The sequence below is a fragment of the Thermobia domestica genome, chromosome 18, assembly GCF_964235325.1.
Source record: "Thermobia domestica chromosome 18, izTheDome1.hap1.1, whole genome shotgun sequence".
Lineage (NCBI taxonomy): Eukaryota > Metazoa > Arthropoda > Insecta > Zygentoma > Lepismatidae > Thermobia > Thermobia domestica.
Window position 1 is genome coordinate 46495207 of NC_137471.1, and position 72089 is coordinate 46567295.

The 72089-nt window shown below is 34.7% G+C and overlaps 2 protein-coding genes across 2 annotated transcripts; both read left to right on the forward strand.

Annotated features, from left to right (window-relative positions):
* The first annotated feature begins 15244 nt into the window (after positions 1-15244).
* On the forward strand, positions 15245-33763 carry LOC145675088 (uncharacterized). The gene is made up of 6 exons (XM_081745457.1): positions 15245-15440; positions 23386-23489; positions 23989-24071; positions 24569-24668; positions 27302-31284; positions 33715-33763. Exons 5-6 carry the CDS (start codon positions 27302-27304, stop codon positions 33761-33763), a joined length of 4032 nt encoding a protein of 1343 aa, XP_081601583.1. The 5' UTR covers positions 15245-15440; positions 23386-23489; positions 23989-24071; positions 24569-24668.
* Positions 33764-64453: 30690 nt separating this feature from the next.
* Positions 64454-69392, forward strand: LOC145675089 (uncharacterized). Its single transcript, XM_081745459.1, has 2 exons — positions 64454-65132; positions 69361-69392. Exons 1-2 carry the CDS (start codon positions 64454-64456, stop codon positions 69390-69392), a joined length of 711 nt encoding a protein of 236 aa, XP_081601585.1.
* Positions 69393-72089: the final 2697 nt, after the last annotated feature.

A 72089-nucleotide genomic window follows, 5' to 3' on the forward strand; every position in this document is an offset into this window, starting at 1 on the left:
TGCATTACAGAATGTGTGATAGATATATGAACACAACTTTAATTTATTATGATTAACAATAGTTTAAATTTATTTATTTTGGTTGCATGAAATTAACATTAACAAATTTCTTATCGACAAACGTATATAGATGCACCTTTGAAAAACTAATTTCGTTTATTTATTTATTTTGGTTGCATGAAATTAGCATTAACAAATTTTTTATCGTCAAACCTATATAGATGTACCTTTGAAAAACTAATTTCGTTTATTTATATAGGGAAATTTTATATATTTATGACTATTTGAAAAGTTTGATACTATACAGAGCAGAATAAATGATTATTGTAGGACAGTTATTGTTTGATAGCTGAATGGTATACCAACACAGAAGGAATAAATCACTTTTTACAAAAAAAAATACTAACTTGCAGATAGCTTTGTCAAGAATTAAAGATTGAATTTAATGTATCAGTACTAGAGATGATCAATTAATAAAATTATTGAGTTTAGCGTTACAGGAACATGTTTAGGCGAATCGGAGGTGAATGATGATGGAATAAGAGTTGAAATGAAAAAATAAATAATCATAATATTGTCAGCTTCAAATTAACTTTGGAACTAACATTGAATTAGGGACCACATATGCAGCCGAAACGAGTGCTTAACAGCCAATTATAAGTAAGAATAGAGAGTTCCATCTACTGAAAAGAATTCAGTGAGAAACTAGTGATAATGGTATTTATCATTTTTTATTTCGATGGATATAAACTACATTGACGGTAATTTTAGATATTTGTCTTAAGATTATGTCATTGTAATCAAAATGTTTTGACCATGTTGCATTTTTGACGATACAGATTGTTTAAATATTATGAAAATAAGAAACTTTATGAAATACTACTAAACACAAAATGCTGTAGTATTAGTACAACCAGTGTTATTGTTTACGGAATGTCATATTGCGAACATGTATACATGGAACCACACATTGGAGAGAACACAGTAAGATTGTAACATAACATGTACTTTGAACATTATTTGACAAACAAGCATCATTTTTTATACATTGTTTTTTTCCTAGAAAAATCCAAGAACATAGCTCTCCGGCAATGGTAAAGTTTTCATTTAGATACTGTTAAGTCATTTTATAAACTGTTGACGGCATAATTTCCTTGGTTACTACCCCTAACTCTAACTTGTGAAAGAAGTAATTGAACTGTCATTGAATGAATTTCAATAACAGGACATTTTAATAACCCAGCGTTTGTATTATGATATTTGAACACTCTGTAGTTACCAGCATGCCTGTTCCCTGAAAACCTTTATTATACGTTTGAAGACTAGATATGTGACGCATACAGTCCGAACTACTTTTGCAGAAAACAAGATATTGCAAATTCCTTTAGAACGGTGTCTTATGAAGGGTCATTCTTTAACAGGAACTTTTCATGGAAGATACACATGTCTATAAATATGACATATTTATATTATTTTATGACATCACAACTGTTTTACAATTTATCATTTCATCAATACTGTATATGATGGAACCATTATGTATTTTCAGCTATTAATGTGATATCGAACAGAATCAGACATTTATAATTACTGTTACTAAATTTATTAGGTAGTGTAATTGTATAGCGGAAACTTATCCACTTTATATGATAGACTGAGCTGTGGAACTAATTATAATAATTGGACTTTAAACTTAGAATGATTACGGTAGTATGATTATTATTTTAGACATATATAATAGCCATTGAATTTATAGAAAGGTTTGTGGTTATAGCTTATTGAGGATGACAACATTGCCACAATTACGAATTAATATATCAAGGATATTTAAACATCTTCATAAGTATGACAAGATTTATTAGTTTTACGATTATTAGCTGTGCACATTACTTGAATATTTATTCTTATTATACTTACCAGTATTGTATTACATATGCTTGAGTACTTTTATAATCATTTAAAACGTTTTACTAGAATAACAACAGGTAAAATTGTATTTTGTTTGAAACAGTTATGATATTTGCTGCGATTGTTGGAAATGGTATGCCATATGTTTGCTTGCATTGACACAAATCATAAGGGTTAATACTAAAGAGATTATAATTATGTTAGATAACTCATGCGTTTAGTTGAAATGAAGACAAAGATTGACATAGTAGGAAACATTATATAACAATTACCAGATTGAAGTAGTTTATTTATATATTTAAAGATTGGGTAATATAACATTTATAAACATATTATTTAGATTTGTGTGGGGGGGGAGGCATTACACCTAATTATTGTTAGCTACTAAGTTTGCGATTGGTACTTTGATACATTTTGACAGTTAAACTTAGGACTTGACATCACGAAAGATATAGTAGAGAATTTTATTATTGATAGATGCAGCACATTATAATTAACAATAAACATTGATATTTTATGAAATATGGAAAGTTAATTGACATGCTAATGTGTTTGGGTTATAATAAGAATTATTTGATTTATAATACTACAGAACAATATATGATTGATATATTAGTGTTATTCATTTTGCAATAGATATAGCATATCATAGCTAGTATCAATAACTATATTATTTGAAATATGACAAGTACACATTATAATTACTAATTTAACTTCTATAATAAGATATGGTTTATGAATTCTTACAGATTAATATTTGATTACTACAGTACAATTATGTATTAACATTAATTATGAAGCATCACAACAAATGACAAATATTATCATATTCGAATTTTTAATTGTATGATTGGCAGATTGAAATGTTTAGCTACATAAAAGTTATTTGTATTACATATTAAATAAGAAGTAAACAATATTATACAAACTTAACACAAAAAATGTAAAAACTGAAAATGAAAAAGTGCAAACTAAAATTAAAACTGCAACTTGAAAACAAAAAATGTAGAACTGAAATAAAAATACAGAAACAAAATTTAAAGTACAAGTAAAAAAAACAAAAAAAGTGTAAAGTGAAAATGAAAAAGTGCAGAAGTAAAATTAAAAAAGTGCAACTTGAAACCAAAAAATGTAATACTGAAAATGAAAAAGTGCAGAAGTAGAATTAAAAAAGTGCAACTTGAAACAAAGAAAAATGTAAAATTGAAAATGAAAAAAACAAACTAAAATTTAAAGTGCAACTGGAAATACAAAAAATGTAAACTGAAAATGAAAAAACACAAACTAAAATTAAAAGTGCAACTTGAAAACAAAAAAACGTCAACTTGAAAATGAAAAACTGCAAACGAATATTTAAAAGTGCAGCGTGAAACAAAAAAAAAACAAAAAAAAATGTAAAACTGAAAATGAGAAACGCAAACTAAAATTACAAGTGCAACTTGAAAAAACAAAAATGTAGAATTGAAAATTTAAAAAAATGCAGAAATAAATTAAAACTTTGAAAATCAAAAATGTAAAATCGAAAATAAAAATTGAATCATTATTCAATATTGCAAGACGTGCATTTTGAATATTGTTTCAGTTTTTTATTTCCGATTTTACATTTTTGATTTTCAAAGTTTTAATTTATTTCTGCATTTTTTTAAATTTTCAATTCTACATTTTTGTTTTTTCAAGTTGCACTTGTAATTTTAGTTTGCGTTTCTCATTTTCAGTTTTACATTTTTTTTGGTTTTTTTTGTTTCACGCTGCACTTTTAAATATTCGTTTGCAGTTTTTCATTTTCAAGTTGACGTTTTTTTGTTTTCAAGTTGCACTTTTAATTTTAGTTTGTGTTTTTTCATTTTCAGTTTACATTTTTTGTATTTCCAGTTGCACTTTAAATTTTAGTTTGTTTTTTTCATTTTCAATTTTACATTTTTCTTTGTTTCAAGTTGCACTTTTTTAATTCTACTTCTGCACTTTTTCATTTTCAGTATTACATTTTTTGGTTTCAAGTTGCACTTTTTTAATTTTACTTCTGCACTTTTTCATTTTCACTTTACACTTTTTTTTGTTTTTTTTTACTTGTACTTTAAATTTTGTTTCTGTATTTTTATTTCAGTTCTACATTTTTTGTTTTCAAGTTGCAGTTTTAATTTTAGTTTGCACTTTTTCATTTTCAGTTTTTACATTTTTTGTGTTAAGTTTGTATAATATTGTTTACTTCTTATTTAATATGTAATACAAATAACTTTTATGTAGCTAAACATTTCAATCTGCCAATCATACAATTAAAAATTCGAATATGATAATATTTGTCATTTGTTGTGATGCTTCATAATTAATGTTAATACATAATTGTACTGTAGTAATCAAATATTAATCTGTAAGAATTCATAAACCATATCTTATTATAGAAGTTAAATTAGTAATTATAATGTGTACTTGTCATATTTCAAATAATATAGTTATTGATACTAGCTATGATATGCTATATCTATTGCAAAATGAATAACACTAATATATCAATCATATATTGTTCTGTAGTATTATAAATCAAATAATTCTTATTATAACCCAAACACATTAGCATGTCAATTAACTTTCCATATTTCATAAAATATCAATGTTTATTGTTAATTATAATGTGCTGCATCTATCAATAATAAAATTCTCTACTATATCTTTCGTGATGTCAAGTCCTAAGTTTAACTGTCAAAATGTATCAAAGTACCAATCGCAAACTTAGTAGCTAACAATAATTAGGTGTAATGCCTCCCCCCCACACAAATCTAAATAATATGTTTATAAATGTTATATTACCCAATCTTTAAATATATAAATAAACTACTTCAATCTGGTAATTGTTATATAATGTTTCCTACTATGTCAATCTTTGTCTTCATTTCAACTAAACGCATGAGTTATCTAACATAATTATAATCTCTTTAGTATTAACCCTTATGATTTGTGTCAATGCAAGCAAACATATGGCATACCATTTCCAACAATCGCAGCAAATATCATAACTGTTTCAAACAAAATACAATTTTACCTGTTGTTATTCTAGTAAAACGTTTTAAATGATTATAAAAGTACTCAAGCATATGTAATACAATACTGGTAAGTATAATAAGAATAAATATTCAAGTAATGTGCACAGCTAATAATCGTAAAACTAATAAATCTTGTCATACTTATGAAGATGTTTAAATATCCTTGATATATTAATTCGTAATTGTGGCAATGTTGTCATCCTCAATAAGCTATAACCACAAACCTTTCTATAAATTCAATGGCTATTATATATGTCTAAAATAATAATCATACTACCGTAATCATTCTAAGTTTAAAGTCCAATTATTATAATTAGTTCCACAGCTCAGTCTATCATATAAAGTGGATAAGTTTCCGCTATACAATTACACTACCTAATAAATTTAGTAACAGTAATTATAAATGTCTGATTCTGTTCGATATCACATTAATAGCTGAAAATACATAATGGTTCCATCATATACAGTATTGATGAAATGATAAATTGTAAAACAGTTGTGATGTCATAAAATAATATAAATATGTCATATTTATAGACATGTGTATCTTCCATGAAAAGTTCCTGTTAAAGAATGACCCTTCATAAGACACCGTTCTAAAGGAATTTGCAATATCTTGTTTTCTGCAAAAGTAGTTCGGACTGTATGCGTCACATATCTAGTCTTCAAACGTATAATAAAGGTTTTCAGGGAACAGGCATGCTGGTAACTACAGAGTGTTCAAATATCATAATACAAACGCTGGGTTATTAAAATGTCCTGTTATTGAAATTCATTCAATGACAGTTCAATTACTTCTTTCACAAGTTAGAGTTAGGGGTAGTAACCAAGGAAATTATGCCGTCAACAGTTTATAAAATGACTTAACAGTATCTAAATGAAAACTTTACCATTGCCGGAGAGCTATGTTCTTGGATTTTTCTAGGAAAAAAACAATGTATAAAAAATGATGCTTGTTTGTCAAATAATGTTCAAAGTACATGTTATGTTACAATCTTACTGTGTTCTCTCCAATGTGTGGTTCCATGTATACATGTTCGCAATATGACATTCCGTAAACAATAACACTGGTTGTACTAATACTACAGCATTTTGTGTTTAGTAGTATTTCATAAAGTTTCTTATTTTCATAATATTTAAACAATCTGTATCGTCAAAAATGCAACATGGTCAAAACATTTTGATTACAATGACATAATCTTAAGACAAATATCTAAAATTACCGTCAATGTAGTTTATATCCATCGAAATAAAAAATGATAAATACCATTATCACTAGTTTCTCACTGAATTCTTTTCAGTAGATGGAACTCTCTATTCTTACTTATAATTGGCTGTTAAGCACTCGTTTCGGCTGCATATGTGGTCCCTAATTCAATGTTAGTTCCAAAGTTAATTTGAAGCTGACAATATTATGATTATTTATTTTTTCATTTCAACTCTTATTCCATCATCATTCACCTCCGATTCGCCTAAACATGTTCCTGTAACGCTAAACTCAATAATTTTATTAATTGATCATCTCTAGTACTGATACATTAAATTCAATCTTTAATTCTTGACAAAGCTATCTGCAAGTTAGTATTTTTTTTGTAAAAAGTGATTTATTCCTTCTGTGTTGGTATACCATTCAGCTATCAAACAATAACTGTCCTACAATAATCATTTATTCTGCTCTGTATAGTATCAAACTTTTCAAATAGTCATAAATATATAAAATTTCCCTATATAAATAAACGAAATTAGTTTTTCAAAGGTACATCTATATAGGTTTGACGATAAAAAATTTGTTAATGCTAATTTCATGCAACCAAAATAAATAAATAAACGAAATTAGTTTTTCAAAGGTGCATCTATATACGTTTGTCGATAAGAAATTTGTTAATGTTAATTTCATGCAACCAAAATAAATAAATTTAAACTATTGTTAATCATAATAAATTAAAGTTGTGTTCATATATCTATCACACATTCTGTAATGCATTCTCTGTTGTAAATATAAAGTTTAATAATTAAAATATGATCAAACTATGTATGTATATATATATATATATTCAATAAAAAAGTTCTGTGTGCTTTAGCAATATATGCATCTGTACTACCAAATACTATATTCAACATTAAATATAACAAATCTTTATTACTAAAATGAGTCATAACTCTATATCCATATCCACCAACCATGGCAGTTCCCAATTTCCTATATAAAGTAAATTCATGTACTGTCTAAATGCATCTCTTGTCTAACTAAGTATACTTTCCCTATATCATGTTGGACAAAATTGGTTGTTTTTAGTTTGTAACATGGCTATATAATAGAAGTATCAACAGGTATATGCAATGTAATAAAACATCAAATCAATAATACGCTCTGTGCTGCAAACGCTATAATTTGCTTAAACAGTATATCCATAATATGTCCTGTACCACCCAAGGTATAAATTGTTTAAACAGTGTATCCATAATATGTTCTGTACCACCACAATATATACTGTTGAAACAGTGTATCCGAAGTATGTCTTGCGCTGCAAGACGCTATTCAAACATGTGTTCCATTCTTCAATTAGGAGCTATTGTGTCTAATTTCTTACTTAATGCCCTTACCAAAAAGTACTGAAATACACTGTCATGTTACTAAAGGGTATTTGTTCGTAGTCATAATCAACCTTCATTAGTTCTGTTTATTGTATGTTGGTAAAATATATCTCAATACATTTTTTTTATGTAAAATGTGGGTAAAATAAGTTTAACTAGTCAATTCTATGTGGTATAAATCCTCAAAGGTTCATAACATCATTCAGGAAAACTCTCCACTACCTACCATAATCAAATTAATGTGATTCCAAAATTTACCCTACTTAGTAAACTAAAATATAATGCAAACAGTAGTGGGTACTGGCTATCAATGTCTCATAACTAGGTATAAAAGTGTCAAAAAACAACCCATGGCAGTACTCAAAGTATTTACAAGTCAAAGTGCTTAGGTAATATTAACAAAACAGAAAATGTATAAATAGGTGTTAGTCTGTTCATAAAATAATAACTATTGTAAAATAACCTGTTGTACTGTAATAGGCCTCCCAGAAAATAATATATATACACAATTTCACAGTAAAATCAATGTTTGCATCATGTTCATAGTTATTAATGTTAAGTGTGGTTTCAAATAATGAGCAATGTTACCCAAGTAACACGTCAGTATTAAATCTTCAATATGTCTAATCAAATAAAACTTTGAGTAAATAAAATTTCTATATATAATAAGTTATATTAGTTTAATAGACATCTTCAAATAATTTCAAGGTTTCTTCATTATATTACTAGTCAAATTAAAGGCATAATTATAGTTTCATAAATATATGTGCCTAAAATATGTGATGCTTTGAAATCTAAACAATTATTTGATAGTTGTTAATAAAAAATATCGCCTAAATCATATCATTGTAAATATCCAGAGTTCATTATCCATAGATATTACGGTTATTGTGTGCCAGCTACATGTACACTATATATAATTGTGTATTAAACAAAATACTGTCACCAGTAGTTGTAATATTTTCAGCTATTATCGAAATCTTATAAATTTCGCAAATTCTTATATCATAATTGTGATCCGTAATTATATATATCCGTTAATTTAGTTTAGTTTAATATATAATAGAAATAATGAGTAACTCATAGTTTTTATATAAAATAATATGGCTAAAACCAAATGTCTGTAAAAAAAATCAATGCGAAATTCTTACATTCTGTACACCTATATAGACATTCGATGTTCATTTAAATCCAAATAAAAAAAATGTGGTGGTTCAATTAAATGCTTATTTCTAGTGTAAAGTATTTCTATATAAACATAATACTATAACCAAATACATATGTATATTCTCTGTAAGTAAGTAAAATAAGCATTGTATCTATATTGCAAACCGTGTATTTCATATTGTACAATAAATAGCTCCATATATTTACATAAAAAATCGTTATTACTATCGTTTCACCACAAATAATTAAAATATTATATCTAGTAATTCATAAACAAAATAGTATCAGAAATTCTCTCTTGTAACTATACAGCAATTTTAAATAAGTAAAAAATAGTTCTGTCTACAATATTTTTTCGCGGTACGTTCTCATAGATCTCATATTTTAAGTATCTCTAAGTATGTCCAACATTAAAATCTATATTGTGTAAATCCGTTCAAAATACTGATGCAAGTTTTCCTACGATCGTGCATTTCTGTTTTTCCACAACTAAAGTATGTGTAAGGTTCTTCTCTTTGACATATAAAAACTAAAAATAATTCAGTTTGTATTATTATTATTAAACTAAAATATGTACACATATATCCTAATAAAAAGATGTAAATCTTATATACTTTCACGTTGTAATACACGCGCCAGCATTATTTAAATCAATTCGGTATGTGTTTCCAAATAAGTATAATACATGTAATATATACATAGATATATCTGACCATTTTCTATTCACCAGTTCAACAAGTTCTAATCCTGATATTATTTCGATGTAGACCTCTTCATCATTACACTTCATACATAATATCTATAATTAATATATAGTAACGTATTACATAAATTATAAATACTAAAGTCTCTATGTATTCTCTTGTTTAAACCGTACAAATGGTAAAAAAAAACCTTATATCTGCCAAAATGCGGCACAATTTTTTAATTCAGTAAAATGTATCAAAGATTTGTAATAATCAAGTATAGTACATGTACAACCATAAAAAAATATATCCTAATAACCCATACAAACCTTACCTGTAAAATTTTAGCTCTATATTATATTATTACCCTAAGCTCAATAAAAATTACTGCAACTAATTCCATACCGCTTAAATACACATAATATTCAAAGTGGTACGCACATTGTCGTATTCTGTCATACAATTATACCACATTATTTGTTTTCCTTGTACGATATATCCAATAGCATCTTCTTGTATACAATATTATTCCAAAAAATACGAAAAAATACAATCTTTCCATTATCTTAATCAACACCATGGTAAGAAACCTTATACCTGCTAAAAATGCGGCACGATTTTAATTCAGTAAAATGTATCAAATTTTGTAATAAACAAGTATAGTACACGCACAGTTATAAAAATATATCCTAATAAAACACGCGACCATACCTGTAAGATTTTAGCTCTATATTATCACCCTAGGTTCAATAAAAAATACTGCAACTAATTCCATACCGCTTAAATGCACATAATATTCAAACTGGTACGCATATTGTCCTATTCTGTCATACAATTACAGCACATTATTTGTTTTCCTTGTAGAATATATCCCATAGCATCTTCTTGTATACAATATTATTCCGAAAAATACGAAAAAATGCAAGCTTTCCATTATCTTAATCAGCACTGTGGTAAGAAATCTTATACCTGCTGAAAATGCGGCACAATTTTAATTCAGTAAAATGTATCAAAGATTTGTAATAAACAAGTATAGTATATGCACAGTTATAAAAAATATATCCTAGTAAAACGCCCAAACCTTACCTGTAAGATTTTAGCTCTATATTATCGCCTAAGTTCAATAAAAAAATTACTGCAACTAATTCCATACCATTTAAATGCGCATAATATTCAAAGTGGTACGCACATTGTCCTATTTTGCCATACAATTACAGCACAATATTTGTTTTCCTTGTACAATATATCTAATAGCATCTTCTTGTATACAATATTATTCCAAAAATACGAAAAAATGCAAGCTTTCCATTATCTTAATCAACACCATGGTGAAAAACCTTATACCTGCTGAAAATTTTAATTCAGTAAAATGTATCAAATTTTGTAATAAACAAGTATAGTACACGCACAGTTATAAAAATATATCCTAATAAGACACGCAACCATACCTCTAAGATTTTAGCTCTATATTATCACCCTAGGTTCAATAAAAAAATACTGTAACTAATTCCATACCGATTAAATGCACATAATATTCAAACTGGTACTCATATTGTCCTATTCTGTCATACAATTACAGCACATTGGTTGTTTCTCTTGTAGAATATATCCAAAACACCTTCTTCTGTAAAATATTATTTCCTAAATAGCAAAATTTATCAAATAGTCCTTATCGTGTTTCCATATGTAACATAAAGCATGTATTCCGTAACGTCTTTGGGTAATCGTTAATTTTTTCTAAAAATCGCAGGGTCTGTAATAAGACGCTATGGTGCCTACATTCATATATAACAATTCTATTTTACAAAAATAAATATTTTACATACATAAAACATTTTATACCCATTTCAATGCTTGCAAATACATCAAATATTTGTCAAATGTATTTGTTGTTGCTTCAAATTAAATCAATTCCCCACGAAAAAATCAATCAGCATATAACACTTCTCAGCACTTAAACCAAACATTATAAGTAGTATATTCTTATAATCCAGCACACAATAAATGGTAGCTAATGTATTTATCTCTGATACTTGTTAATTCCATAGTAGCAATTACATATATATTTTCCGGTTCTCGATCATAGCAAATACAATATACTTAAATATTATGCTTCATACCGTAATCCATTTTAAATATTTTCAAGCTATTATTTATCTAATTCTTTCAAATGGAAATCGTAGTGCCAATTAGCATAAAAACAATCTTCAGCATTTCGTCAATCTATGCGACATTCATCAATGCAAAACCGTAGTACCAAAATCCTCCAACAGATACAATGTTGTAATACATCGCCCGCTCCAAATCCATCATGTGCCGTTCCGCACATTCAAATACGCTAACGCAAACCAATACTAAAACTGCACCCTTATATAAACATAGGTGCATCTATACAAATAAAATATAAGTTTGTTCTATTTTATAGCAACTCAATATACTTCTACAAACCATATTATTAAATAAAAAATCCTAAATAAATAATAAACAACCCTACAAAGTGCATACGTATCCAGTTAAACCTAATTTAATAACCTCATTGCAAACTACTATATTACGCTTAAATGTTGCTTCAATTCAATAAACAATAATATTTTCTCTATTTATTTTATTCTGTTCTCTTCCTTGTACATCTAAATCTCATGTAATTCACCTTAAGTCTCCCCCTTCATTCTGTATCAGTCTCCCATATAACGTGCCTGTTAAATGAAGTTGTAATTATTGCAAATAGATGGCAGCACAGTTGTACATATCGTAGTACTGTGGGGTTCCGCTTTCTTTATCAAAATGTATCGTTATCTATTATTATTATTTCAATTTTATAATAATTAAACACACGATAAAACAAAATTTAATATAAATTAAACATATATTGTAATAATGTAATAAACTATGCAACTTCGCCCATCCAAATTCGTTACAAATTTAATTAGCATCAATCTATACGGAAATGCAAGCAAAACGCGCGTATTCGCATTTCACACTCCTACTATTCAACGATCACGCAACGCCGCCATATTGGAAAACCAAATCCGTCCATCAAAAACCACAAGTGGTAAAGCTCAATTCTTCATACGTAAGTATATACATATGGTAAGTATTATAGGTTAATTAATATTGACCATTTTCAATTATATAAATAAAAAAAGTGCAAGGTAAATTCATAATTAATCTAATAGAAAGTAAAAGTATAATTCATAATTAGGGTTTGGTCTCATTACGTAAAAAATATAGGTAACTATACGTAGTCTAATCACTGTACATAAAAGGAAACACTCAATAGGTTACATACAAAATATCGAAAATCTAGTTACCCTTTTTCGCTGCAACATTACAAAAAAAATCCCTAAAGAAAGGAAAATTTAATTATTTAGGGGGAAAAATCACTGTAATTATTCTCATTACAGACAACACTGCAATATGGCCATAAATTATATACAACTGCAACAACAAACAACCATAAAATATCCAGCAAAATAGCGGGCGTGTCATCAATGGTATGTAAACTTTCTCTTCTTACTTAAGTTAAAATATTGTATAAACATATAAAGTGTGCCGCTATCTATAAAAGAAAAATACCATTAGCGTCCGTGGCTACCGAGCGGCATATATACAAAGCGGGCGGGCTAAAAAAAAAAAACTCGCGACAATAATGGCGCCAGCGAAAAAACTAACGTTCAATACAACGCAGCAGTCGGTAATATACGAAGCGGACGGGCGGCAAAAGTATAAAGGAAAGTCGCGGCATAACCAGACAGTAATGGCGCCAACGGCACCATCTGCCACGCGTTATCACTTCAATTACATACGTCATACTCTTTTCACGACTTCAATTACAAAAACTAATTACTTCAATTACATGCACCATACTCGATCATAATTTCATTTACACACGTCATACTCTTTCATGAGTTCAATTATATACGTCATACCCCTTCATGATTTCAATTACCCACGTCATACTCTTTCATGAGTTCAATTAGAAAAACTAATTACCATTTTCTCCAGATTTTTACGCCTTACCTACTCAAGAACGTATATGAAAGACTCATATATAATTAACAATAGTTTCACTTTTAAATATTTTCAACTTTATGATCAATTTTGCTTGAACGAAATCAAAAATGAGTTTAGAGAAACGAAAAAATTAAAGATCTAGAAAAAAATCTTACTTCACTTCTACTCACGCTTAGTAGGTAAGGCGTAAAAATCTGGAGAAAATGGTAATTAGTTTTTCTAATTGAACTCATGAAAGAGTATGACGTGGGTAATTGAAATCATGAAGGGGTATGACGTATATAATTGAACTCATGAAAGAGTATGACGTGTGTAAATGAAATTATGATCGAGTATGGTGCATGTAATTGAAGTAATTAGTTTTTGTAATTGAAGTCGTGAAAAGAGTATGACGTATGTAATTGAAGTGATAACGCGTGGCAGATGGTGCCGTTGGCGCCATTACTGTCTGGTTATGCCGCGACTTTCCTTTATACTTTTGCCGCCCGTCCGCTTCGTATATTACCGACTGCTGCGTTGTATTGAACGTTAGTTTTTTCGCTGGCGCCATTACCGTTGCGCCGCCCGCTTTGAATTTTGCCGCTCGGTAGCCGTGGCCGCTAATGATATTTCTTTAACTTAAGTAAGAAGAGAAAGTGTACTTACCTTTGATGACACGCCCGCTATTTTGCTGGCTATTTCCTGGTTGCTGCCACTGCTTTATTGATGATGACAATCTTTTTATGACGTAGAATGAACTTGATTTTTCCGAACAACTTAGAATTATTTATTGTTATAATAACATTTTTCATATATTATAGTAAGTTTTAGTTTTCTTTGCGGAAAGAAAATTAAAGACAAACAGCTATGCATCTTTTTATGTGTTAATACTTTCAAAGATAAATTTCTCTTTGCGTATAAGGAGGTGCTGACATCATGTGGCAGATATTTATACTACAATGAGTTGGAGAACAAGACAAGATATATGACCTGTTTGAAATGAACCCTTAGCAATAGGTTTTGGTGTGATTGAACTGGGATATTCGTTGTTACTGGAAATTTGGAACTCAATCTTGAAAGCATATGGAACATATTTATTTTTAAAATGTCATTTTCCTCTAATTGAAATACAGCTTGTTGAAATATTATTTTTGATGCTTGTGTCTATTCTGATGTACACAAGAACTATAAAATATTTTTGAAATGAGGACTGCTGACGAGTTATAAATGTAGACAATATCTGATTAATAGCCACAGCTGTTGAAATAAATACATGGTTTGATTTCTAATGCTATTTTTTTGAACCGCTATGGGACTTTTTCCTACAGATGATATTATTTGCAGTGATGGCACAATGACTGATATTATCTAAAAAGAACCACTTTATGGCGACTCTTTAGATATTTTAAGATTTACTTATGTGAAGATATTTATGTTTGCAAGTCGGGTCTAACTGTATCAATAGACGATTTGAAAGGAACGGCCATTAAAGGTTACTTTGATGGAATGATAGTTAAGGAAAGAAAGTGCGATGTATATTGACGTCGTTATTTACAGGGGTTATTGTCATGTAATCAGTAAACGGTTTCCACAATTTTCTCTTTTAAGTGCAATCCTATTTTGGAATAACATGCAGACTAGAAATGTAATAAATAAATTGGCTAACTGTTTGCTTAACCCAAAAACTAGGACAAGGCAGGAGACTGACCCCTCATTTATTATAGCTGATGAAAATGCATGAGGAAATCAGATTTTATCTATTTTTTTTTTTAAATAAGCATAGCGGTAGAAAGCTGAAAGATATTTTATAACTAATCATAGATAGGAGAAGGGAGGACAGGTAAATGAACTTATGCTTTGACGTAATTGAGGGGACTTTATAAATACATGACCGACCATAGCCGTGTTATTATTTGGGTAGTAATGCGCTTGGTTTAGAGAAGATTTATTGTGTGGTCATATTAGAATTTATTGGTGTATTAGTTTGGCGTTTGATTTCTGCAGATAGGTGTATTGACATTGAAGACTGTTTCAGCGCTTATGCAGAATTAAGGTAAGAAAACTTTAACTAATTTTATACATAGAAAATATAGAATTAAATATTGCAATGATTGATTAATTCATGAAATTGATATTTCGTTTTTAACTTTGTTTTATTGAAAGAGATTTGTTTCACTATGTTGATTGTACTTAAGTTTATAAGCCTGTTCAGCACCGATTTTTTTTTTTTAATGAAACGAACAAACTAGTAAACAATGGAAAGCAGAGGTGAATACTACTTTGTAGGAATAAAAGAATTAATTGCCGAAGGCACATACGCTAAAAACTTTAGCAGTAAAGAAGCTCTATTATTATTATTATTATTATTATTATTATTATTATTATTATTATGAGTTGGAATTTTGCGCATCTTGAGCTTGATTTCAAACTTTGTTTTTTGTATTTCATTATTATGCAGTACAGAATTAGAATCAAAGCTGTAGGAAACATTATTTGTTGAAGTGATTTATTGGAGTTTAGTAGTGTGAAATGCGTATTTATCACATTGATGTTTAAGGTTTTTAACTAGGAATCAATTTGAGATTATATATAAAGAGAAAATCCTTCGTTTTGCGAAAAAAAGGATTAATTGCAAGAACATTAACTTATTTGGTTGCTTTTCAGTGCCTTTTATCATCAATACGTTTGTTTTCCTTATTTTGTAATATGACCATTAAATTGTGATGTCAAGTCTAGTGAATTACATTTAGGATGTTTCCTTATAGTCATCGAATACTAAACTTTTTATTGTTGATTTCACATACCGATAGTATTTTTATTATAACTTTGTATAAAGTATTGACTTTATATGAAATGGGGCATTGCCAATGTTACAAGAATTGCTGCGTGACAGAATAATTAAGTTTAAAGGGTTTGAATTCTAAAATTTTGTGAGTATCCAGCGAGTTGGTAGCAGTAAAAATAAAGAATGTCCAGCTAGGGACAAATCATGAGATGTAATTGTAGAATAATTTCCATTAACATCTAGATGCTTTACGCCCCATAATGAGTGGAGTCTACGCTTATTGACCGTATTGTTATTTCTTATATTAGCCTTGTAATTAAATTTTATTTTCCACTTAGATCTTTAGGATTATGACTCATCGAAAATGTACTTTTTCAATTTTACGGTTATTGAGTAAAATTACGTTTAAAGTCCAAGATAATACATAGAGTTCATTTAGAACTGTGGCTATATGAGACATAGCTTAGCGTTGCTTCCCCATTGGTGGGTTTCCTACAACTAGGACGTGTACATTAATTGATTAGTAAGGAACAAGCTTTATTATTATTTGTAACAACTAGGCTATAGGAGACACGGACCTATATTTTATTATTACATTCCTGAACCACAGGAAGTAACATGGGGGACCTCCACCGTGCTAAAACCGTATATGATACTCCGAGAAAACTTTAATACTTTATAGATGATATCTCTTTTGGACGCATGTAAAATTAAATTTTATGGGGAGGAGCTTAAATGAAAGTAGAAATTGCGTAGAGCGAAATAACAGTTTTTAATTTATTGGATGTTATAGAGTGAAGCAAAGCGAATAGATTCATAACTGATGAAATAGCGTAATACAGTTAATATTGATACTTAAGGACATTGGATAGAGTGTATGAACTAAGTTATTAGTTTTTTAATGGGTGGCGAAACATAAGTTTTAAAGTTATGGCTATTTGAGACATGAACCTCCAACGGTGTAATTATATGAGGCATATATTATTGAATTAGTAGCGCCGCTTTGTTTGGTTTGAGATTCTAAAGACTGTTAGTAATTTTAAAAAATGGACGGCACACACGTTTTTTTTTTAAAGTTTTGGAGAACAAATTTAATGAATTCTCTCACTTTGTTTACTGCATTATATTGTTTTAAGTCACTCAGGGAAAAACATGTAGTTATAATGATCTGAGGAATAATTCCGACTTTTTACAATTATAGTTGCTAAGTTATGAAGGAAATAGTGGTTATTTTGATCCATTAAAATAGATAGAACCTCGAAAAAAATCTAGGGACATTGTTATAATGCCCTAACTTGCCTTTGAAGTAAGCACTCTATCACTGATTTCCCCACAATTAAAGAAATATAGGAAATATTTTGGTATGAGGACAAATGATTAATACTAAGACTATATAAAGGAGTAGTTGTACTGATTTGCTATTTAGATTAATTACATTGTATTTTAGTTTGTAGATTACATTTTATTAAGAAATAATGATGATTACAGGGTCCGTAGACACAATTTTTGATACAACGAGCTATAGTACTTTTGAATTTTGCTTGTAGCGTACTATTTGACTTTATTGAAACTAGTATTTCCTAAAACTAAATTTGATTTGTACTCGATTGAGTTTCAATATTATTATTGGAAACATAATTTTATATTAGAATTATCAAATTAGCTATTAGTTCCGTATTTATGTAAAATAAGTTGAACAGTATACATAAATTGTGTTTTTTCACAGCCTTGTTTACAGTAATATTTGAATATTACCGTACCCGATTTGTTTTATATTTATTTCCGTTTGATAATACAAATGAGAAAATGTTTAGATGGACAAAAAAAAATTTTAAATGAAATTTTTTAATTAACAAATAGAGTCTTTAGCTTCCTTAAAATATTTGATGCCGGCGAGAAATGTTATAGCACTCCTCAATACTTGTAAGGTTGATTAGTGGAATGTTCAGGACAATACTTAGAAATACGTATAGAATTGGAATTGAGAATTTTAGATTTTTTTTTTTGGGCTTCCTTGGATAATGAGTTATTTGAGGACATGCCGAAACTTGTATATTTTGACATTTAAAATGCTTAGCGTACACCGGGTTTAACTATATAGGGAACGATACCAAACATATTTAATAGAAAAGTGCCTGAAATGTTATGTAGACTAGATAAGCACCTATGTACCGCTGGGTTGCATACAACCAGGGATACTATCATATTTCAATTTGTTCTTTGAAATTTACTATTATAATAAGACGACATATTTTAGGTTACCGTCCCATAATTATGAGTTTCGAAAAATACTCATCAATTTTCTTTCAAATGTAAGCCAAAGGCGGGGGTGAGGTCCCACCACAATAAGATTTAAAATTGTTATGACCGGACATGGACACTAAAACCGGACACTAAGATTGGGGCAGAGGGAATTTTGTATGTACTTGTTAAAGAATCAGTATCTTTCAGTTTATGGTGATTATAAGAAAATGAAAAAAATGAAATGAAATTTTTGAGTCCCACGATTATGCCGTTTTTATTTTTTTTTATTGGTTCGATTTCTATGAAATCTCTGAACACTTACAGTGTGATTATTTTTTGGTTCGTTTGTTTTTACAAACTCCTTGTTAAAAATAAGGTGTTTGAACTAAATATGGGAGCTAAAATAAGCTGTTAAAAGTATATAGGAAGTGGGAGGAAACGGGAAAACACCGAGAAATTTTCATATGTACGATGTTTGTCCACTACAAGTTATAAAAAATAAATCCAAACAATGTTTGTCATGAAAATGTTGAAATATTTGGTGCGAGCTGGTATCGAACCCGGGACCCCAAACACTGTAGGTGAGTGCTCTACCACTTTTTAAACTTCCTGACTTATTTCCTATTTTAACCACTTTTCAAAACTGCTAGGCACGACAGGGACACGAACACAGAAACATCGAGGACAGTTAAAATTCCACCCTTGCTACTACAAAGGGACACGAACCCCCAATTGGCTTTACCTTACAATTATCAGCTTAACGCCTCAGACCGTTCGGCTACACCCACCGGCTTACTGAACCATTGCGGTCCCTTATGAGAAATGATTTTTATATTGATTTGCTTTACAAAGAAAGCTGTTGAAAAAAGTATATAAAAAAAGTGGAAGGAAACCCACGATTACGATGATTGTTCACTACAATTTATACAAAACACTTGTTTTTTGTCATGAGAACGCTACAAGGAACCAATAATTTCTAGCACTGCACCCACAATTTTACTAATGAGTATGGTATACATTTGAGTTAAATAGACGCAATTTTAACTAGGCTACGCATTTAATTAGAAGATTTCAATATAATCAGAGGCGAAAGAACTGTACGCTGTTAATATTCGTGAAAATATGAGGAGTAGTCAATATGAATAATAGAAGCAGAAACATTTGTTTCAGTTCAATGTGAATACTATTGTTCAAGACACTGACACATGTGAAAATAAGAAAAAAAAATCGGTTCATTATTTGTCCAACTTATATTTGCAAATAGGACCAAGTTATTGATATTGTTAGAAAATATAGCTGATTCATTGTAAAGACTCATTTTCAAGCTTACCAATAATAATGATTAAATTTAGGCATCCCTTTTTTTCTTATAGTCACTAATTTAGTTCAAAGTAGAATGGTTACCCTGGGACCCTACCCAATGAGAGTCTACGTATATGGAAACTTAATGTATATGTAACAGAAAGTATCTAATTTAAAGTAAATCTGTATTAGTTGAGTCCGCTACATATGTATTTACCCTGGGTTCTTAAGTAACTAAGTTCTGAATTACAGATACTTTATATATGTAAAAACACATGATCGTTGAAGCTGCATGAACTCCTATTATTACTACAACTATTGCTACTCCCACTACTACTACTACTACTACTATTAGTACTACTGCTATCGCTAGTACTATTACCAACTACTAGTATTACCACTGTCCCCGCCGCTAGTGCCACTAGTATTCTACCAGTACTACCCCCTAGTACTAGTATTACTACTATTGCTACTCCCACTACTACTACTACTACTACTACTAGTATTACCATCACTATTGCTACTAATACTCTATCAGCACTACCACTACTAATACTATCGACTACTAGTATTACCATCACTACTGCTATTAGTATTCTACCAGTACTACCACTGCTACTACTACTACTATTACTGTTACTACTACTACTACTACAACCTTTACTACTATTACAGACTAGTATTACCACTGTTAGCCACTACTGCTATTAGTATTTTACCACTACTACTACTACTACTAGTAATATTATCACTGTCACAATTAATACTGCTACTAATACTCTATTAGTACTACCACTGCTACTACTGCTGCTACTAATACTTTATTAGTACTACCATTGCTACTTCTGCTACTACTACTACTACTACTACTACTACTACCGCTACTACTACTACTATTGGCTGTATGTGAACAATCGCATATCGATTACTACTTGTTGCTTTGTGGTTATTTCTTTTGTACCGCTTGTAATCTAACCTTCTTTCTTCTACTACCATATAAACTATTGCATGTATGCCTCTTTTTTTCTTTCTTTGCCTGTATCCCCTTTTTTTCTAATCAAAGTTTCTTTTCTTTGTGTTTCTCTCTAACTATTTTTACCTATTTGCTCTATGCAGAATGCTATTAGATTTCTATTTCACCTTTTGTACTATTTGTACCTATTTCTATTTTACTCTTTCCTTGATCAGCTTCTAAATTCCCGTTTCTTTCGTTGGTTTATGTCTATTGAATATTTCTCTTTTTCTCATGTATGTCTATCTCTTTTTATAGAATAATATGATGAAGTAGGTAAAAAACTAAGTAAAGTTCCATTAACAATCCATCTCTTACAGATTAGTATCTTTTCTTGCTTGAGTCTGACTCCTTTTTATGTAACCTAAGCTATTCCAATTTATTGTGCTACCCTAATTTTGATGGGCTTCCAATTTTACATATATTACATCCTGATTCGCTCTTTCTTTGGTATCTTTCCAACTATGCTTTAGCTAACATATTTTTGCTTCTGCCCACCCACCTTTACTTGTTATGTAATATATCTGTCCTTTGTTTTCATGGTATAAATCGCTAAATATTTTCTTTCTGTTTGTTGTACTACATGATTTCCTCTTTTACTTTGCTGCCGCTACTTTTATTCCTGCTGTTATTGTACTGAACTAAATTTAATTTATTGTATTTGTGCTTTGCCTCATTCGTCAATTGTCAATGACTTACAATAAAGACCAATACGGCCATGATTTGAATAATTTGTTTTGAATGATTTTAAACTTTAAGATCTTGTCCGCAGCTAAGCTTTAACTAACTCTATGGTCTATGGAACCCAGAGGTTCACAGAAGCTCTCCACTGACTTCTATCCTTAGCTAATTGGATCCAGTTCCTACTTTGTATTCCTATCTCTGTGACATCCATCTTAATATTATCCTCCCATCTGCGCCTAGGTCTTCCTAATGGTCGTTTTCCTATGGGTCTACCAGTCAAGACTTTGAAAGCGTTTCTACTTTCTTCCATTCTAGCTACATGACCTGCCCACCTAAGCATCCTACACTTGACGACCCTAACAATGTTGGGTAAACCGTATAAACTATGTAGTTCCCCCATTTTCCATTTCCGAGGACTGAATATTCGTCTTAGGATTTTGTTTTCAAATACTTTTTAGTTTATGTTCTTCCCTCAGAGTAAGTGACAGTGTTTTACAGCCACACAGAACAACAACTAAGCTTTAAATGTTTCCTAAACTCTAAACTTAAGCTCATGGTTTGCTTTTACTTGCTAACTAATTAGTTCGCTAGTTCTTAATGCTAAACCAGTATGATGCTTTTAAGTATTGCATGCTCAAGTTTATGTTCCTATCCTGAACTAAGCTTAAGCTATTTGAAAAGTTTTTCTGCCTCCCTGTTTGCTATTATATGTCTGTTACCAATTCTATTATTAGATGTCTCTTAGAATTTCCAATTGTGCTCCTCTTTGTAGATGATTATAAGAGTGGTGTATGGGTTCCTTATTGTGTTAGCATTATATATTTCTTAAAATGATTGCTTGGTATTCTATTGTGTTTAGTATTTTCCTTACTTGGTTTCTTTTGTTATTTGGTACTAGCACTACTAGAAGAATTTCTTAACTTGCTTGAGTACTATTCTATTGTGTTTAGTTTTTTTCTTGCTTGGCTTCTACTGCTATTTACTATTATTAGCACTACTACTTGTATTTTTTCAAGATGATTGTCTGTTATTCTATTATATCTTCTTTAACCTAACCCAAACTATTTGACATTAGCTATCATATGTCTTTTATCTTTCTGTATATAGCAGAAGCTTTCTGTTTGTGTATAATCCAAATTTGCTGTTTTGTCTTTATGCATGTTTTCTTCTTATGCCTGTCTTTGTTTTTTCTTTGTATTGTTTTTTGTACTCTGTTTTCGTAGACGTTTTTCATAAATGTTTCCTTTAGGTTTCTCGTAACTTATCAAAACTCCATTGACATCACCTGTATACCTTCCTAGTATCTTATAGTACTGATATTTGAAAATTTAATTCTAACAGAACCAAATGATTTATACATATTTCAGAAATATATATCTTTAGATACATTCAATATCATGTTCTTGTATCTTATATAAGACATACCATATAGTATACTAACATATAAGATAGATATAGATATAGATATATCTCTAATGTAAATATAAATATATAGTTATAGATAGATATAGTTATAGATATATCTCTAATGTAAATATAGATATATAGTTATAGGTATAGATATATCGGTATTGTAAATATAGATATACTTATGGCTAGTTATAGATATAGTTAAAGATATAGGCATAATTATATATAGATATATAGTTATAGATAGATATATAGTTATAGATAAATAGATATAGTTATAGATATAGATATATATAGATATAGTTATAGATAGATATAGATAAATAATTATAGTTATAGATATAGATATATATATAGATATAGATATAGTTAGATATAAATATATAGTTATAGATAGATATAGATATATATAGATATAGATATAGTTAGATATAAATATATAGTTATAGATAGATATAGATATAGTTATATCTCTAATGTAAATATAGATATATAGTTAGGTATAAGGTTTAATACTATATATTTACTATATGTTCTAACACATGTTATGTTATATTTTAGGTTACCCTTTTGTGGCAATACCATTATTACTGGTGTAGTACTAAAAGTATCGAGAAGTACCAACCAAAAGTACCAGAGGAGCAAGATATTTTCTGCTACCAAAGGTATTTTTTTATTCCTTTATACTTAAATAGATCAATTATGTTGGTGCAAGAATATTATTGAAAATAATACGAATTATTTGTACGTTCGCAGCGTAGCTGCTTTGAATTTGTGTAAGAAAGGAGTTATTTACAGTTTTGCAGTATAGCTGCTCTTACGAGTATGCTCTGGCATACGAACCAATAAAATATTTTAAAAACGAGTGTTATTTTAAATAACACGAACGAATAAAATAATCACACTGTAAGTGTTCTGAGCTTCTTATTTTAAAAACGAGCTTAGTATTTTCGAAACAAATAATTAACACGGAACTTCTAATGAAGTGATTGAACAAAAAAAAAAGCAAATGATCCAATAAAATAAAATAACACGAACCAATAAAAAAAAGAAGCGAAATGATAAAAAAAAATAAGATACAATCCAATAAAAAATAAGAAGTGAATCAAAAAATGATTAGGAAATAAATTACAAGTGTTACTTAGTAATGTTTCATTGTTTCAGGGCAACTAATTGGAAGCAGCTACTTGGAGTAAAAGTTGCAGCGGAATTCAAAATTCCAAAGTATTAAAGTTCACAGAAGTAAAGTAAGTACCATTGGTAACTTACATAATAGCTTGTGCTTAAGAAATGTTTTTTGTAAGTTCACAGCGTAGCTGGTTTAAGCTTGTGTAGTATGCAAATTACTTTTGAAAGAATTATTTGACATCAGTTATTTTTGAAAGCCTGTACTATTTTGTAACATGCAAATTACTTTGAAAGAACTATTTTGCATTACTTATTTCTTTGAGAGCGTGCATTTGTTTTGCACAACATAAAGTTTGTAACATGTTTCCGTTTACAACATACATTTTCTTTTTTGTTAACAGCTGATAAATTTTTTGTTAACAAATGTTAAATTTTTTGTTCACATGTAAGTTTTTTAGCGTGCAGTTTTGTTAACACCTCTTAATTTTTTTGTAGCATGCAACATAGCTAAATTTTTGCAAATTAATTTCTACAGTTTAGTAATACACATTTTCAATTTTTTTATACTGAAATATAATTTCATGTAAAGTAATATTGTCTTTCTTTATTATCACAGCATTCAAGTGTTGCACCCTCAACTGTGAATTTACCACTTCTCATATTTTATTTGACATCTAAGAACATTTAAATAAGGATTTCCTGTTTTTTCAGCGGCGGTAAGTGTTCACATACATTTCTGTTAAACTTTAAAATGTTAAGTTCAAAGATTACATAAATAAAATTTTATGAAGATTAAATAATTAAAATAATTTTAACTTAATGAAACTATAATATAAAATTTTATATAATTACAAACATATTGACAAATAATTTTGAGTAAATTAACTTTACATGTGTTTAAGTACACAAACTTAATGAATATTTTAAGAACATGTAAAATTATATTTTCGTTTGCAACTCATTTAAATTTTAATTATTTTTTTTGCATTTTTTATTTTACAATCAAAACGCTTCATGTAAACATATAAAGAATTACATTGCAAGAATTTAATGTCAATTGAAAATAAAACAATAATGTTTACAATTAATTTATAAAAACAAAATTAACTGAACTTTTATGAACGTGTGCAGGAAAATTTTTTCAAACATTTTTTAATTTTCAGTTACACTTTTTGTTTATAAATTACATTTTTTAATTTAAAATTGCATCCTTGTTTTTTTAACTTGTATTTTTAATTTTGTATAATCTAAATACATTTTTATACGTATAACAATTTTAAAGTATCGACTCAAGTAAATTAGAAATATAAAAAAGGTTTGCTAATACAAGACATTCTTAATTTTATCAGTTAGAATATAAATGGCTATCAAAGTAGAAGATACAAATATTATTAACACTTACTTAATGAAAACTAACATTACAAGTGAATAATATTTTTTAGTAATAAATAAATAAATCATGCGTTACAAAATACATTAAAACAGAATTTAAAAAATTGTATTATAAAAAAACTACATTATCAGAAAAATATTTAATGCGTGTGTTACTTTTGTTTACTTATACATTTTATGCTACTTTACAATTTTAATTCGTACGCTTCCTATGAACTGAAACTCTGAACAATCTAAGATGTTCGAACAATATGTGAGTGTACTAAAATAAACTCTGACCAACTTTGTTGGGATCCAATAAATATTTGTGTGAAAAATAATTGTTAAATGTTTCGAAACTGGTTAAAAGTTGTGAACTGCTAAATAATTTGTTTAAAGTAAATGTGCTTTTTCCTTACCATTCTTCTTTTTTCTTATTTGGTTTCAAGTTTGTTTATTCTTTGCTATTTTTATACTATTGCTATTCTATTAATTTCTTTTGTTGTTATGTTTTGTTGGTTGGCCTTTAACTTCGCTTTTGTAACAATTAACTATCCTAATGCTCTCTTTTGCTATTCTTTGTTGAATAAAATTGCATTAACTATCTTTAAAATCTGCTATTTCTATGCTATCGTTTGTTTAATAATTGGCTTAATTAAATATGGTTTTCCTAACCTATGTGGATTAATTCAATATATTCTTTAAATCTTTGCTATATTGTTTGTCTGATAAAGTTCTGATGCATAAACTATTCTAAAACCTTTTCTAACCTTGTTTCTTATTTGATTTTTGCTAAACTATTTCTTCTTTGATATGTTTTGTTTACTATGTTATTTTTATTAATTTGTGTTTCTGTTTATTACTACTTGGATTTTTTTATTGCCAATGTTATTTTGAAATGATTTTTATTCACTGGATTGTTCACATCAGATATGAAAATTATACTATTAGTAAAAATTAAATATTCGGAAACATTCGGTTAAGTTCGGGAAACTTCGAGAATGTCACATGACTTTAAATAATACATGTTTGTAAAATAACTTTATTACTTTAGAAAATATTTTATGTCGTCTGGGTACGAGATTACAAACTAAATTATCTGGGTACAAGATTACAAACTAATTATTTGGGTACGAGACTTTAAAGTAAGTGTATCTGGGTACGAGATTACAAACTAAATGCATTTGGGTACGAGACTTTAAAGTAAGTGTATCTGGGTACGAGATTACAAACTAAATGCATTTGAGTTCGAGATTACATTTCCGAAAGTATAAATACGGCGCAGCAAGCCGCGGCGAATCAGTATAGAAGACGTTCCTGTTTGTACGTTGTGGGTTGCAATTGCAAAACAGTTAGATAAATATTACAGGATTTTGTCATTTAGTGTTATTGGAAACTGTGAGTGGATTTGCCGATTCTGTAAAGTGAAAACCTGACGGAGTTATAGTTATCAGGATCTGTCGATAAACATTTAATTATATTTTCAATAAACAGTATTAATATAGGATTGGTATTTTTCGGCAAACTTCGGAAAATTTCGTTAATATTCGGAAAACTTCGTGTGGAATTTACAATATTTTCGTGTATATAAGACAGGTAAAATTGAGCGGTCAGTTAGTAGTGAAGGATTATTGAAATTGTGAAGACGTTCCTGGTTTATACTACGTGGTGCGATTAGCCTGAAGAAAATTTTATTACGGCAAACTGTAAACTGGTGATAGCGGAAACTAGTGAAAAATTTACCGATTAACTTAAACAGTGTGTTCGGTAAACTGAAAAAAAAAGTTACGGGAAAATTTATTATTATAGTTATCGGCAAATATTAGTGCTATTACTGATAAGCTTTCAAGTGTATTGTCGGTAAACTTAAAACTGAATTTGTAATTTACAATTATCGTTGTGCGATCAGTGAAAAATACTGTGAATTTAACTTGAATATATATTGATAAATATACAGTGATATAATATTTAATTACAGATGGCTTCTACAGGTGTAAATGATCTAACCCAACTGTTAACCTTGGCCGAACGCTTTGGATACGAGGCACCCGAAGTTACATTTTATACATGGAAAATGATATTAGAAAATTATCATTCCAAGGGGGTGCGTGTACGTAGTCCTGAATATGAACGATTTTTGCAAGCGCTATTTAGGCATTATGGGGTTGTTCAGGAAATTATTTTGGCAAGCTGTGAATCCGCTGCTGATATTTCTGATTTATATCAGTGCGGATTCTTTCGTGAGGATGATATAAAAAATCAGGCTTGTGAAAAGTTCAAGCAGTTGGTATTGGCAGGTAAGACAGATGGCTTATTTGCTGAAGCTGCTGCTGAACTATTAGGTGATCCTGTGAACTTAGCAGAATCAAGTTCTATGAGTTCTGGGGAACCTATAAACTTGCCAGGGCCAAGCTCTGCAAGTTCTGGGGAACCTATAAACTTAGTGGGATCTGGTTCTGTAAGTTCTAAAGATGTGCCTAAGACAATGGATGGTACGGGTGTGCCAAATTTTAAGATTGTAAGGAGTACATCTCGTAATTATGCGTACTTCGGGCTAAAGGGGACGGAGCTAACCATTAAGTGTATGGGTTCAAATGGAATCGAAGATCCGGAAAAATATGTACGAAATCTGTTTGATTTTGTAATGACCCATACATTAAAGGATGTTGACAAGAACACCTTTGTTGGAATAACTATCGAGAGCACTGCCTCGAAGTTAAATAAACCAATTTATTTGTCATGGCGCAAAAAATCGGAATTAAACCCTGAGGTCCTCTTTTCCATAGTGGAAAATACCCTCAACAGTAATGAGGAGTTCCTAATTGGAGGTGACGTTACGTTTAAGGTACATACTGTGCATCTCCGAAAGGGAAGAGGTAAAAGACGTGAACGAACCATTAAGAAATATCTTCCATTGGGTGAGTTCTTGGAAGATAAATTACTTCCTATGGAAAAGGATGTATACTGCCTTCCAAAGAGTGTGATTCTGGGAATGGCAAGAGTTGATCAAAAATATGATCAGGTATATCAATTGAAAAAGAACCCAAAACGCTTGATAAAACAGGCAAGGAAATTAACTATAAAACTAGGAATAAACGCTGCAGATCAAAATGGATGTACTCTAAATGACGTGAAAAAAATACAAAACCACCTTGCACCTAAGTACCAGATCATTGTGTACGAAAGAAATCAAATGACACGGAAATTTTATGTGATATATCCGGGGATTAAGGGTGGTAAGCAAATTTACATTTTATATGAAGATAATCACTACCAACTGATAACTAGTGTACGTAAGCTTGTAGGAACCGACGGATTTTGTGATCATTGCTTGCAGGGGTACAATAAATCTGGTATTTTTCATAAGTGTGAATTTAAGTGCACATATTGTGAAAAGTACCACGAGTTATCGGCCTCTGATATGCAACGAAAATGCGATGATTGCCATAGATTGTTTCCGACAAGTGAATGTTTTGACAATCACAAAGATGTGAGTGGACGAAACAAGAGTGTATGTGATACGGTTAGGGTGTGTGATGAATGTGGTGTTATGTTTGATTTAAGACGCCGGCATAATTCTGTGCATAAATGCGGGGAACGTTTATGTAAATCATGCTATAAGCATGTTGAACGTGACCACGTATGTTATGTGCAGAACCAACAACTTACCCGGGTAGAAAAGTATTTGTACATAATTTTTGATGTAGAGACTATGCTTCTAAATACGAATACTGAGGACGAACAGGAGCATATAGTAAATCTTGTATGCGCGCAAATGATTTGCTATAAATGTAAGGGTAACAATTTAGACATACCATGCTTTGAATGTGGAAATGAAAATGGAAAACGCGAGTTTTCTTTTAAGAACATCGATGAGTTTATTAACTTTGTGTTAATATCTCGTCCGAAGTTCGAACGTACAATTGTACTGAGCCATAACGGATCGCGGTATGATATCCATTTCTGTCTTAAAAATCTCATTGAAACCCAACATCTTACTCCATCAATGACAATGACGGGGCACAAAATTACCGAGTTGCGGGTCGGTAATCATTTAATCTTTCGCGATACATTTCTTTATATGGGAGTTAAATTATCAAAACTCCCAAAATCATTAGGTCTTTCTGGAAATTTAAAGAAGGGAGATTTCCCATACTTGTTTAATACACCAAACAATCAAAATTATGTAGGCAAAATTCCGGACATTAAGTATTTTAATCCTGAAAATCGTGCTCCGGAAGAACGACAACAATTAATCGCCTGGCACCAAGAACGTGCTGCAAGTGGCGAGCAGTATGACCTGCAAAAGGAGATGTTGGAGTATTGCCGCAATGATGTGAGAATTTTAGCAGAAGCGGTTATCAAGTTTTCGGATATGGTAGAGGAGAAAACTGGCGGAATCCAGTGTTTCATTTCATCCGGAACCATAGCCAGTCTTGCTATGCTTACATACTGCACTTTGTATTTACCCAAAGAGTCAATTGCAATTATTCCACCTCTTGGATTTGACTACCGTGATCGGCAAAGTGTAAAAGCTTTGCAATGGTTGCGGTATATGAGCAAAACAAGAGGTACTGTAATTCAACATTCAGGAAATGGAGGCGAAAGACGATTCGGAAAATACAAGGTGGATGGGTATGAGCCATCTAGTAATACTGTTTATGAGTTTCATGGGTGTTTTTTCCACGGGTGCCTAACCTGTTACCCTGATATGCGCTACGAACAGCTTGACGCATCCTCACCTCATCGTACAACCATGCAGCAAAAGTACGAAGCGACCACTATTAAATCCCAATATTTAAAAGAACGTAATTTCAACATTGTTGAGAAATGGGAGTGTGAATGGGATAACCAGGTGAAGTCCGACAAGTCCATTCAGGAGTTTATTAAAACTCAGTGTAATGATCTTGTTGATCATTTGGTTCCCAAGCACGGATTTAATGGTGGGCGAACTGAATGCTTTAATGCCTTGTATGAGTGTACTGATGAGGAATATATTCAGTATCTGGACGTTACTAGTCTCTACCCCTGGGTAATGGCTCGTAAACCATTGCCAGTGGGTGCGCCAAAAATTTATAGGGGGCCGGACTTTCCAGAAGTGGAAAGTATTCATGGTATAGTTAAATGTACCGTTTTGCCTCCAAGTGAATTATTCTTTCCGATCTTGCCATATGTTGCACATGGGCGATTACTTTTCGGTTTATGTCGCACATGTATGGAGGAAGAAAGTGTTACCGAGTGTTTGCATTGTGAAAATGATCGTGCTATTACTGGGACATTCTGTACCCCAGAATTGCATAGAGCACTTCAAAACGGATATAAGATACTCAAAATAAAGGAAGTTTGGGAATTTAACCTGGTTGGCGGTGAGGAAGAAAATTCGCGTAGTCTGTTTAAAGACTATGTGAATTCTTTCCTTCAAATGAAGCAGGAGGCTTCAGGTTTTCCTGTCTCATGTCAAAGCGAAGGAGACAAACAAAAATACATTCAGGAGTATCATGCCCACGAAGGCATACAGTTAAATTACAATAATATTAGAACGAACCCGGGTCTGAGGTATATCTCCAAGATATTCCTCAACTCGCTTTATGGAAAATGGGGACAGAGAACCGATCTTCCACAATCAAAAGTCGTTGACACTCCGGAAAGACTTTTGACGTACCTGCTGTCACCGCAATACGAAGTACAAACAGTAACACCCATTGGTCAACGCCATCTCCTAATCACTTACAAAGACATTGAAAGCGAAAATAAACCATGGAAGTTTTCAAATGTCGTGCTTGCTTCGTTCATCACATCGTGGGCAAGACTTCGTCTTCATGACCTATTGACTGCTGTAGGGCCTGAAGCTATATTATATTGTGACACAGACAGCATTATGTTTATACAACGACGAAATAGAGAATCCAATCTTACAATCGGATCCTACCTGGGAGAACTAACTAATGAAGTACCAGAAGGGTGGGAAATCGATATGTTTATTGGATTAGGGGCTAAAAATTATGCGTATAGAATGAAAGAAATTGGGACGGGAAAATTTGATTATATATATAAAATTAGGGGAATTACTTTGGACAGTAGAACGCGGCAGGAAATTAATTTTGATCATTTTTACAAATTAGTTCAAAACAAAATTGAGAAAAAAGAGTTAAAGTTTCCAGGGAGGATTGTGCGTAAGGCTGGGTTTTCTATTGTTTCTAAAACACAAGTAAAGACACATCGTAAAGTAAATAATAAACGACAAAGACTAAACCCTGACAGTGAAACAGATTACCGTAGTATTCCATACGGTTATCGAAGGCAAAGTCTTGTTCTGTGAGGAGTGTGTGAATGAAAACAAAGTGAATGTGTTGTAAATATGTAAATAGTATTGTAAATAATGTATATACAATAATTGTATGAATGGTAGGAAATGACTATGGCAATTCCGCAAAACATTGCTATACTGCCTCGGATATAGCATATAATTATTCACATCATTGATTTCTTTCTTGCATTCACAAGTACTGGATATTATATCATCTTTATAACATAACTTAACCCCTCACACTGCACCCTCATTTTGTAAATAATATATTATATACAATTTGTAAATAGATTTTTTCATGTATTCTAAATAGTTTTTTATATATCGTAAATAGATTTTTCATATGTTGTAAATAGTTTTTTTTTATATATTGTAAATAGATTTTTCATATTGTAAATAGTTTTTTTATATATTGTAAATAGATTTTTTCATATTCTAAATAGTTTTTTATATATCGTAAATAGATTTTTCATATGTTGTAAATAGTTTTTTTATATATTGTAATTAGATTTTTTCATATTGTAAATAGTTTTTTATATATTGTAAATAGATTACTTTTCATATAACGTAAATACCATATTTCAAATATTAAATTAGTTTTGTTAATCAAGTTCAAAGAATCAATAGAACACTGTATATATCATTATATTAATCAATTGTTATATATCATTATATTCAAACACTTGTTATATATCTACATTTTTATTTTTATTATATATCAACATTTTTATTTTTATTATGTGTACATTTTAATTTTTATTATATATTTTACATTTTCATTTTATTATATTTACATTTTTATTTTTATTATATATAATTTTTTATCATTATTTTTACAATAAATTTTTTAACTATATTCATGCCTTTAATTTCTACATCCTATAAAATTAAAAGGTACTTAATACAAAAGTATGTGTATTCTGTATAAGATAAAGGAAGAATACATATGCTTCATATACTATGATATAAACTTATTTACGTACATTATACTAAAGTATGTGTATTCTGTATAAGATAAAGGAAGAATACATATGCTTCATATACTATTATATAAATTTATTTAGGTACAATGTACTAAAGTTTGTGTATTCTGTATAAAATAAAGGAAGAATACATATGCTTCATATGTATAAAAAATAGAGTATTAATAAAGGCACAATATTTATACTTTTCATAAAATTACAATATCAAATTCATATATTCACGCATTGAATTATTATTTTATTAAGTTAATAATAATCTGAATCAAAAGTAAAGCAAGGTTATAAATATATCCTAAAACAGGAAATTACAAAATGCGGTATCGCAATATTTGTTTGTTCGCACAACAAGTTCATTCTACGTCATAAAAAGATTGTCATCATCAATAAAGCAGTGGCAGCAACCAGGAAATAGCCAGCAAAATAGCGGGCGTGTCATCAAAGGTAAGTACACTTTCTCTTCTTACTTAAGTTAAAGAAATATCATTAGCGGCCACGGCTACCGAGCGGCAAAATTCAAAGCGGGCGGCGCAACGGTAATGGCGCCAGCGAAAAAACTAACGTTCAATACAACGCAGCAGTCGGTAATATACGAAGCGGACGGGCGGCAAAAGTATAAAGGAAAGTCGCGGCATAACCAGACAGTAATGGCGCCAACGGCACCATCTGCCACGCGTTATCACTTCAATTACATACGTCATACTCTTTTCACGACTTCAATTACAAAAACTAATTACTTCAATTACATGCACCATACTCGATCATAATTTCATTTACACACGTCATACTCTTTCATGAGTTCAATTATATACGTCATATCCCTTCATGATTTCAATTACCCACGTCATACTCTTTCATGAGTTCAATTAGAAAAACTAATTACCATTTTCTCCAGATTTTTACGCCTTACCTACTACGCTTCTACAGATAATCAGTTTACTATCGGTAATGTATTATTTGTGCCTCTAAACGGAAGCTCTGTAAACTAAAGGTCATTAAAATCTGGAGTTGGTCCCCGGTAGAAGGTAAGAGATAACAGCAAAGTGGGAATATAGAGATAAATGTGTATTTTCCCAGATAAATTAAGTTTGTGTACTTTCCCAGCTCGTCAACACCTGCACTGATTCGAATAAGCAAAAGGAAAAAGACATAGAGGAGGGTTACCAAAGAGTACGCACGCCCTAAGAGCGCGCAGTGCCAATTACGCTGAAGTGGTAACACACAGAATTCTTATTGCTACGCTGTTTGATGCGTCTTTGTGTAAGAGTTGATACGAAGAAAAGGGAAGTTAACAGATCGCTGCAAACAGAAAATACAGCTAAAAATAACTTTTTTGAATTCTTGATGTAATATTTTAATACTCTTAGTTAAGAAATTATTCTGATATAGCAGCTAACTACAGTACTCTTGTTGCATGGTAGGAAACATGAATGCAGATAGAATTGTTTACCATAGCTTTGTTTCGGGGATCTTGCATATGCAGCCACATGGATGAATTTTACTCGAGTTGACCGCTGTTTTCCAAAGAGTGCGCGTTAGTGAGTTACCAAAGAACGCGCACGTACTCTTTGGGAGAATTTCTTTGATAACGTGTGTGGGTAGCGGCATTCATATTACAGACTATGGTTATTCTCATCAGTTACTCTCGGAGTGTAATATGATGTTTGAATGGATTGTAGAATTATTTGTAATTGTTTGTCTTCGATTCAAGCACCAACTGTAAATCGTATATAAGAAGTATTTTTAATTCACAAAATTTCTTAAATTACAATGATGATGTGGTGTTCTGCCCGAAGGTAGGCCTTTGGTCCATGGTAGTTTGCCATTGCCTTTCATGGTATGATGATGTCGTCCTAAGTAGTGAGGAAATGATCAAAATAAAGATTCTGGAAGTGTTCTGGAGGAAGATGCTGAGTGAAATATGGCTTCGATTACGATTGTAATGAAACCACAAACTAAGAATTGAAAAAGACATAAACTAAAGGTATTGTTCAGGATTTTTTTCCAGTTGGTGGAATAATGTAATGAAACCACGAACTAAGAATTTAAAAAATTATCATTAATTTTACTATAAAAATCATAATTTGTGGGTGAAACTAAACGAAGATTTTCTCTAATGTTTTAAATTTCGTGTACGTTCATAATAAATTCTTTAAAACCACATGGACGTGTAATGAAGAAATTGTTGGAAGTAAAATAGTTTAGAATTGCCTGTATACGAACAATTGGAAGCAAACCTTAGGGTAAATTAAAGTTTACGAAGGGGTTTAGGTTTCAAGTATGATAGGTGTTGAGTGCGCCCTCTTAGGGACCGCAAAACGCACTCTTTGGGACACTGGTCCTTAAGAGTACGCATTTGAGTTTTTTAACTTTTTAACGTATATCTCCATTTCTACATCTAGTAGTAAACTTTTCTATTTCTTACAATGTAGCCTAAACTTCAATTAAAATTTTGTACAATTTATATAATTTTTCCTTCATTACTTTCGGAGCTATTTGAAAATGAATATTAAGTGCGTGCTCTTTGGTAACCTTACTCTATATATCTGAACTGATTCGAGCTAATAGTACTTATTTGAGGACAAATTGCTTGCAGCACAAAAGTCGCTAGATTTGTAAGTAAGTCGCCAAATCGTCATTCCAAAATCACCAAAAAAGTCGCTAATCGAAAAAATTAATTTTTGTCGCTAGCCTGGATGGCGAATACCCTAGATTTAGCGACTTTTCCCCCAAATTGGCAACACTGACGGTCAGTGACTTTCGTTGCCTAGCAACAGCGTGAAAGGATCCTGCTGTGATTGGCGAACAATTATCCCTCTCGTTTTGTTTACAATATGTGGAACTATCTGTCACAGTAACTCGATAATAGTTCTTCACGAGGGACATTCAAATAAATCCTTGACTTTTTGCAAATAATAATAATAATAATAATCAAGAAGTGGACACTGAATTTATTTATTCACATAATCCCTGCTACATCATTTATCTCAGCATTTAACTAGTCCGGAAAGCTTCATAGAAATATTTGTAAGTACCGGTACGTCTGAACTGAACCTTTCTATTACAACCTGTTTCATTTCATCATCACTGTGGAAATGTTAACCTCCGGAGAATTCTTTTGGGGGTCCAAACAGGTGGAAATTAATTGACACTAAGTCCAAACTATAACAGAGATGTGGTAATATCTCTTAGTCGATCTCCTGTAAAAGCTCTTGTCAAAAGTGGAAAGCTGGTTTAGAACCTAGCATGCTCTCAATTTTAGGAACAGCAAGTGCTTATGAATTATTTTGTTTACCGTTCCTAACTAAAGAATTCACACGACAGATTATATGACGATTGACAGTGATAAGATGTTTAACGCATTAATATTCCCAGGAATAAATGTTGTGGGCTAGGATTCACCAGGACCGGGATCGCCAAACATACGGCAAGTTTTGAAGTGCTGGCACCATTAAAATGTCATACTGTTTTTCAGTGGCTCATTGTCGTGCTGTGACCACTGGCGCAAATCCCAGGAGGAAGAGGGGGACGTGTCCCCCTATTTTGAAACTGGGGGACAGTCCCCCCAATAATCCGATTTGAAATGTGTTTTAGAGAAAAGTGTGATGGTTTGTGTCCGATTGCTAAAAAGGGAAATAAGATGAAATTAATGTTCCTTGCTGTATAATATACAACAGGTTCACCTCAGAAATTAGATTCATCTTCCGTAATATGCCTCATCTCCCCCCTCCAGAATAAGCCTCAAATCTGGCCCGCCTTCCAATGTTGAAGAATACTCTACTCCTCTGATCCTGCAGAGCATTGTTTTTCAATTTCATAAATATTTTGAACATTGCTTGAAATAATAATAATAATAATAATAATAATAATAATAATAATAATAATAATAATAATAATAATAATAATAATAATAATAATACAAAGATTATGGGAACGGTTTTACCCGTCCCCCTCTCCCCAATGTTGAAGACAGATTTGTGCCGATGGTTGTGACTGAAGTGCTCTGTGAATTTCAGCTGGTTTTATGCCCTCCTTCAGTAACCACTTCATCATACACTGTTGTGTGTACACATTCACAATGTTGACCGCCATTTTGATAAGAATGATAACGGTTCCAAACGAAATGACTGTTGTTAGCCAGTTCCTACTGCATATTCTATTTCTGCTCTTCGATTCGATTTTAAACTTGCAAAAAAAAAAAAAAAAAAAAAGTCCCGGATTGACTTGAACACCCTCGTATTACCCTGATACATGCTATTCATTTATTAAGAGCTACGCAGAAGATGTAACGTGAATCATCTCAAAAGACCATGTCGTAGATGTTTACAGTGGACTCGGAGGTTACAAACTTAAACCGTCTCGTAACTCTTCGTAAACCGAAATTATTTGGTCTAGGAATTAATTCGTGCGGGTGGACAAGAGATGGCGCAACGAACGGAGCGTCCCACAGTTCCGTGTATCCACACATGTGTTGCAAACCCCTGTCATCGCGTATCGTTCGTAGTATAGGGCAGTGGATTAAAGCGTCAACAACACCAGTTTGTAGTTAAGTGAACATGGCGCAATTTGTGCCTGATAAAGTGTTTTTGCGGGGTGTCCTGCTGCATTACTTTAACATGCAGAAAAGTGCGACTGAAAGTCATCGTATTTTGGTGGAAGTGTATGGTGACCATGCTCTAGCTGAGCGAACGTGTCAGAAGTGGTTTGCACGGTTTAGAAGTGGTGATTTCGGCTTGGCAGACCAAGAGCGAGCTGGACAGACAAAAAAATTTCAAGACGAAGAATTGACAGCATTGCTCGAGCAGGATTCGTGTCAAACGCAGGAACAACTTGCAGCAGCATTAGGCGTTGATCAAACAACAGTCTCCAAACGCTTGAAAGTCATGGGAATGATTCAAAAGATGTCACATTGGGTTCCACATGAATTGAAAGACAGAGACGTTGAAAGACGAAAAACCATTTGCGAATTGCTGCTTCAACGACAGAGCAGAAAGGGGTTTCTGCATCGAATTATTACGGGTGATGAGAAGTGGATTCATTACGAGAACCCTAAACGAAAAAAGGCCTGGGTGAAACCAGGTGAACCAGGTCCATCACAACTAAAACGAGATATTCACTGTGCAAAGGTTATGCTGTGCATATGGTGGGATATGAAATGTGTGGTGTACTATGAACTGCTGCAACCGGGTGAAACTATGAATGGAAAACGTTATCGACGACAATTAATGCGTTTGAAGCAAGCTCTGGCCAGAACACGACCAGAATGGGAGAACAGACATGATAAACTTATTGTTCAACATGATAACGCTCGCCCACATGTCGCAAAACCGGTCAAAACCTATTTAGAAAATGTCGGATGGGAAGTTTTACTCCACCCGCCGTATTCACCAGACGTTGCTCCTTCGGACTACTACTTGTTCGATTGCATGAACAACGATTTGATTGGACAGCGGTTTACTTCTTCAGAAGATATCGAAACATGGGTCTCTGACTGGATCGCTTCCAAGGATGAGGACTTCTTTCGCCACGGAATCCGTACATTGCCTGACAGATGGGCGAAAGTGGTGGCTAGCGATGGACAATATTTTTCTTAAGGTATTTATGTATTTTGTGTTTGTACTACAACTTCAATGTGTGCGTACCAACCGCACGAATTAATTCCTAGACCAAATATTTTTCCCACTGAAATTAATGTAAATACAAATACACCGTTCTATTCACATAAGCATGGTACTGTGTGTGTGTGTTTTTTCCTGTTTTCCTGTTATCTTATATATAAAAGAGAACGCACAAATCCTTTGTTCCCTCATCACGCTAATACGGCTGAACCAATTTCTTTCATTTTTGGGGGGTTATTAAAATTTGGACCCTAGATGGTTTTTATCATATCACTTTAATTTTTAATTACCAGTGTCTTGAGATAATTGACCATTCAAGTGTCCATAACGTACAAATCCTTTGTTAGTTCATCATAGGTAAAAATAAACGTATTTATATGCAACCCGCATGACCGTGTCACTCGGCGGGTTAACATAAATGGCAGGCGATATAATGTTAACATTTACTGCAATCTTCTATGGTTTTTATCATATCACTTGAAAGCGAAAAAGTAAAAATTATCTAAGTAACAAAGTTTATTGCGTTCCGGGGTGACCGCAGCGAAGCGGGGTGAACGCTGCTAGTGAATAATATAGGAATAAAATATCATTATTCTTTTTTAAGGTTTAAATTAAACAAAACATTATGAGGGCTAAAATACATTTCAAAAGTGAAAAAAAAAAAAAAACAGTGAACACGGATAGATAATGTTTATGCCAAACACACAAAAACACTTTTAGGTGCGTGGGATTATCGGTATGCGTGTGTTGTTTGTATCCTGAAATATTGTTCATAAGCTGAAAGAAAAAAAGTCACAAATCTTGTAAATAGAATTGTTTGCAAACCAGAGTCCAATGTATACACAATTATGCAAGAGATTTTTATATAGTAAATAGTAGAATACTTGTTCTTCTGACGGGGAGAATACATATGATTTTGTATATAAAGGGCTGAATTTGAATTTAAACGGTATCGGAAGTGTCATTGTTCACATCAGCGACCCCGAAAACTAAACATTTGACACTAAGTTCCCGGCTGCTTGAGGCGATCGCAAAGCGTATATATTACTCATGCGTACGCTTGGAATACGCTGACCATGTATTTAAATGTAGGTGGCTAATCTCAAACGCGAAAGCAATAAAAACGCGGAGAAAACGTCAGCTCGAGCGTATTTGGTGCGTTTCGGAACAATAGACAAACTGTTGTTTAAAAGATTTCAAAAGGAAGGACAAAAAGGAAAGACGTGTTGCCAAGCAAGGGGATTGTAGCAAGAAACAGCTGCTTGGAAAATGGTTTGTACAGAGTATTGGAACTCTGCTAGTATAAACCTGGACCTGGCAAAAAGACCTGGAAACCCTGACTGGTTCACAGTATGATTTACAACTCTGGCAAAAGTAAAATTACTGAATAGCCACCTTGGCCGCGTTCGCTACAGGGGGTAACGCATCAAAAACGCTTTCTCAAATAGCCACTCTGTAATATCGGTCATTTTTGATCATTTTTAATGTCTTCCCATTCCCATTCTGTTGTACTGTCAGAGCAAGAGCGCCAATTTCTCTGTAACTTTGGGGTAGGGGATCATTCAGATGTGTGTTTGGTTGCAGACAAGGATCTAAGAAAGCATATATGACGATTTTAAGGCAAATTGAATTCAAATTATGCCAAATATATTGTATATCCATAAAAATACATATCAACAATAAAAATAGGCCTACATTTTCATAAAAAAATACATAGGTCTCAAATGAGCATTGGAGGCCCTGGACCCCCAGGATCAGCGCCCTTGAGTCAAAGTGAAATGATAAAACCACCCCAGGCCTGAACCTCGTCTATCTTGAAAAATAATCGAAATCGGTCAGGTGGTTCAAGTACAAAATCATAAACATAGTTACTTTCATTTTTATATATGTAATTGTAAACACACATGGTTCAAATAAAACTATCAAGAAATTGCGGAACAAACTATTTGGTGAACATGGAAAAAAAAAAGATAAAGGAATACAAAGGGTAATCTTGTGGAGAATCTGATTGAAAGGAAGTTTCCTTTAATGACCTCACAGGGTCTATTTATTTTACGCAAAGAGTACATAATTAGTCAATAACACCACGCAAAAGGTCATTAGAACAAGGAATTCATACAGTGAGTGAGATACCACACATTCAGAGTGTCAAAGTTTATATGCTTTGTGATCCTATTGATATATACTGTAAAGTTGAATAAACAAAAGGGATATAATTTCAAAACATTTATTACTCTACTATTTGTAAGTATTTTTAGTAACTGATAACCTTTCGCACAGTGATTACGAGAATGTTCGACTTCGGATGAAGACTTTTTGTTACGAGCCGGCAACACTTCAAAGAGAATTGCAGAAAAAAAAAAAAAAAAACATACAGCTAAACTTTTTTCTTGATAATAATAATACAAAACAACAATTTCTACCAAGTTTATTATAAACATACATAAAGAAAAAACATATCAACCAGATAATTAATAACAGTATAAATAACAACTTGCAATGTGACATGTACACCATGAAAAGGAGTTTGGTTTACGTGGCGGATATTTTATTATTTAATATTTTTAAACGGAAGTAGTAGTAGATTTTTATGACTTCTGGTTTCAGAAGAGATACTAGAGTGGAAATGAAATAGGATATTTCATTAATAATAAAAAACTGAATCTCGCTATCTATTACCGCTTTTACTCTATGGCTATCAACAATAGCGTACTCAGAAATTTATTTCGGAGGGTTCCAAACTCAACATAAGGGTATTTTATATTAAAATTCCTAAAATTGCCTCTACAATTAGGCTAAATTTACACAAAAGTCGAAATTTCGGGGGGGTTCCGGACCTCCAAGACCCACCCCTTGCGTACGTCCCTGGCTATCAACAATAAAACCGGATGAGGTTAATTTCTGCCACTCTCCGTTTGAACAAAGGCTTAAACGCTGAATCGATTGCAGAGAAAAAAATCTCTTTTCTCTATCCATTTTCGTTTCAGCTCTATGTAGATCAGTATTGAAACAGGAAGTTTTCGTGGATTTATATCACTTCCGGTTTTAGTAGAGAGTTGTGATTGAATTTGAAATGTCTTTTTGGGACGCTCAATCGATTATAGGAAACCGCTTCTCGCTATCTATGGCCGCTTTCACTATATAACCATCAACGCTAAAACCAGAAGTTGTCGATTCTTTTCCACTCCTCGCATGAACCAGGGCCGGATCCAGGCCGGACTTTTGGGGGGGGGGGGCAGTGGGTTGTAATACTGCTACTTAGAGCTACTTTTAAGAGCTACAAACTCTGGGATGGGTTTTATTTATATATAAAATAAGAAAGTTTCCTCTTCTGGGGGGAGGAATCGCCTTGATTCCCCCTGGATCCGCCCCTGGAATGAACCACCTCTACGAAAGAACTCTATTCCTAGTTTCTGGCTCTACATCCTGGCCAAACTTGATGATCCATCCATCAAGTACTTCTTGAGAATTTTTTGATACTTGGACGGAGGGACAGATAGGGTAAATGCATAGTGGAGTTTTGGTAAGTCAATCTTCCTTAAAATGTTTCTGTATGACTTTTTTCCGGAGGGGATTATTCAGGTTTATCAGATATCTCTAATAAGATATCTATGAGGATCTTAATACAAATACCTATCTCCAAGTATACTTCAGGGAAATCTTTTGATCTCATCCCGCTACCCAAGAAGCGGTGCCCATGGTAACAATATTCTAACTTAAAGTAGTAAATTTATCAGTTCTTTATCAGTGGTGACTCTAGAAGGTAAAAACTAGGGGTTAGCCAGAACCCAGGCTATGATAGGTACATCACGAGTTTCCAATTTTTCATGGTTCCTACAGAAGTTTCCAACTTAACTCTCTCCCGATGGATATTATGGCTAGGTTGGACATTGACATTATGGACCTCAAGTATTATTTTAAGGATTGCATAACAGAAAAATTGCAACTGAAACCATGTGGTCTACCTAATGTTTCAAAAATTTTCCAATATAGAAAAAAAAAACGCTTACTACAAACTTTCAAAAATACGTAAATAATAGCTTCAGTTATGTTTGTCGTTCAAAAATCTGAGGGTATTGAGTAAGAAAATGTATCTTGAAGTAAGCCCACTCTAATGACGTGGAGCTTAGTTGGAAAGACAGTTGCCTCTCTACAAGTTAAGGCACTACTTTGAGCCTACGTTCTTTGATGTAAGATAAGAATGTTATATCAATGAATTATCTGTAGAAAGAAAAGAGGTATTTATATTTAGCTGATTCTCTTCAAGAAAGAAAGTTCATGTCTACCAAACTCATTAACAAGATATTATATAAATTCCAGAAACGGCATCATAAAGTATATAGTTGCGTTTGCTTATTAACACTAAGACAGAAAATGTAGCGTATTGGGCGAATACATTATGCCATTCCGGTCACATAAAGGCACAGATGATATTGTCAGACAAATACCGGTCTCTGCAGCACCGTATCACTTTGCGTTACAAGCATTGGGAAATAATTTACGAGCTTCTTATTTGTTTGTATGGGTTCTCTGTTTCCAAAAGGAATCCCCTTCATATCCGCCAATGTGTCTCCCGAGACATTCTATATCGTTTAAGAACAGCAGCAGATGGTATTTCGCAAGAAAGGCAAACAGAGCTGGTAGTGGTGCTTTGGGGATACGATGAAATGCAGCCACCCGTTTTCCATTCTCTAAATGATCGTTGTTGGTAGCAAAAACCCTTTTACGCCAAAGAAGACAACAGAAGATGTTAGAAAGCAGCTGATCAACGTATTCTGCCTTCCTTGGCGAGACATTGTGGCACTGTGTTGGTGAATGCAACAACAACAACAACAACAACAACAACGACAACAACAACAACAAAGACGAAGAGTCGGCTGGTAGTGTAGAAAATGTCATCACAGTGGAATGCTATCGTAGCATGTGGGAAAGTGATTTGTATTCACATAGGGACAGTATGTATTGTCTTTTTGTTTCCTCTTTGAAACTCTATTTTCTGATTTTACAACAAACTTCCTTAAGTTAACAAAAAGTCTTTCGTGGGCATACGTGTGACATTCTTTTTGTTGCGTGTTCTAAACATGTCTTGTGATTGATTGACATTTATCTCCCAGGGCTCATTAAAACAATCATCTAAGAAAACATCCTAGTATTAAAATTGATTATCATTTGTCTCACTAGCACACATTTTAACAATGATCCTAGAAAACATCCCAAGATTACGATTGATTAATATTTGTCTTCTCAGAATACATTAGAATAACGATATAAGAGAGATATTTGCATTAGAGTTGACTGACATTTGTCTCACTAGGACTCATTTGAACAATGATCTAAGTAAAGATACTAGCATTAGAATTGAGTGACATTTGTCTCACTAGGACTCATTAGATCAATGATCTAAGAAAGATAGTAGCGTTAGAATTAACTGACATTTGTCTCACTAGGATTCATTAGAACAATGATCTAAGAAAAGATACTAACGTTAGAATTAACTGACATTTGTCTCACTAGGACTCACTAGAACAATGATCTAAGAAAATATACTAGCGTTAGAATTGAGTGACATTTGTCTCACTAGCCCTAGAATAGATTGGCATTTCTCTCTCAAGGCTCATTAGAACAATGATCTAAGACAATATCCTAGTACTAAAATTGATTATTGCTTGTCTTCTCAGGACAAAGTATCTCTTGCCCATCCAATAAAGATGTTAGTCTCTTTGTCTAGATTGAAGACTGGAGTGAGGTGCCGTAGCTGTTGTCTGGATGGAGGATACTCAGCTTAATTTTTAAAATTTCGATACACTTATTTTTAATCTTCTCATATCTTATTGGAGATACTAGGTCATGCTCGACCCCAATAACCAGAATCCCTAGCTAACAGTATGTTCTAATGTATTATATTACATTGCTGTGATATAAATTTCTTACGTTCACACATAGATACTCCTTATCAATAAATTGCATATTATTATTAAAGAAAATAAAAGCACTTTTGATAGATAGGATTCGAGCCCATGCCAAAATAGACAGTAACACACAGTTCGATGACGCTATCCGCTATATCAAGAATGCATGTCTCTGATTCCCCTCCGTCTGTTTCTGTTATTGTTCTGTTGACAGTGTACTCTCTACACCCTTGAATCTGGCATCATGCAATTTGATCTTAATCATATGAGTTTAATTGAATTCCTATAAATTGATTTTCAGGAATTGATGATTTAAAAAAAAAAAAAAGTTGAGAATGCTCGAAGAGCGTTGCGAGAACGAAATTAAAAATAATTTTTTTTCGAAACTAATATGAAATTGTATATTAAATTTATTCGATTAAATTCAATAGGTAACACACACACATATTTGAAACCTGCGTGTTAGGGGATCTATTGAATTAGCTACATTAAGCTGTCACTTTTTATCACCGTGTATAGTATACTGAAAATGCAGATATAACCAGTGGCCACCAAATACTATTTGCTACCAGAATGTTCACCATCCTCTTAGGTATTGAGTAACACCAATATTCTCTCTGCATAACTTACGGTTCCCGAGATATGGCTCCTTAAATCTCCCGAAATCGAAACATTTTTGGCCAATATCACGTGAATGGTAAGAGTTACACAAAAAAAATTCTATCATTTCTTTGAGATAGTTTTTGATGCTTAATCGAATGGAAGTCTCAAAAATGAAAAATTTGCAAATAACATACATACACACACTGGGAATTCAGTAACGAACTTTTTAATTTCGTTGAAAATGAGTGAAGAATGAGAATAAGCTTGAAATAATCACATTTAATTGAGTTCATATTTCAATAACATTTACTGTATAGAAAGCAAAGGTGAGAAAATTAGTTCTTGAAATTAACATATAGGAAACAAAACATACAAAATGGATGTTGAGTTTGAGTTATTATGTTATATGTCCTTATACAACACGCGACGCGAATTTATGATGTGACGCGAAAAAATAGCCTGACTCCTGACGTCCTCATTGAATATCCAACAATAATCAACACCTAGGTCATGAAGGACAGGGTCTTGCATTAGGACGTCAAACCGAGCTAGAGGAAGACAGGAATGGATGAAGAGAAAGAGAGTCGGAAAGCTTTGACTGTGTTCCAGTCACAATGTTGGCCTTTGTCTACCACATGTTAGGGTGAAGAAAATACGGTACGGGTGTTGTGTTGCTTGTAGTATTGAGCCTTTGATAAAATGTTCTGCCCTCTGATCAATATACGTGGTCTTCAAACCTCCACAACGGCCTAAGTGTGCTGCAATTGGAAGCTGGACAGAACATAATCACAGTTGTACGTCGTTCCCCACCAAGAAAGCCACCACCAGCGGCAAAGTAGAATGTCATCTTTAATATTTTGCATTTGGTCCTTGGTTTGATTCCAGCTCGCGCCAAGTGAACTTTGTGATGGACAAACGCCGTGTGAGTGGGTTTTCTCGGGGTTCTTCCGTTTCCTCCCACTTTCTTCATTCCACTATTTCATTCATTTCTCAGCATCACCGTCTTTCTTTAGCCTAGCCGGCATAACGTGGGACGTAAGACTTAAAGATTCCATTTCCTTTTCAACGAACTTAAAATCTTCGTTACTGAATTCTCTATGTGTGTCTGTCTGTCTGTTATTTGCGATTTTTTTTTTTTTGAATTTTGAGCCCCCCATTCCATAGAGCATCAAAATCTATCTGAGAAAGTGATAGAATTTTATTCGTCACTCTTACCGTTCCCGAGATTCCCGGAGATTAAGAAGCCATATCTCCGGAACCATAAATTATAAGGAGTTGATATTGGGGTAGATCAATACCTAGGAGGATGGTAAACATTTTGGTACTGATATTAATTGGTAGCCACTGGCCAAACCAGTAGCCATAGGTTACTATTTTGGGTGTACCACAATGTTCACCAACCTCTTAGGTATTGATCAACAGCAGTATTCTCTCTATATAACTTACGGTTCCCGACATACTGACCACAAAGTAGTTCCGATTTCGGGAGATTTAAGGAGCCATATCCCGGGAACCGTAGATCATATAGAAATGATACTTTGCGAATTTTTATAAAAATAGAAGAAGGTGTGGGGAAAAAATTACTTTTAGATGTAGGAACAATCACAGTTATCCTTCCCGTTCCATCTCTCCATTCTTTTCAAGTTCGTTCTGACAATGCTCCTGGAGCATTTTCAACTGTTTTCTTTTTTCTAATATTTTGTTCACAGAAAAAAAAAATGAAAGCATCGTTTGCGCACTATTGCCAGAAAATTATTAGCAAGACAAAAAAATAATATTTCTCTACTTCATTTTGTAAAAATTTCAAAAAGACAGTAAAGGAAAAAGTAACATGAAAGGTATCTTGTTCGTACCTGATGTTAATCTCTGTATGCAACACGCACGCCTCAACCTCACATAAACGCAATTACACCCCCTTATATATATACTCTTTGCATGTTCGTTACCGTGTCCATTGTTAGCAAAACAAAAGGTTTGCTGGTTGAATAGAAGCTGGAGAACAAAACACACGGAGGATACATCAACGAAATAACCACCTAACACAGCTTCTCTCATGAAGTATCCCCTGACATATCCAGGAAGTATGTATACACAACATGTCGACAGACGACATGCGATGCTTGATCGCTGCACCATTTTTAAACTCATTCTTTCCTTTACAGAAGATCCATTCTTTCCTATTCAGTTTATTTGTTTTCAGCATGAAATTTAGGCTCAATTTACAAATAGAATGTGCGTCAAATGTGCATCACATTTAGGAATATGCGTCTGACTATTAGGAATATGTGTATTAGTATTAGATATATGTATATGTGTCAGTATTCGGAGCGTATGTGCCAATGTTAGCAGTGTGTGTCGCTATTAAGAGTATATGTGTCACTCTTAGCAACATGTGTGTCACTATTAGCAGTATGTCTGTCATTATTAGGCGGGAGTATTACTGTTAGCAGGATGTTTGTTAAAATTAGTATTATGCATTCCACTGTTAGAAGTATTCATGTCATTTTAAGACTATCACTGATGTGTCATTGACAGGAGGGTGTGTCACTATTATGAGATACTGATAGGAATGTATCACTATTAGAAGTATATATCCCAGGTAACACAAATTGGAACAGAAGACGTTTTTTAAAGGATATCACATGACGTCATTTTTTGGTGATAATGTCATCAAATATCACGTGATCTGCGACGTCTTCTGTAAGGTGCAGTAGACGTCTACAGAGGACGATTTTGCACCGTCATTTCTTTCACCTAGATTTCTTCGTCCGTAGACGTCTACTGATGACCTATATGGTACCATCATGGTACGTCATCTTTTTAACCTCAATCACGTCATCCTGGTACCTACTTGAGGTACCCTTTTGGTTATCCTGGTACCCATTGGTAATCATGTAAGAGAGATGTAAAAATTTGGTAGAACCGCGTGTTCAAGTAATGATGCCACTTGTGTTTTTAAGTTTACAATTGGAGCGTTCCTATGAAACCATGACCAGTGCTAGTAAAACTCGTATCACTGCCAAAAACCCACTTCTTTCCACTACCCTTATTAGCGCGTATACCCATAATCGCTGACGTGCCTGCTCCCTTCGGACGCATTCCCGCGCGTTCGCACTGCCCTGACTTGATTAGATAGTATTCGTGCTTCTTAGTGGCAACATAGCAAAGGTTAGTTTAGTTTTAAAGTTTTATGCTACATATCTAGAAGCCGCATTAATAAGTAAATCGTGAAACAATCGTTGGGGTATGTTTAGCAGAAGGGTTCCAGAGGTACGTAAAAAATATAAAATTTATAGAAATGGGTTGACGCAAGTACTTAGACCTCACATAACCCTAACCAAACCTATTATTAACAGAAATAAGTGAAATTCTATGATTTATTTGAAAATTATGCTGGATCCTAAAGTAACAATCTAACAAACTAATCTAACCTAAGCTAATGTGAAAAGAAATCACCAAAATTGTAACATTTTTCTTAGAAAAAATTGCTGTACCTCTTCTGCTAGACATATATCTAATTGTAATTTTTAAAATAATTCCGGTGGCACCCTTGAATTGTATCTGTGCGAAAGTGGAAAGCTTTTAGGAAACAATAAGAAGGAAATTAATGAAAGATTTATAATTTATCAACAATTATTTCAAGTCATGTGCCAAAAGTAAACCTGTACTGGAAATTCAATGCAAATACTCACTTGTCTTAAATTTGATGTTTTTTATTTTCACAGGAAGCCAATTTTCTTGTGGTTGTTCCCCTGTTTTAAGCGCGCGTTCGAAATGAGTAGACACTTTATATGGAGGCCATAGAACTTCACATTTTCGTGGAGTGAGCCAAATTTCGTTGGCAATAATAACTGGATTGCCTTCAGGCAACTGTATCTCCGGCTCTTCCTCAATGACACAATACATGGTTCTTCTTCACACTAATTAAATGCAACGTTCTGAAAAGATAAGATGAGATAATTTACCTTCTCCTCCGGTATAGTAGCACAGTGGTCTGTTATGACAATCTTGCTGTAAAACGAGTACTTTTACTACTAAAAATTAAATTAACACTACGCGACTTTCTAAATGATGGACGCGCGATATTCTATCATGTGATTCTATCAAGCACGACTCCCAGCATGCACTGTTCTAAGAATGTCCGCGCTTTTAGCACCTCAAAAAGACGTCTTTTTTAGGCGATGTTTGAGACGTCAGTTCTTTCAACCATTCTGGCACGTGATAAACACGTACAATTTCGGTCATGTTTGACACGTCATTTTTACTACCATTCTGGCACGTGATAAACACGTACAATTTCGGTCATGTTTGATACGTCATTTTTACTACCATTTTGGTACGTGATAAAGACGTTCCAAATTTTTAAAAGACGTCATTTTGAATTCGAACCTCAAAAAAGACGTTCATGGTCCGGTTTGTGTTACCTGGGATGTATCATTTTTAGCAGGATGTGTTTCACTATTATGAGTATATGTTACTGTTAGCAATATGTGTGTTACTACTAGCAGTGTGTTTGTTAACGTTAGTACTATGCACGCGCTGTTAGAAGTATCCATATCACTATAAGACTGTCATTAATGTGTCATTGATAGGAGTGTGTGTCACTATTATGAACATACGTGTCATTGTTAGCAGTATGCGTATTATTATTAGAAGAGTGTTCGTTAATGTTAGTACGATGCATACCATCGTTTAGTATGATGCATGTCACTTTAGGACTGTCATTGATGTGTCAATAATAAGGAGTGTGTGTCACTATTGTGAATATATGTGTCACTGTTAGCATTACGTATGTTACTATTACCAGTATATTTTTTATATTAGTATTACGCATGCCATTGTTAGAAGTATCCATGTCACTTTAGGATTGTCACTCATGTGTCATTGATAAAAACGTGTGTTACTATTTGGTCTAGGAATTAATTCGTGCGGGTGGACAAGAGATGGCGCAACGAACGGAGCGTCCCACAGTTCCGTGTATCCACACATGTGTTGCAAACCCCTGTCATCGCGTATCGTTCGTAGTATAGGGCAGTGGGTTAAAGCGTCAACAACACCAGTTTGTAGTTAAGTGAACATGGCGCAATTTGTGCCTGATAAAGTGTTTTTGCGGGGTGTCCTGCTGCATTACTTTAACATGCAGAAAAGTGCGACTGAAAGTCATCGTATTTTGGTGGAAGTGTATGGTGACCATGCTCTAGCTGAGCGAACGTGTCAGAAGTGGTTTGCACGGTTTAGAAGTGGTGATTTCGGCTTGGCAGACCAAGAGCGAGCTGAACAGCCAAAAAAATTTCAAGACGAAGAATTGACAGCATTGCTCGAGCAGGATTCGTGTCAAACGCAGGAACAACTTGCAGCAGCATTAGGCGTTGATCAAACAACAGTCTCCAAACGCTTGAAAGCCATGGGAATGATTCAAAAGATGTCACATTGGGTTCCACATGAATTGAAAGATAGAGACGTTGAAAGACGAAAAACCATTTGCGAATTGCTGCTTCAACGACAGAGCAGAAAGGGGTTTCTGCATCGAATTATTACGGGTGATGAGAAGTGGATCCATTACGAGAACCCTAAACGAAAAAAGGCCTGGGTGAAACCAGGTGAACCAGGTCCATCACAACCAAAACGAGATATTCACTGTGCAAAGGTTATGCTGTGCATATGGTGGGATATGAAAGGTGTGGTGTACTATGAGCTGCTGCAACCGGGTGAAACTATGAATGGAGAACGTTATCGACGACAATTAATGCGTTTGAAGCAAGCTCTGGCCAGAACAAGACCACAATGGGAGAACAGACATGATAAACTTATTGTTCAACATGATAACGCTCGCCCACATGTCGCAAAACCGGTCAAAACCTATTTAGAAAATGTCGGATGGGAAGTTTTACCCCACCCGCCGTATTCACCAGACGTTGCTCCTTCGGACTACTACTTGTTCGATTGCATGAACAACGATTTGATTGGACAGCGGTTTACTTCTTCAGAAGATATCAAAACATGGGTCTCTGACTGGATCGCTTCCAAGGATGAGGACTTCTTTCGCCACGGAATCCGTACATTGCCTGACAGATGGGCGAAAGTGGTGGCTAGCGATGGACAATATTTTTCTTAAGGTATTTATGTATTTTGTGTTTGTACTACAGCTTCAATGTGTGCGTACCAACCGCACGAATTAATTCCTAGACCAAATATTATATATGTCACTGATAGGAATGTGGCACTGATACAAGTATCACTATTAGTAGTATATATCATTTTAGCAGTATGTGTGCCACTATTAGAAGTGTGTGTCACTGTTAGCAGTATGTATATTACAACTAGCAGTATTTTTGTTAATGTTAGTGCATATTATGCATGTCATTGTTAGAAGTAGTATCCATGTTACTTTAGGACCGTCATTGACGTATCATTGATAGTAGTGTACGTCACTATTATGAATATATGTATCACTAGTAAGAGTGTGTCATTGTTGGCATTATACATGTTACTATTAGGAGCATTTTAACGTTAGTATTAGGTATGCCACAGTTAGGAGTATCCATGTCACCTTAGGACTGTCGCTGATGAGTCACTGATAGGAGTATGTTACTACTATAGGTGTCACTGATAGGAGTATACGTGTCACTGATAGAAGTATGCTACTATTAGGAGTATGTGTCACTGATAGGAGTGTGTCACTACTATTAGTATGGGTCACTATTAGGAGTACATGTGTCATTATTAAGACTGTGTGTGTCACTATTAAGAGTATGTGTCACTGATAGGAGTGTGTCACTACTAGAAGTATGGGTCACTATTAGGAGTATGTGTCAGTGTCACTGATAGGAGTGTGTCACTATTAGGAGTATATATGTCACTATTAAGACTGTGCGTGTCACTAGTAGAAGTATGTGTACCTGATAGGAGTGTCACTATTAAGAGTATGTTTCACTATTAGGAGTATATGTGTCACTATTAAGACTCTGTGTGTAACTATTAGGAGTATGTGTCAGTGTCACTGATAGGAGTGTGTCACTATTAGGATTATGGGTCACTATTAAGACTATGTGTGTAACTATTAGGAGTATGTGTCAGTGTCACTGATAGGAGTGTGTTACTCTTAGGATTATGGGCAGTGTGCGAATTAGATAATCTATATTAAGGGGCATAAAATTAGGCCAAAGGACATAGTCTGGAGGTTCAAATTTCAAAATGAGACAATAAATGCCTTACCCCCCATATATATAGATGGTGATCAGAAAAATAGAAACACCTGAACGAAATTGCAACTTACCAGATTAATATGATGTCGGGCCACCTTTCGCCTTCAGAACAGCCTTGATGCGGCAAGCGATGGAGGCATAGAGGTCGTGAATGCTAGAAAGTGGAATTTTACACCATTCCTCGTGCAGGGCATCGGCCAGTTCTGTGAGAGAGGATGGAGGTGGAAATCGTCGCCGGAGTCGTGTTTCCAAGACGGACCACAGATGTTCAATTATGTTAATATCTGGGCATTGGGCGGGCCAGGGGAGGTGGGGAGATGTTGAACTTCATCCCGATGTTCCTCAAACCACGCTGCAATAACGCCAGTTGTGTGAATGGGTACATTATCATCCTGGAAGGTGGTGTCATTGTCCGGGAACAACATCCGGACCATAGGATGCAAGTGGTCTCCTAAAATTGCGACATAAGCGTTAGCAGTGATTTGTCCGCTAAGTGTGATCACAGGACCCAATGAAAACCATGATATGGCGGCCTACAGCATCACCGAGCCGCCGCCATGTTTCACAGTTGGGCGGAGACACTGCAGATCATAAGCTTCTTTGGGTGTTCTCCACACATAAATACGGCCCGTGGTTGGAAATAGGGTGAAGGATGACTCATCCGACCATATCACACGTTTCCAGTCGTCAACGATCCAAGTTGCATGGTCGCGGCACCATTTGCGGCGTGCGAAAGCGTTATGGTCCCTGATGAGCGGTTTGGCTCTTGCAACACGACCGTGTAAATTCATGTCATGTAATTCGCGGCGGACTGTGGATGTCGAAACAGGGTGGGGGAGGTGCTGATTGAGTTCCTCCGTCACTTGCTCCGCAGTGGCACGACGGTTCTGCGTGACAATGCGCTTTAATACCCGGCATGACCTGTCACTCATGATTTTCTTCCGCCCACTGTTCCGCTTCCACGATGTGGTTTCCCCGTGTGTTGTGTAGGCCGTCATCGTCTTCGACACTGTCCAACGCGACACACCTAACACAGTAGCCACTGCCGTCACACTCACTCCACATAACCGCGCACCAACAATTTGCCCTCTTTGAAAATATGAGAGGTCTCCCATTTTACACTACCTCCGTCTGCTGCAGCCACTGGACACTGCTGTTCCACTGCGCCTGACGTAGTATGGAGACCGACCTAACACACCACCACCAGCGGTCCGGCGCTGCGGGCGCCACGACACTACTGCCAACCCATACATCTGACGTGTTGCCAACTACAGGTGTTTCCATTTTTCTGATCACCATCTGTATATATATATATATATATATATATATATATATATATATATATATATATATATATATATATATATATATATATATATATATATATATATATATATATATATATATATATATATGTGTGTGTGTGTGTGTGTGTGTGTCTGTGTGTGTGTGTGACATCTGTAATAAATAAGAGATTTATTAATTTAATAAATCTACCGACAATAACTATGCACATATATATTGTCTGACATACACACACCCCAGTAAACCTTTCTGAACGTGTTTTAATGTTGTACTCACTCTTGTCCCCGTAGTTCTCTAAGGTTTATTTAGTTAATAATTCGGCTTGAGCGATAGCCATGATCACAAGCATATGTTAATTTTTCCACTCATATTGAAAGCTTCCACTTTGCATTAATACATACAGGTTGCGAAAAGAAACCTACTTCAGTCTTGTGAAAACCACTAAAATTATCAGTTAAACCGGACTTTTTTTTTTTTTTAAGAAAATCTAGATATTAGCCTATCAAATAAGAAATGGATTGTTGCTGGTCTCGATTTCTCACATCAAGGTCAAATCGAAGGTCAAATATTTAAAATCTCTCAATTCAAATTTCGAGCTTGTGCTTCTACTTCCCGCTAAAGCTGTGGTCATCACGACTTTTTTTCTCCAAATATCGATTCCGTGATGAGCACGGAAAGTCAACACTTAAAAATTACTTTACTGTTAGGTTGAAGATGAGTTGATTCACTATGCAACGTTATTCAAATGCAACGTTATTCAAGTAAAGTAAAACCTTACACTGAAGTTTTTCAGACAACATTAATTGCGTGGACAGCAAACTGTACAGCGAAAAGATGGAAAAATGAAGGATTAACTTTTAAAAAACCCGCTCCAGTTGAAATGCTTGTACAGACACGGACAATGACACGGAGAACCAGTCGTATTAACAAATGTTGAAACAAATCTTGAATTATTCGCTTATTCACCTAAAAATAACCTTCATTAACATGTCTGCTCACTAGGAGCGTATCCCCAGCGTGTACGTTAACATATACTTACGAGAGAATACCTATATCTCAGATTTTGAGTACAGTTTCAAAAGTTCATTTCCGTAAACTGTAAAAGCAGTGATTACTATGCTAATTATCACAAATTAAATGCAACTTTTGAGTTGCATACTCACAACCTACTAGGGAATGAAGACCATGTGCTAACAAAGAGTACACTGGAAAATGAAATAACATGTTATAACAAAAATTAAAATAAGATGATAATCGATACAAATATAGAGGATAATATGACATATCCGAACTTCGCCAAGTATGGTAGAAGAAGCTATTTGTTAACTTCTTCTTGGCCAACCGCTAAGAACATTTATAAATCTATATGTGGCTTTGTTATACGCAATTAGTACATTCAAATTCACAAACGATGACGAATTGAAGGGTACGAAGGTACAGTTGCAAGTAACAACCGTAGTCATAATAAAATAGTTCTACTAAACAACTTTGAAAATAGTGGGTAATTAGGTGGTAAGTAGAAATGACCAAAACTGAACAGTTTACATCGATCATTTCGAAATACAGCTAGAAGATTAAATTTACAAGAAATAACAAAAATCAGTGAAATTTGGAGTTATACTAAGCATAGTTTGAGGGGGAAAGCGAGCATCCCCGGTGGGGATACTTCAGCTGACTTCTTTGGGGGGGAACAAAATGTGATTGAGGGGGAAAATCCCCCTCATCCCCCCCGGTAATTCGCACCCTGATTATGGGTCACTATTAAGAGTGTGTGTGTCATTCTTAGGAGTATTGTGACATTATTAGAACAACGAGTGTCACTGTTATCAGTATGTCTGTCATGAACCAGAGAAATCAAACAGCAATATGTACAATATGCTACTTAGGATTCAGGATTTGCATCAGGATTTTCAGTGTCTTAATGACTTGTAATCCACATCCATCAGAATGATTTTTGATGTTATTGTCTGAGTCTTTTGCCAAAAGATATGTTCTAGTTATGTCATTTTCTACTGATTGTTCTGTGACGTCACAGTTCATGTCTCGCCTTCTCACTGAGAGGAAAAGGCACTGGCAGATAACCTGACGTCTGTAAGATATAGCTGTGAGGAGCAAACAAAAACACTGATAGCGTATTGGATTGTTTTAAAGACATACTATTCGTCAATCCATGACCGCTCGTACATCGCTAAACTAAGATACAGATACTTGTGAATTTAATGGAGACACCTAAAAAGAAAGTGTTACTTAATAGACTAATATGGGGTTGGATCACCTTTCGTTCTTAGAACAGCTCTGATTCGATGTGGAATGATCTCATATAGGTTGCGAATAGTAGCAAGTAAAATCTACATCATATAACATTCCAGTGTAGGGCTTTCCTAGGGGCGTTCCAGAGCCTCTACGACTGGTTCCGCGAATGTGACGGCGGTGCTGAACAGCATCCCAGTGGACGACTTTCCTAGGGCGTTCCAGAGCCACTACGGCTGGTCCCGCAAATGTGACAGTGGGGCTGAACGCATCCTGGTAGATGACTTTCCTAGGGCGTTCTAGAGCTTCTGGAGCTGGTCCCACGAGTCTATAGCGAGGAAAGGGATATGTGAATGAAACTAACATGGTTATAAATTTTTCGGCATCATTAAGTTTTGTATTTTAAACTAGTTGCGGAGCTTACTGAGCACGCTTTGTATACCGGTATATATTTAAGTTTAAAGTCTCATGTTATGCTAAGGGATACGGTGTTGATGATAATGAATAAAATGACGGAATAGAGGAGGTGTGAAAAATAAACACACTGCTGAACAAGACTACACTTATTTAATATAAAAACACATTTACACGTGACGTTTCGATCTTCTAGCCAAGATCCTCATCAGACGTACACTGAGTGATACAACGAACGAACGAACGAACGAATTAATTACTTTACTCTGCGGTAAGCAGAGATGGGCTTCTAGCATGATGCTATTTTACCCAGAGTGATTGAGGATTAGTGGCAAGGTTTCCCAACAAGTCGCCAAGTGCCAAGTGCCAAGTGTATCGTGACAATTTTAAATTTTGAGTTCCGAGTCGTGAAGACTCTTGCCTCTTATATGATGTGTGCATGACTGATTTTTTACGGAGTGTGATTTTTCCCGGACGCAACTGTCGCTGTCCTTTGAATTTTGGCTTTTTTTTTTTTTTTTTTTACTGTTGACGTGGCATTTTGTAGGTATGGCGAGGTGGTTGAAGATGTCCTACTGCGTTGAGAATAGTGTGTTGAGATGTTCCGAGGCGCTGCCAGAAAATGCGAGAATGCTCTCTCATGATGTCTTGAATGTATGGAATATCCAGATCTTCGTGCAGTTGACAGATTTTTGTATCACGGGAATGACCTGTGATGAGGCGTGCGGCTTCATTTTGTACTCGTTGGAGAAGAAGTTGATGGGATTTTGCTGCATGTTCCCATGCTGGGTGTGCGTAGAGGAGCTGCGAGCGGATGATCATATTATAAATTCTGATGCGTAAGGTATGTGAGAAGAAGCGAGATCGGAGGAGACTTTGAATGCGGTGCAGTGTGTTTTTCCCTTTTGCTGCTTGACGCTGAAGGTGAGTCTTGAATGTGAGTTTCTTGTCTAGATAAACGCCGAGATATTTAACGCCTTCTTGTGGTTGAAGCTGGTGTCCATCCAAGAAAATCTGAGGATGAGTAATGCGATGTTTCCTGGTGAAGTGGACGAGGACCGTTTTCTGTGCATTAGTTGCAATACGCCATTTGGTTAACCAGGATTCCAGGGCATCTATGTGTCTTTGAAGTGCAGTGGCAGCATAACGAAGAGTTTTGTCTTGTGAGAAGAGAGCAGTGTCATCAGCGAAGGTGGCGAGTTTTGTACGGGGCATGGTTGGCATATCAGCAGTATAGATGTTATAGAGAATGGGAGATAGGCAGGAGCCTTGGGGAACACCTGCTGCAATTTGACGGAGTGGAGTAGTGACTCTGTTGACTTTAACCCTGAAGGAGCGATTTTGAAGATATGAAGCGATGATGGAGATTATTGCTTGTGGAAACAGGTAGCGATGTAACTTGTAAATAAGCCCATTGTGCCAGACCCGATCAAAGGCCTTGGCTACGTCGATGAAGACTCCTAGAGTGTGAGCTTTTGAATTGAAGCCGTAGGTGATGTGTTCCATAAGGCGGGTAAGTTGAGAGACTGCGCAGAAGTCTGACCGGAAAGCGAATTGATGTTCTGGAAGAATATTGTTTGCAGTTATATGCTGTATCATCTTTCTTTGGAGAATTCGTTCCAAGACTTTGCTGATATGGTTGAGTAGGCTGATCGGCCGATAGTTCTGTGGAAATTTTTTGTCCTTCCCAGGTTTGGGGAGTAAGATGACGCACGCTTCCTTCCATGGCTGTGGGAAGTGGCCGAGACGTAACATGGCATGATAGATATTGCAGATAGAGACAGCAAGTTTTCTGGGTGCGTATTTGAGAGCTTGAGGAGGAATCTTATCTGGGCCGGATGCTTTTCTGGGATGTAAATGTTGAAGAATTTTTCCGACTTCTCTTGGTGAGGTGAGCAGTGCAGGTGAGAGAGGTTCGTGTTGAGGATGATCTCGTTGATGTTGAAGAAAGCGGTGAACATTTTCAATATGTTGATCATCAAAGGGTTCAGGATTTGTTTGAAATTGATCCTCAAGCATGTCGGCAAAGACATCAGCTTTATCTTCATCAGTGTACACTAGTCCTTGGGGACCTTGGAGAGGTGGCCGGTAAGTTGTATTTGAGTTCTTCATAGTTCGCACGAGATTCCAGAATTCAAAGGATGGAGTAGTGAGTGATGCCAGTTTGTGATCCCATTGTTGAATTTTGATGCGAAGAATGCGTTTACGGACTATCGTTGTGAGTTTGTTGAAAAGAGCCTTGAAAGTAGGATGTCTGGTAATTTGCCAGAGTTTTCGAATCCAGCGTTTTAGGTGAACTAACAATCTTGTACGTGACGCTTCAGCCGGAGAATGATGATGAAGACCATGGTGATGTGTGTTTAGTGAGTTTTAGTGTGTGATGCCGAAGTGTGTGATGCCGAGATGATGATTTGTTGCCTGGTTTGTGGCTCTGTTGTGGCTCTGGTGTGTTTTGAGTGTCTTGTTTGTGTGCTATTTAGGTTGTTGTTATTGAAGTCTTATGATTTTGTATTGGTATTTAATGTTTGGTAGGAGGTTGATTTTGGGTGGGGAACGTGCTTAGGTAGGGATTTTAATTGGATTGTTAGCTTTTTTTTTTACATTGCAAGGAGGGAATGCAGAGTGGTTAGAGGGGGGGCTGTGGGTGTTCTATCTTCATGTGTGAAGTTTTCATTGAAGAACCTTTTGTCTGGGATTCTTTCTTTGTATCTTCTGTTTAGTTTTATGATCACTTCTTTGATTGGTTGTAGCTTGAATCGGTCGTAGTATGGTCTGATGTCTTCTTGATAGTTTTTCGTTATTCTTCGGAGCCAATAGCGCTCTGCACGAGAGATGTCTGCGATGTTGTATCTATTGAATAATGGATGACCATAAAGGAGTACGGGTCGAATTGCCATTTTGTACAGATATGTTTTATTTTTTATACTCATTGAAGGGTTCATACTTATACCGCTAAGCGCTTTGATGTTGCGAATAGCACGTTTTCTGCATTCTTGAATATGGGCGTTGAGATTCAGTCTCTTGTCGAATAACACTCCTAAATATTTCGCTGTAGTGGTCACAGGAATTTTTTGATTTTGGATGGTGATATGGTTACGGGTGTCCTTTATGGAATGTCGGCGTCTTCTTGGTGGAATAAAGAGGATCAGTTGCGTCTTTTTAGGATTAAGCTGTAGTTTCCATTTTTGACACCAGAGCGCAAATTCTTCAATTTGTTTTTGTAATCGGTTAAGTATATTGTGCGTAAGCAAGGTAGATGTCCAATAGGCTGTATCGTCAGCAAATAAACCAAGTTGTGTTTTAAATTTGTGATTAACAGGAGTGTCATTGACATATAGTAGGTATATTAGAGGTGCTATGGTTGAGCCTTGAGGTACGCCTCGTTGGATGTCAATATCATTAGAGTATAGATTATTGATTTTGATCTTGGTAGTTCTGCCTGTGATGAAATTATGGATCCATCGTATAATTGTTGTAGGCATATTATAGTTGGTGAGCTTGCAAAGAAGACCATCATGCCATACTGAATCAAAAGCGCCTGTGAGATCCAGATAGGCAGCACCTGTGTTGTGTCCTTTTGCAAAAGCTTTTTGGATGTGGTGGCAAATTCTTACTAGTTGGTCGATGGTGCTATGCTGAGGTCGGAATCCGGCTTGCTGTGGTATAAGTAAATTGATATCAAGGAGATATTGATGGAGTCTGGTAACCAAAATTTTCTCCATTAGTTTGGAGAAAATATTTGTTAGTGCTATGGGTCGGAGATTACATGAAAGGTTTGCTGGTTTGCCTGGTTTATGTAGTAGAATGGTGTGAGATGTTTTCCAGACTGTTGGAACATACCCAATGTAGAGGCTGGCTGTGTACAGTTCTGCAAGTTTCGTATGAAGTATAGGTGGCGCTGCTTTCAAATGCTGAGTGGTTATTTTATCCGGGCCTGGCGCGGAGTTCTTCCTTTGTTTTATGGCATCATCAACTTCTAGTGGATGGATAGGTTCCAGAAGTGCTGTAATAGATGGTGAATGTTGGTCAGCTAGATCTGCGGCTGTGAGGTCTTCGAAGTTGGCTATTATTGTCTTAATTGTGAGCGCAATTTCTTCAATCTGGTGTTGTTCTGGAGTGTTTGCTGGTGGATCTTGAAACTTGGCTGTGTAGACGTCAGCTAGATGGTGAAGTTTTTCTTGGTCTGTGGGTAGATGGATGTTATCAATAGTATCTGGCAGTTGCAGTCTGGTTTTGGTTTTATGAAGTTTTCTGATTTCTTGCCAAAACTTGGAGATGTTGTCCTTTTGTAGTGCGTTGAGTTTCAAACAGAATGTATGAAATTGTTCTTCCCTATATGCTTTGATCATGTTCTTGATGGTGTAGTTAAGATTGTTAAGTTCCATTTTTGTGACAGGTGAGCGATGTTTATTATACATTTTTTGGAGATATCGTTTATGCCGGATGTTATTGACTATTTCTAGTGGAAGGCGATCCATTCCTGGGATGATCTTGGTAGTAGGTATAAATAATTTATCTGCATCTTGGATGATATTTGTTATTTCAGTTGCAGCATCTTCTATGGATTGTGGCGTGTGGGTAATGTTGATCTTCTGTAGGTTTTCTTCTATGTTTGCTTTATAGCTGTCCCAGTCTGCATTTTTGAAGTCCTTAACCGTATGCCATTCAGCTGGAAATTTTGGATTATGTAAGGTGAGGTGCGTAGCCAGGTGATCTGATGGAAGATCTTGTTCAGTATGAATGTCCGGTTTGAACTTCAACAATCCAGTGGTGCAGAGGATTTTGTCAGGCTTGGTATCTATTTCCTCAGGCCGTTGTGCGAGACGTGTTGGTCCAGGAATTTTCAACTGGATTAGCGGGCTATCTATTATATATTGTAATAATTTCTTGCCATTATTATTTGTAGTGGGATCGCCTAGTAACTCATGTTGTGAGTTCATGTCAAGGGCAAGGAGAAGGTTTGGGAAGGTTGCAAAGTGATCTATTAATGGAAAGGAATTTGCGATGTCAGTACTAGGATTATTATAAAACGTAGCTATGTGGATTAGGGATTGAAGTTCTACTTTGACGAGTAAAGGTGTGGTTGATTGGTCGTGGAGATTTGTGGGAATGGAAATGGTCGAATATTTTATACCTTTTCGAAGTAGAATTGCCGTGCCTCCTGATGCTGTTATCCTGTCATGTCTAATAATGTGATAGCCTTGCGATGTGGTTCTGAAGGATTTTGTGAAATGAGTCTCGTTGATGATGGCGATGTCTATGGAGTTGTCTTCAAGGTATGTGAGGAGTTCTGCCATTTTGCTGCGTAGTCCTTGAATATTAATATATAGAATTTTGGTTGTGGTAGATGAAGATGTAACCTTTCCCTTGCGAAGCCCTATCTTACACATCTTGTTTTCTTGAATATTGTTTGGGTATGTTTATATAGGCATATCCTTGTGTGGAGTTTAGGATGTTTATTTTCTCATTGAAGATGGCGGCAGTAGCTTTTTTAATGGAGCTGTGCAACGACTGAGTCTCGGAAGGTTTTGTTGCGAGAGTTAGAACAGCGGTGACCCATTGAATGATGTTGTGTGTTATTTCTTCAATTGCTGCTTTAATAGCTTCGTTGATTGGAGGAGTCGGAAGAGAAGTTGCTTGAGGGGTGGCTGAAGTTTCTTCATGTAAAGATGGCTGTTCATTGGAGGGAGCTTCTTCAGAAGTCTTCTGTGTAGCAACCTTCGGTTTGTTGATTGGATATATCTTGAGTGGCATGGTGGAGTCTTCATTGTTGGCTGTAGTAGGTCGTTTTGGACAATTACTGCCTCCGGTTTTGTGGCCGTTTGATTTGCAGGTGGCGCAGAATAATGTGTTGCCAGTAATGCGGCATTTGTGGTTGTACTCCACATTTGTAACAGTGTTGCACGGCAGTGCAAGTTGCTGCAAGATGGCCATACTAGAAACATTTAGAGCAAGGGAGCGGTCTACCTTGACTCTTGGAAGCTTCCACCCTATGGTAGTAGTTGTCGATGACTATTCCATTTGTGATTAGGGTACTTATTTGTTCTGGCTATAAGAGAAAAGTCTTAGGAGTGGTAATGGTCCTCTATCAGATTTAATTCTAATGATGTTGTAAAAGTCGATAGATTGTTGTTTAAGTTCGTCCCTTATTTCATCCAAAGAATAATTGAGGTCAACACCAGTGATCACGCATGTGAACGTAGCTTTTGGTGGTTGAGTATTTCGTTTGCGTCCTTCATTGGAGTGCCATGTCTTGTCGTAAGATAACTCAGAAGGTGAGTGAAGTTCCATGAATCGTCGTTTCTCATCCATGGTGTGGAACTTGATGCGGATACCACTAATATGTTTTACATAATAGATGGTGTATTTGATATTTGGCTGTCTCTCGGTGATTCTTTTGTTCAGTGTCTTTTTCTCCTGTAGTTCTGAACGGAGGTTACTAATGGTTACACAGAGATCATCCGATCCTTGGATGGTAGATGCATTAGTGGGTGGAGCTATAGTTGGCGCAGTTTGACTCTTTTTGGTTATAGCTGGCACCTCTTCAATGTCCTCTTGATGGGGATCTATAGGATTGCTGTCATCTTCTTCGGCTTCTTGTGAATTGATGCTTCTTGTCTCAAGTGTAGCGTGTTTGCTGAAGTCGCCCTGATGTAGGGGTCTTGGTGGTGGAGAGTCAGGATCGGAAGAGCTGGTGCAACTGCTGGTGTGACTGTAGTAGTCTTGATAGTTTTCTCTTCTTGCTTGAGTGATGGTGTCCGGAAAGTCGGATTCCTTGAATGGGCTATCTCTGGATAGAAATGGCGGGGATGGTGGGTGCATGGCTGAGATTTGTGGAGTATCCTCTGATGGACCCCAGATGTAGTCACGGTTGCGTAGAGAATCACTTCGTAGTTGGCGAGTGGAAGTAGCCTGTTCTGTTTCTGCCTCTTTCTTCTGAGATGGGGTTTGCACTGGTTTTCGGGGAGCAATGTGGTCCTTAGGTTTCCTTCCTGAGGTCTTCATGGTGATGTTTTCTGGCTGATATACTAGGGAACACCACAGATTAGTAGGTGGAGGAATAGCTAGGGTGGGTTATGAATGGGACTAAAAAGGGCCGAAGTGAAAAGTAGGGCTCTGGGACTAAAAAGGGCCGAGTGGGAGTATGTAGAACGTGTAGTGTGTGATTGTGTAATGAGGGTGTTGGTGTATTAGCAAACCTTTAGTTAACACCGCTGGGTAGCCAGGTCGCTGTGTTGTACCGTATGAATAAAGTGTAGGTGTGATGAATTATTGTCCCTATCACAACAGTCCCGTTGGGATTGATTAAGGCCAATCGTTCCCCGGCTGTCGGCAAAGCCTGTACAATCTAAAGTCCTTACTCTATGCTCAGGAGCTCTAGAGGGCCAGGGAAACGTATGATCTTAACCACTCCTGCCGGTGTGTCACTCGTCAATACTGTCGGGGAGGGAGGAAATTAACTTAGCTCTGGCCCTAATAAGAGCCGAATTCACTTAGGAATTCTATTCAGTCAGTGTCTGGTCTTAAGAAAGACCGGCAAAGCCGATAGTCCAAGTCAGAAACGATAATTCAATACCCGAAGAAACGAATTAAGCAATTAGCCCATCCGCAACCTAATTTCCAGCAACTATTGTAACTAGTGTGCTAATAACAAATATACGCGTGGACGATAGCTTGCTACGATTAAGCCGCAGGAAACGTGCAAACGATCGAACTCCTGATTGTAGAATCTTGAATGAGTGATACAAAAAATTACTCAAGTATATATACACAATTCATCTCCCTATCTGCTCTCTCATTGGCCCGTTCAAACAGCCAATCAGAAGCGTGGAAATCTATCTGAACTGACCAATGGGACAACATAACATTTTACCAGAAAGAAACAACAAGGAGCAAGCAACCATTGAATACATTAATTCATATACATATTTCTGTATTTATCAATAATATTTCTCCATTCTCTATTAATGGTGATACCTTTGGTCCAATTCATTAAGTTTACATCCCCTTCCTTTTCTATCCACCAGGCCTCTTTCCACTTTCTCGGCCACAATCTTTTTTCCCGTTCCAGTACAATAACTTCTTCCCAGTTAACATCATGTCCCTTTTCTTTTACATGTTTAAAGATTGCGTTAGTTTCTCTGCCATATTTCACATCACTTTTATGTTGTTTAATTCTTTCTTTCAATAATTTCCCCGTCTATTTAGTCTATTCTGTAGAAGAAGCGTTGAACGAAGTTAAAGAAGAAGAGGACAGAGATAGGTTAAGAAGGAAGGCAATGGTTTTGGTAAAGAAAGAAATCCATAGAAGATCTTCGAATTTGACAAAAGAAGAAAGAAGAGGATATGATAGCATTAGGAAAAGGAAGGACATAGTGGTAGAGAGAGCTGACAAAGGAGGGGCGACAGTGGTAATGAATAAAACGTGGTATGAGGACAAGGTGAAGGATTTGGTGGATGGACAATATGAATTAGTTGACAAGAAGAAATTATAGAAGAATTAAAAGAAGGATGTAAAAGGAAGGGACTTAAGAAATGGATGAATGAAGATGGAAGAGTGCCCGTGTTAAAGGGTTTTCCAAAAATACACAAAAAGGAAGTAAAGCTTAGGCCAGTTATGGACTGTAGGAATAATTATTTGGAACCGCTAGAAAGTGAATTGAAACCAGTGTTAGAGTGGGTAAGAGACAGACAAAAGACTTTGGCAATTAAAGACTACAGAGAAGTAATAAACTACACCAGTAATGCTGAAATTAATAATGATTGTATTTTGTTTAGTTTAGATGTTAAAGCCATGTTCCCTAGTCTAAAGAGAAGTGCTATACTTGATACGATTAAGAGGGTTATGGGGGGAGAATGTGTTAAAGGCTGGAAATGGGAGAAAGTTAGAAAAGCCCTCAACTTAATATGGGAGTTTGGTTTCTGTAAAGTTAAGAATGACATATATAAGATTAAGGATGGTTTAAGTATAGAATCTAAGATAAGTCCGGTATTGTCTGATATCATTATGAATGTGTGGGAGAAGGATGTAATAGAAAAGGGGAAAGAAAAGATTCGATTTTTATGTAGATACGTTGATGATTGTTTTGGGATATGGGAAGGATCAAAAGAAGAGTTGATAGAGTTCGTTGGCAGTATTGAAGATAAGGAGAAGGGAATAGAATTAGAACTAGAGACAGAGCAGGGAGGTGTATTATGTTATCTTGACATTTTAATGAGTAAGGAAGGGAAGAGCATTAAGACTCAATGGTATCAAAAAGAATATAGTGCTGGTATTTATTGTAATAAGAGAAGTAATGTAGATAGAAGTACAAAAGTTAATTTCATAAGAAATATGTTAGAAAGAATTTCCAAAATTTGTAACAAAAATGTAGAAGAGAATGTGGAAATCTTTAAAAGACAGCTCTATGAGAATGGTTATAGTAAACGGGATATCGTTAAAGCATCTATGGTCTCGGGGAAAGGTAAAAGTGGGGAGGACAATGAGGGGGTATGGAAAGGCATTATAGGGTTAGGAGAAGATACCGAGATTTTAAAGAAGATGTTAAGAAAGCAAGGGGTCAAAGTGTATAGAAAAGGTAGCAGAACGTTGTTGGACATGGTCAAAAGCAAAGGGAATAAAAAAGAAAAGAGAGATCAGAAAGGTGTCATTTATTGTATAAATTGTAAGGATTGCGATATGAAATATATTGGTGAGACGGGGAAATTATTGAAAGAAAGAATTAAACAACATAAAAGTGATGTGAAATATGGCAGAGAAACTAACGCAATCTATAAACATGTAAAACAAAAGGGACATGATGTTAACTGGGAAGAAGTTATTGTACTGGAACGGGAAAAAAGATTGTGGCCGAGAAAGTGGAAAGAGGCCTGGTGGATAGAAAAGGAAGGGGATGTAAACTTAATGAATTGGACCAAAGGTATCACCATTAATAGAGAATGGAGAAATATTATTGATAAATACAGAAATATGTATATGAATTAATGTATTCAATGGTTGCTTGCTCCTTGTTGTTTCTTTCTGGTAAAATGTTATGTTGTCCCATTGGTCAGTTCAGATAGATTTCCACGCTTCTGATTGGCTGTTTGAACGGGCCAATGAGAGAGCAGATAGGGAGATGAATTGTGTATATATACTTGAGTAATTTTTTGTATCACTCAGTGTACGTCTGATGAGGATCTTGGCTAGAAGATCGAAACGTCACGTGTAAATGTGTTTTTATATTAAATAAGTGTAGTCTTGTTCAGCAGTGTGTTTATTTTTCTGATTTCATTCGCAAGACGTTGACTATGTTTGTGTGTCAGAGGAGGTGTGTGAACTTCGAGGAAAAACACGCACAGTGTACGTCTTCCACAGAGCCCACTTGGCGAGAACCAGGATCGAAGCAGGGAACCCACTAGATCGAAAAAATAATACATTTTAAAGAATAAACTTGTAACAAATATAAATGTAAAAAAAAGTGTCCATCACTCATATATCCACCTAGGCGCGCACTCAGAAATTTTTGTTGGGAGAGGTCCAATGCTACTATGAATACTGAACGGGTATTATTTTGCACCCGAAAAGATGATAAGTAATTGGAAAATACTTCCACCCATATTAAAAAAAAAGTGATAGAACTAGATTGTTTTTATAAGAGAAAGAGTACAAATGAAGTGTAACATCAAATTTTCATGCTATACCAATCATTTTCCTGTTAAACAAGTATAGTTTTATTAAGACAGTGTACAAATGTATGTTGAGTTAGAAAGTTCTTGTGGGAACATTTCGGACCCGGTGGGACTTCTCTGCGAGTGAGCCCCTGTGTCCATCATATTGAAACAAAAACTCTCATGCGAACATATAATTCACCTTGAAAAACTTTTTTTTTTTTTTTTTTTACATTATAAGGAATCATTTACGGTATGTGGATATGAATCTTTTAAACTCTGGAAAGAACTTTAGATGGAGATCTTAAAATGGAAAAAAAAAAATCAAAATGAAGGAAAGTGGACTTGATTCCCTTGTGTACTGAACACGCCATATATCGTACAATTTCATCCGACATATAGAGAATCTCAGGCTGTGAACCCAAACGGCAACAAAAAAGTGTGGAGATGGCTACTGTTGTATGTATCAAGGGTCTTATATAATAGAGGATCTGTCCTTTACAACAAAATCTTGAAGCCATACGTCACAGTTTCGCCACCCCTACTCTGCCCACTCCGTCCAATAGGATTGCAATGTTTTGAGCCAACAATCATGGCGGAAACGAAAGTAGCCAATCAGATGATGGAAGAAACGAGAGTAGCCAATCAGACGTGTCGATGCTCGGTTGTTTTTTGGCTTTATCGATTTAATAGGATGACGATACATGTGGGCAGATCCTCTATTTATAACATCCTTGGTGTGTATATTAGTTTCACATGTGTTTTATTGTAAAGTCCAATTAGTTATCGAATCGCCCTTCAGATGTCTCTTTTCGGTGTCCGAACTCATTCGATCTGGATCAAACTTGGCATACGTGTAGACTTTTATCTGCTATATAATCATGTGAAATAATTATGGTGTATGGGCTTTTGGTTCATTAATTATAGATCTTCAAATGTGGGACAGGGCGTGCATTTAGTAAAATCTTCGCAAAACAATTTTAAGGAAGATTTGCTTTTAAAAATCAATGAAAGGTTAAGTTTTTCTGCAGTTAGGGAACTTGCGCTTGTTCTTCCTTCTCGTACGGCATGTTCAAATATCTATTTTTAAAACAACTTTTATATACTTTGATGCTCATTCGCATATTATCAGTAAAATAATATTTAAAAATGCTACTATATTTGCGTCAATTGAAGAACATTCAGCATTCAAACATTCCAAGGGACTCTCTTCTGTATGTATTATCCCTAAGATACCACTACTTCTTAAAGAGATTTTTTCTTTAGAACGTGGAAAAGCAAAGTACAAAAACACTTCTCAGTTTAGCCTGGGATGTCAAGTTCACTTGATGGATGGTCTAACTGCACCCACTATATTTGATGTGACTTCTGCAACTGTGTCTGATAGATGAAAAGCAATCCATTTCCCCACACTTTCTTTCCCTTTCACAGTTTATTTTTTTCTCCCTCGTTCTACTAATGTCACGAAATCACGAGAGAAATACGCTTTTTTTAGTATGCGAGGTAAGTCGAAAAACGTGACCATTTACATGTGCGTTCGTATGATTTTATTATCAATAACAGTGTTACAGATTGCATTGTCTTTTCATATTTAGGAGATCTTAGGTTTGTAGCGGTACTGGGTTTAATACTTGCTCATCCATGTTCGGAAAAAACATTTTGTGGCGGTATTTCGTTTATAACACGCTGATGCGTTCCGCTACTTTATAGTTAAAATATAAGTGGGTGAGCAAGTGATACTACAATGCTTTTGTTTCAGTGGTTAGGAACTTTGCTGTTTTAATAGCCTTGCACTGTTGTTCACCTTGCAGGTCCCCCCAGCTACACCCCACCCGGATCCACTATGCAATATTACCGTTTTTATTGCATACCGGACCCGTGCGCAGATACACCTAGTGGCACCCACAAAGTTAATCTGTCATACCCATCACTTCCAACCCACTTTCCCAGAATTCGGAGACTAAAACGTGCTCGTGTAAATCAGTGTAAGGGCACTATATTGAGCTGTATTTACCACGTTTACACTAAGTATTTAAATACACTTATGTACAAAACATATAGTTGTTAGTTTACTTAGAACGCTTCATTCTCATGCATACGGGTGATCAAAGAAAATGCAAGATTTCATGCATATTTGAAAATTTATGTACATAATTCAACTGAACATTGTTAACATTTATATAATTATTAATGTTCTAATCGTACGATTAAATTTTTGCTGTAGGCCCTTTTGTTAATTACCGCGGTTCGCGTTCAAACAAACATCTTCTAAAAGGGAAAATCCCTTTAGTTTCAAACTTATCTGTATATGAAAGTTCCTTTTATCTTCTTATCACGAAAATCACATTGTTCCAGGCACTTTATCTTCTTTAAGTTTTCACTTCGGATTTCATTATTTAAAGATATTTATAGTAATTAACATATATATTTCACAATTCAGGGTACGGATTATTTTCCTCAGCGTTCCTTCTGCATCCTGTTGTGGTTGTCGAATAAAAGCACTGTTACCAGTCCCTCCTTACAAGGGTGCTCCAACCACCAACGCCACACAATGGATAACGTAATAGTTAAAAATAACCATGAAGCACTGTGGTTAGGAATGCAGAGGGAGTAAATTTTATAACCATATTTGTAGAAGCGAAAGGAGTTTCTGCGTCGCAAAGACGCACACATACATATACACCTTTGTCTGTTTGCGAAGAGAAATTTCTCAGAACTGCCTTTATACGAGGTTTACTTAGAAGGTTTTTTTTTTTTTTTAACTAATAATAAATGAGTTATCCTTTAATGTTATAGGTTCAAAATTCTTGATGGGTCATTGTGGATGAAATTTCTCCAGGGCATTATGCAATTGGAGCAAACTTATCCTCGCACCCACTAAACTCACCGTCAGTGAGCCTCATGCCAGCTCACATTCGTACTAGCTCCTCGACAGCTGGCTCGTTATTCTCAATGAGGCTCACGATAGCTGAGCTTCGCATTAGCTCCTCGAGAGCGAGCTTACTATTCTCAATGACGCTCACGCTAGTTCGCATTAGCACCAGCTCTTTGAGAACGGCCTCATTATTCTCCATGAAGCTCACGCTAATTTAGATTCGCATTGGCTCCTCGAGAGCGACTTCGCTATTCTCCATGAAGCTCACGCTAGCTCAGATTTACACTAGCTCCTCGAGAGCGACCTCACAATCATTAATGAGGCTTACGCTAGCTCAGTTTCGCACTAGATCCTCGAGAGTGAGCTCGCTATTCTCAATGAGGCTGGTCAGTTACTTAATGTGGTCGGAGATTACTTAAGACTTTAGCTTCTGGACTTATACTATAGCTATGTAGCTTTCAATTTTCTATCAGTTTAGTTCACATTTATGCAAAGAAATATTTAAACATATTGGACCATATTGAGAGACGATTTTACATGTCATTAGTTTCGTACTAAGGGTTTGTAGAACGTGTGTTCATAATTTTCTGTATTCAGAAGTATGTTTATGAATTCATGCACGGCTTATATTGGAAGATACAAACTACGATTTTTCCGCAGGGTTGTCCAGTATGAGAAAAAAGTAAGATACAATATTGAAATAAAACTTTGACAGTTTGCCTTTCTTAGTACATGTTTATTCGATTTCACGGAAAAAATGTCTAAAATCGCGTCCATCATTCTATAGATATGCCACATTGACTTGATCCCTAAGTCTTCCGTTGCAATCGCTGCTATCGGTTGAAGGAATTCCACTCCCACTGCTGCAAGGCTCTCTCGCTTAGCAACAGCTGAACTCTTATAGGCTCAACGCGTGGGTGTGTCGAGGGTGAGAGTTTAGTTCGCATTTTTGCCGCGGATCAAGACATTTTGGCAGTACTATAACTTGCCTTGTATTTGAAATTTGAGAATTCGATGCTGCATCTACAATCGCTAAACGGGTCAGACAAAAAGCACTATGACCAACGCGCGGGAAAGAGGGCGGATTTAAGTACCAGATAAAAGGGTCGGAACCTCTGGATTAGAGAAACAAGTTATATATTGTTGATACTGTATATGAGAATTGAAGTAGATTTACTGGACTCCATACACTTAAATAGGACATTCTTCTAGTTTCTCCTTCACTTTTTCTATCTAAAGCCACTAAACTTAATCAGGCCTGTATTTAGATAAGTGCTATTCTGTGCTCGAGCACAGGGTGGCGGAATTTAGGGGGCGGCAAAATTTTGAATTATTTTATAAATTCACTATAAAGTAATATTTAAAACTAGTAACCCACAAAATCCTGTGCAAGCAGGAGAAAATGTGTTACATGTTTAAATCCCTGTAATTACAATAGTTACTAATTAGCTAGCTTATCTGATTATTTTAAATAGTCATCCTTTTCCACCCCTACCTCAAGGGGTGAGGATGAACTTGAACATCATAAAACCTGATACCGTTAAACTCAGCGACCTCGAAAACTATGAATTTAACACTAATATCTGTCGTTTTCGATTACTTTTAAAATCTCGCTCCCTCCCTGCGAATTAGAGTATGGCCTTGAAGTTGAGTTGGATTAAAACTGCCACTATTCATCTAGCGACCCCCAAAACTATGAATTCAACTCTAATATTGGCAGTTTTCGATTAATTTTAAAATGTTATTTTTACGGGAACTTTGTACCCCGCGTCTCAGCTCAGGTTTGACCTAGATACATGAAACATTTGGATCATTTCTCTGAGAGCTTTAAATCATATTAAAATTTCATATTTCTGCCCAGTGGCGGATCAAGGAGATGATCAAGGGAGGGGCAAAATCATAGTTTGCTGCTTTATCCAGTGTAAAGCAGGATTGAAGCCCATTTTATCCAGTGTATACTAGAGCGTCAAGGGGGAGAGGCTATAGCCCCTGTAGCCTCCCTTGGATCCGCACCTGTTTCTCCCTATTATGGTTCTCAAGTTGAAAGCGCTACAGACAGACAGCTTATTGTATTATTATTATTATTATTAAGTATTCTGTCTTTTAATTCGTCCTGGAACGAATGAGGGTGTTTTTTTTTCTTCTTCTTAATTTTCAGTTTGGGCCTGTAAATGTTATTTCCATGTATCTCGATTTTCAGTTTCCTCTTTTAACCGCCAATATTTTCTTCTATTTTTCAAATCATCGATCACTTGTGTTCTTCTTCGTTCTATTTCTCGCTTTCCTTCCATCTTTCCTTCTATGGCTGCATGAAGAAGACATTTGCTTAGCAAGATGTGTTCAATCCAATTGGATTTTCTACAAAGGATGGTAGCTGGAAGCGTCCTCCTCTCTCCTATCCGTTTTAAAACACCTTCGTTTGTTACTCTTTCTGTTCATTTTATATTCTCCATCTTCCTCCAACACCACATTTCCAAACTCTCTAAATATTTCTTTTCTAACTTCCGTAATATCAAAGTCTCTGAACCATAAAGTCCAATGCTCCATATACAGCACTTGATCACTTTCTTTCTTAGTCCAATATTAAGGCTGCTAATTAAGAATGACTTTTTCTTGTTGAATGCTTCTTTGGCTATGGTAATTCTCGACC

What these genes read in the sequence shown, in the direction of transcription:
- LOC145675088 (XM_081745457.1), top strand. Translation starts at nt 27,302, where the DNA reads ATGGCTTCTACAGGTGTAAATGATCTAACCCAACTGTTAACCTTGGCC. An exon ending in ACTAATGAAGTACCAGAAGG is followed by an intron (nt 31,285 to 33,714) that starts GTGGGAAATCGA and finishes GTACTTTCCCAG; the next exon opens with CTCGTCAACACCTGCACTGA.
- LOC145675089 (XM_081745459.1), top strand. Translation starts at nt 64,454, where the DNA reads ATGAATGAAGATGGAAGAGTGCCCGTGTTAAAGGGTTTTCCAAAAATA. An exon ending in TTATCTTGACATTTTAATGA is followed by an intron (nt 65,133 to 69,360) that starts GTAAGGAAGGGA and finishes TTAATGTTATAG; the next exon opens with GTTCAAAATTCTTGATGGGT.